This window comes from Lygodium microphyllum, chromosome 7 (genome assembly GCF_053477565.2).
Source record: "Lygodium microphyllum isolate KBCC chromosome 7, Lygodium_microphyllum_v1.1.10, whole genome shotgun sequence".
NCBI classification, from domain to species: Eukaryota; Viridiplantae; Streptophyta; class Polypodiopsida; order Schizaeales; family Lygodiaceae; genus Lygodium; species Lygodium microphyllum.
Window position 1 is genome coordinate 101,368,919 of NC_141141.1, and position 72,089 is coordinate 101,441,007.

Genomic DNA, 72,089 nt, shown 5'->3' on the forward strand with positions numbered 1-72,089 from the left:
ACTACTACAAACAACAACAATTAATTTCCTTTTCTCTCTTCCTCTCCCTCTCTCATTTCCTCTACGTCCCTCACCCTCTCCCTCTCTTTCTCTCTTTCCCTATTAGGTTTAATGTTTTTTCTCTCTCTTTTCTCTCTCCTCTCCCTCTCTCGTTTTTTCTCTCTCCTCTCCCTCTCTCATTTCCTTTTCTCTCTCTCTCCCTCTCTCGTTTCCTCTTCCTCCCTTACCCTCTCCCTCTCTTTCTCTCTTTTCCTATTATGTTTAATGTTTTTTCTCTCTCCTCTCCCTCTCTCATTTCCTTTTCTCTCTTCCTCTCCCTCTCTCACTCGCTCTCCCTGCCTCACCCTCTCCCTCTCTTTCTCTCTTTCCCTATTAGGTTTAATGTTTTTTTTCTCTTTTTCTCTCTCCTCTCCCTCTCTCATTTCTTTTCCTCGCTTCCTCTCCCTCTCTCATTTCCTCTCCCTCCCTCACCCTCACCCTCTCCCTCTCTTTCCCTATCATGTTTAACATCTTTTCTCTCTTTTTCTCTCTCCTCTCCTTCTCTCATTTTTTCTCTCTCCTCTCCCTCTCTCATTTCCTTTTGCTCTCTTCCTCTCCCTCTCTTTCTCTCTTCCCCTATTATGTTTAACGTTTTTTCTCTCTTTTTCTCTCTCCTCTCCCTCTCTTTTCTCTCTTCCTCTTCCTCTCCCTCTCTCATTTCCTCTCCCTCCCTCACCCTCACCCTCACCCTCTCCCTCTCTTTCTCTCTTCCCCTATTATGTTTAATGTTTTTTCTCTCTTTTTCTCTCTCCTCTCTCTCTCTCTCATTTCTTTTTCTCTCTCCTCTCCCTCTCTTTTCTCTCTTCCTCTCCCTCCCTCACCCTCACCCTCTCTTTCTCTCTTTCCCTATTATGTTTAACATCTTTTCTCTTTCTCTCCTTCTCATTTTTTTTCTCTCTCCTCTCCCTCTCATTTCCTTTTACTCCCTTCCTCTCCCTCTCTCATTTCTTCTCCCTCCCTCACCCTCTCCCTCTCTTTCTCTCTTTCCCTATTATGTTTAATATTTTTTCTCTCTTTTCCTCTCCCTCCCCCTCTCTTTCTCTCTCCCTCCCTCTCCCTCTCCCTCCCCCTCCCTCTCTCATTTCCTCTCCCTCCCTCTCCCTCTCCCTCCCTCTCTCTCTCTCTCTCTCATTTCCTCTCCCTCTCTCAATGCACACGAATTATACCAAAAACAAGTAAAAGAGAGAGAGAAAACACAAAAGCAAAGTAAGAATGGACAATGCACTCACCATAAAGGCTCGAAGAAGGGCGGTGGCTCCTCTTCGTGATGGCGGCTCCTCTTCGCCCTCCATACACATCCTCCTCTTCTTCGCGAATGGCAGCGGGTAAGAAGCCTTCTTTCTCTCCCTCTCCCTCTCAGCAAGATGGTCACTCTCCCTCTCGCTCTCTCTTTCGTGAATGCGCGAAAAATGACACGCTCGGGTTTCAGCCCGCATTTTTTTTCTCTGGGTACCGTCGCTATTAGCGATGCAAATAGCGACGCCGCTATTTGTCGTCGCTAATGGGTGTCGCTATAGCCTCATATCCTTGTAGTGAGCGAAGGTAGATGCATCTGGAAGACCAATGATATGCAAATTTCTTCTTTTGGTTATGCAGGAAAGTATTACATAGACTAGTCCAAGCATGTACATGCTTCTTATGTGCAGAAGTACTTTTTGGTTGACTGTGGCTCCTTGCGATTTATGATCGGTGATCATGTATGCAAGTGTCAATGAAAATGTGGATTTATGGTACCATTTGCTATTCAATGACTTGTGTTAGCACTTTGTTGTGCCACAAAGTGAGCTATTAGTTTGTTGATTGTATTGTGATATGGATTCATGATATCATTTGGTCATTTGATGTGTTGATACGAATGATCTTACATATCGCACCATTTGCTACACTTACGGTGAGGTCAATGTTCTTAGTTATCATTGCACTCACCCCAATTGCTATCTCCTCTATCTCGTGGAAGTTATTGTCATGTAGCAAGGTCTGCAATGCTAGCTTGTCATTTGCATCTGCTTGAACTTGACGGCGTGGATCTATTTGGCTATGTAGTATTTGTGTAGAATTTGCTTGTTGGAACTAAGAACATCTTCCTTATGTGTGCATATAATTGTTGTTTTTTGGTTGACAAAATCTAGGATGTGTGCTTCTCATCGATCATGTACTAATGTAATCATTCGTGTATCTCTTGCTTTGTTGGATAATGATGGGCTGATCACTTATAGGAACTATAAGAATGTCAGGTCGCATGTGTGTAGTAACTATGGTTTGTAGAGTGTGTTGCTTTCCATGTGCCCAATATGATGAGAAGGTGATGTGACATTATTCACAAAACTCATTTGATGGTTGCAAATAGGCAGTAACTATGCAAGATCACCAAATAGTATCACGAGCTTCTTTTACTTAATGGATTGAGCAGCAAGCCTTGGTAGATGCTCACTATCTGGCACACTATTATATCGAATGTTGTCCTTGTTAACATGGATATCTCATTGATGATGATTATGTCAACTTCTCTTATTGCAATGTAGCATTAGTCCATCTCTTGCAATTGTACTACATATTGATGTACATGTACTGGTATCTTGAGCTGGTAGTAGACCATGGTGGATAGGCTACATAGTTTGGTTGTAGCCGCTCTTGTGCTTGTTGTCAGCAATATACTCTTATTCCTAGCAATGAGGTTGTAACTGTAGTAACGTATGAGAAAACTATTTCCATTGTCTCGTGTGTCGATGATGATGTGTAGGCCATATGTCGCATTGACAAGGTGGTTGTAGATAACTTATTGTTCTGTTGTTAGAGTACTATTAGAATTGTTTGAAACTCTTTCGTGAGCTGTACCATCTCTATCATATTGATGCAACACTACTTTCACAATCATTGGGTTGTCTTTGATGAAAAAGAGCTAAATGATCATGTTCATCAGTTGGTGGATTTGGTCTGAGGTGAGTAATTTTTTTTGCATGTAGATGAACATTTCAAGGTCTTTCTCATTGGCCATGAGACCATGGAGTTGGCACTCAATGTAATATGATTGTGCCGAGTTGTCAGTGATTATTAGTTCACTCTTTGACCTAAATCTTGTTCATTGCGGTAATGTGTTAAATAAGAAACCTTCAATTTGGTGGCTTGTGTGAAAATCAATGAATCATACCGGTCTAGTATGCTCCTCCATGATATTGTCGTAAGTGTCGTGGAGAGTGGGTTCGAGATCAAATGGAGTGGTGGTTTTGGTGATGTTGTAGTTTTTGTGGTAGTGATAGAATGCTATATACTCTAAGCTTGATGGCTGGGCACAATAAAGGTCTACAAGGTGTATGATGATATTCCCTGTCCTTGTGAGCTTCCGTTGTCGTATTTGTGTAGAGAAACTATCAATGTACTCGACAGACTTGCTTCATGTGACTATTAGGATGATCTTCATGCAATCTAACACCGCTTCTATGGATGATACTAGCTTGCATAATATCATGGCGAAAATTAAATTTTACTTGTTTGAGTCCAAGTCTTGCAGTCCCAATCTCTTGGCATCTTATGTCTAGATGTTGAACTTTTTTATTGGCTCCGCCTTCATTGCGTACTTGAGCATATAGTAAGAGATGAAAGAGTTTATTACTAATTGAATATTCATGTGCGCTCCCCAAAGAAGCAGTAGCGTTGGGTGATATGGCACAACATTTTGGTGCTCATCTCCAGGATAGTAGTAGATGTATCGTTGAGTTTCATGGTCTATAGTTGGTTTTGAATCATCATGTGAGACATATGAAAATTTGCACTTGCATTTACTATGGTCATTACTTTTGCTTATGTAGCAGGCACAACATCACATATGAATTTGCTTTGCCATGACAAGGGCTCTTGGTTTTCTTGTTGAACTACACTGATCATCATTGGATGGAATGTATGTTCATATCTCGTTTGTCATATTTGCAACGTCTGCCTCATGTAACCATAGGATCACATGTGCATATAAAGAACCCCTATGTTGGATCTCATACCTAGTGACATGGTGTTGGACACACCTAACGCAAGCAGCTCTGCTAAGAATGTACTGATTGAAGAAAATGTGAAACCTGCTGTGGAAGAGGATGCTGCAGTTGATGGGGTAGTCTTTCCATGATAATTTAGGATTGAACTCCTTTGTAATGCATTACAACTTCTTGATCTCGCCCCACCTTGTGTAAAATATTACACGGCGCAACGAACATAATTTGAGAAAGAGATAGAGAGTACACAACAGATAAGAGGAGAATCAGCAAATTCTTTAACTCCAAACAACTGATACAAAGATGGCTTTGTCCACCCGTGCGCTTCCACTGTGTGAAGCTTAGATGGCGATCTAGACAGAAGATAGGTGAAGAGCTTAAGGCTAGCTGGAACAACAACTCTGACTGGGTGAAAGATGAGTGAGAGATGGCTGCGAAGAGGTTTAGCTTTTATAGCCCGCGAAGGTCGTTAGGTCGGCGTGCTGACCGACCTACCATATGAGCCTCCACTAGTCGGCCAAGGAATATTCCAGGGAATATTCCCTTTACCATCGGGCCGGGGGCACTGCCCCCGGACCCCCGCCAGGGGGGTCCGAGCCAGGGGCCGCTTCCGCGGCCCCCAAACCCCACAATAGGGGCCCCTTTTAACTCCCTTACATCGCAACTCGATGCAATGTGCCTCGAGTTGCTACCAGCTTAACCACTCTGTCTAACCCAAAGATTAGACCCACAACAGTCACCTTTTTGCCATCCGGTCACATAGACCTCATCTGATATACAAGTCAGGACTCAACCAATGTCCGGGCTTACATTTGGCTTCTCCTCATAATGGGGGCCTTACAACTTTGAGCACCATGGATCATTGGTAGCACCTAATGAGGGTGGGGCATTGATCATATCTAACACCTTGTAATGGTGACCTTGTCTATAGTGAACATAAGGAAGAAATGAGGCATACCCCATACGTCGACCATTGTGATAAGGTCCTTCAAGTTATGCCGATGTCAAGATGGGAATCCTAGAATTGAAGAGGGAACACTATGGTGGAGGATGTGCTTGATGACCTCCTCACTGGAACCATTCTTGTTTACACGCCTATAGTTGTTGATGTCCCTTTGTAGCAAGTTATGCTTGTGCTGTTCGCGCTATATTTTCAAGTAAACTACGACCTCTTTCATTCCAATGTTCTACTTGGAACATTGGGTGAAATGGAAAGCTTTCAGGATGGAGCTCTAGAATCCTTTCAATGGATTGCCTTTTGAGGATCCAAAGCCATGTCCTTGGATGTGGATATTTTGCTATAGCCATGTACTTCTAGATCAGTGGATTATGTAGCATGTTGAAAGCGAACACATCCATAATATCAGATATGGTGAAGTCAATTCTAGTGCTGCAAAAGCGATGCGTTATTCCAAGACACTAGAGGGTTGTTAAGGATCGATTGACGGTCTAAGGTTCTATTCACAACGCTATTGTCGTTTTGGAGACCGAGATGGCTGTATCAATGATGCTCAATAGTTGAAGTTGATGGCTTTGCATTGAGAATTCGTTTCGTGTAGTTTGGTAATAACAATGAGACCACACATTTGTTTGTGTCTTTGTTCGCAAGGCATGGTTGGCTTTTTTTTTTGTTATCGTTATGTTGACTTCATGCTATTGGCATACAAGGATGATAATAGTGCTTGACAAAGACATTGTTACTTGTATTTCTTTTGTAGATGCATCGTTCTTTTGCGAGATGATAGCATGATATTGCATTGTGATTATACCATAGGGTACGCACATTGTTAGTATTCCAATGATGCTTTCGCATTCTGTTGCCTAAGATGATTTAAATTTGTCTATTTTGTACTAAGTTGCAACAAAGGGTTTTATAATGATGTTTTTCTACAAGCCATAGTTTTTCTTTTCCTAGAAGTCCTTAAGGATGCCTTATGACTTTTTTTTGTGTAACATCCATTGATGTTGATGAGAACAATACATTTTTATCATTCAACTACACTACACTTGTTCATGAAAACAACATGCTAGACTTCCTAATTACATATTTAAAAAAATAAAAAAGCTAGTTTATCTCTTTTTATGTGCAAGAATGATGATTTTTATTTTTATTTTCCTTAATAGCACTTCAAATAAATAAGCAAAATCAATAAATATTAAAATTAATTAACATTAATAATGCTTTAAAAACTAAATGAAATAAAAAAACATGCTATAGAGCATCTCAAAGAGTTGACCTACGTGTCTTTGTATTTATATAATTATGGGGGAAGGTGCCATTCTCTCGTCCATTCAAAATATATCGTTTGTTCAAAAGATATATAGTTTTGTTTTTTTGAGTACATTTGAAAGATTGTTACGCTTTCATTTTTTCCATACGTTCAAAGGGATCATTTTCTTTTCCTTTCATTTCACTATTAATTAACATACTACTACAAATACTACTGATGCTACATAAGTCTAACTACTAATACTACAACTAATAATTAACTATTAACTACTACAAATACTACTGATACTACATTCAACTAATTAACTAATAATACTACAACTATTAATGCTACTAATAATTAGCTATTAACTCCTACAAATACAACTAATAAGTCTAACTAATGAACCAATAATACTATAACTACTAAGACTACCACCAAGTCTTACTAACTTATATTGCTAATAAACTAATATGAATACTACTATAATAAATCTAACTAATTAACTAATACGACATGGGTAACGTAGGTCTCTTTTCCACACATGTGTATAACCTTCCTCTCTCCTCACATAAGAGACAAGTTTTGTAATCAAGGGAATGGCCCATACTACTTAACTCTTCTTCCTTTATATAGGCTTAAGGCTTTCCAATGTTCAAAGCTTTTCATTAAGATTTTTAAGCTTTTTATCATTTAGAAACTTGTAAAGCCTAAAGGATTTTAAAGGTTTTTTTATAGCTTTTTTAAGCTATTCGTTCACATTTGCTTTAACGTTTCATATGACAATCGTTTCCAAATAGACTAATTAGCCATCTATTCACAATTGCCATGTTTGCCATTAATATGTTGTCTTTCTTTCCTCCCACCAGATCCACCGTGCTGCCACAATTTGATGTCGTTTCAAGCTATTCTCGTGATGTTGTCGCCATTTTGCCTGTTACATTAAGCTAATAAGGTTTGTAATAGAGCTTCAAGCCTTAAAGTTAAGTTTTTAAAATCAAATTGTATTTCACTATTTAAAAAATCAAAAAGATATTTTAAATCTTTCCATAACTTGAAAAGTAATAAAAAAGATAATTAAAAAATGTTATATAGTTGCCCTTGTATAAAAGGCTCTCCGAGAAACACCCGATCAGAAATTTGGTCTCCCCATGGGTCACGACTAAAACCGCCTCACACATAATTTTGCTATTATGAAAATCTGGAGGAGAAAAAAAAAACACAAGATGTGTAAACCTAAAACCTCCTCGGAGAGCTGAGCTTCAAACTCATTTACCTTAGAATTTCTGTCTGCGTAAGGATTGGTTTGGAACGCCTCCCGCCCCCCTCTCTGTGTTCTTCCTCCGAGCTCGCGGCTATGGCGCAGCTCGCCGAGTCGCCGCAGGCTCCCCATCGCCTCGCCCCTGACCTGCAGGAGGATCGCATCCAGCTTAACATCGACTTCTCCCAAGTCAACCTCGACGACATTATCTTACCCCCCGGTGAAGATTTCGGGATCAAGAGGTGCGTGTGGCTGCCGTTTTCTCGATGCCAAATGTATGCATTTGGAAGGCGAAAGCTGTCCTTTTACTGCGCCTGAGGCTGTTTTTTTTTTCTGTCTAATGTATGCATTTGGAGGCGGAAAGTCTGTTTCGTGTTGTTGAGAGAGCATCCGGAATATTGTCATTCAGTTTGGCATCGCTCTTTGATATCAATCTCTAGCATAACCATGATCGTGGAGTAAACATAGGGCGATTATAAACGCAGAGATAGATGGTACGAGATACATCAAGTCTCTGCAATTGCTAGACAGAGACTGTAATGTGCTATGCTGTTTGTTGTTGCTGCTTGCTATAAATCTCTAGCATAACCATTGTTCATGAAAGTGGAACAATGAACGCAGAGATAGACAATACGGGCTACATCAAGTCTCTGCAATTGCTAGGGTACAGTGAGCTAGTTTCTTGCAATAGCACGAGTTCGTAATTTTCCATTGTGTATGTGTGCATGGAGGAGGGGAGCAGTGACTGAAAATTTAGTTTGCAAGTGGTACCTTGGCCAAGATACTTTGAGAGTTGTCTTACATGCTATTAGAGAAAGACTAAAAATGCAAGCAAGACAGTCTGCAGGAGAGAGAAAGATTGCAGCGATTGCAAATAGGAGAGAAAACTGTCAGGGCGGCAGCTGGAGCTTGCAAATGCAGTAGTTTGCTGGCGTGGCAGACTGTACGACATCAGTGCAGATGAACAGCAGTCAGTCGCTAGGCAGAAATAGTAGCAATCAGCATGTGGAGGGCTGTAAACAGGCGCTAGACTATAGGAAACAATGATGGATAGCAAGGGTTGAGATGTCCGTGATTGGGGTGTGGGTAGCAAGCTGGTAACAATTGAAACTTGCAAAAACGAGATTGTAAAAGAATGGAGGGCTGGCTGCCAATTTATAGAAAATTAGGTTTCTAGATTCTCTCCCACTTAACTTTCTCAATCCGCTTATCGTTTTAAGGTTTTGGCTAAAATAAGCCTAAAATAAGCATGTTTTGGGGCTGTTTAAGTGGCTAAGTGCATTTCTTAGCACAACACATATTACCATGGAGCTTGATTCATTTAATGCGTTTTGGTTGAAAGGACAACCTTAATTTCAATACTTAATATTAGAGGATGGGAGATTGATAGAGAGTTATGTTTCATGTTCACATTAATAAGGAAGCTAAGGTAGAGTTAGCAAGCGTGAAAGCATTGTTTATCTTAGCATCTAGCATGGTGTGACTAGAAGTGACAAGCATGCATTTCGTGGTTGATACGAGGGTCCAAGAATGTATGTCCATATGTGAGGGGCTCTTTATCTGTTATATTGATGCTTTTTGAGTGTCCCTAGAATCAGAAATGTGAAAGAACTCTTAATGATTTATCTAATATGCTTAGTTAAAATGATATTTAATTTTTGTATTCGTAGCATTGGGTGTGGTGACCATTGCAATGACAATGAAAGGTTCAACAATGGTCATGGAGTGAACAAGTGTATGGGTAATGTGGTGTGGTGCTAGGATACGTCGAAAGGAACCTTTAAAATGTGTGATTTTGAAGGTTTAATGGTCATTTTAAAATATTGCCTAGTATGTAGCTCACTTAAGTTATTAATATAACAAGAGTTATGTAAGATCTTGTATTTGATTTAGTTGATCTATTGAAAGCAAATATATGGTCTATTGTGTTAGAGGGATTTTAGATATATGCTTGTTATGTAGTTAAGCAATGGCTGCCATAGTATACAATCTAGTGTTCCTCCAATCTACGGGCTTGGTGTCTCTTAATAATCAACATTATGCAGATCTCAAGGCACCACTATCCATTGATGCACTTGAAGACTAGTTAATCAATGAGCTTGATTGTCTCTTAACAATACAAGGGAGGAGGCACTTGTGCTCTTTTGCAGTAATATTAAACTTCAATCCCATTGAGATTGATTGTAGGTGTAAAGAAGGATGAGATGAGCTAGTAGGCTTGACCACAATATCAATATTAACGTTGATGTTGTTGCTCAAATATTATGACATTTCATCGCGCTTTTGAACATTTGCAATAATATTATCAAAATCACATTGTAATTGAGTATAACAGTACATAGGGAACTAGAGGAGCTAGCGGATGTTGACCATTGACCAATGTCGAAGTTGCAACTTAAAAATTGTTGTCTGTCCTCTACACTTTGCAATTGACACTCCAGGTCTTAGGTATTCCGTAAAGCAAGATGGGTATTTTTTAATCTAAGTAGCAAATCACGTCTCAATTAAATTGATTGTGTCACTAGAATGAGACAAAAGCTTATCGATTTAATTAAACTATATGAATATTTGCTTGGTAATCATTGCAGCTGTAGTCAGGGATTTGTCAATAAACATGCAGTGGACAAGTGTATAGGCTTGTGCTTAATTTTGCTTAATAGTAAATCCAACAAGAAAAATTCACACACAATTAGATCTAGGGTGCTCTTGCACCACATATTAACACTTTTTAGCTCCAAAACTTCGTCTTTTTTGGTGTTTCTTTATATGTGAAGTATGCTTGGAATTGGTTATGAATGACTATATTTTGGTGATTTCTTGTGGCACGATTGATCCATGATTGCTCAATGATATTTTATACATATAAATGTACTTCAAGTCCCATAGGCAAAAAAAACACATATTGCACATGATTTATCATTGTATACAAAATCTAATGGATGCAGTCAAGAGGGATCATACTTGGGATTTTGTGAGGTTATCACTAGAAGGAAAGCAACTCGATGCAAGTGGATATATAAAGTCAGATAGAAGGCTAATGGTACACTTAAATGTAGCAAAGCAAGGTTGCTTGCCAAGGGGACTTTGGCTATGATAGAACATTTAATCTAGTTGTTAAGATGACTACAATTAGAACCATGATTCAATTGGCAACCGTATATAGATTGAAATTATAGCAAATGCATATTAAGAATACTCTCTTGAATGAAAGTCTAGGTGAGGAAGTTTATAAGCATAAAGCCCTAGATTAAAAATTGCTTAAACATACAAATTGCAATCAATCAATAGCAATCCATGGCTCTATAGGACTTCAAAATGAAATCATGGACCATGTGACATGTCACACGAATCATAGAAGTTGCTATCAAACATGTTCAAACTTCAATTCCATCTCTCTATAGGCCAACTTTGACTAGACAAGAAAACACAATTTGATTTCACATTTGAAAATCTTCAAGGATCAAAATTTCAATTTAGCTGTTTTCTATGTTTTAGCAACACTTGGATGTTTCTAACATTTCCTACCTGTAGGGAATGTATTTCTTGGCAACCATGTGCGTGAGCACTCTAGCTCTAGTTACGTGTGGCGTTTTTTTGTGCAAGTTGAATACTTGGGAAAGGAATACTAATGAAAGAGGTTCTAGCTAGGCATGTGCGAAATGCTCATCCTTGCTATGTAGTAAGAAGTGCTGTTGTAGATTATAGTGTGGGTTTGTTGAGAAACCCTTCACTTGTAGTTTTGCGTTTAGGATTTCACAGTGGATAGCCCCAAAAAGAGATGGGCGTCCATAGTGGAACACCACTCTAGATAGTTGATGCCCTTCCTTTGGGTGCCACCCTAGACAGTTTCTTGCCTATTTATAGGCTGTCTCTGTCACTCATTCTTCACGGTTGATTCATTCAATCCGTCACCTCTTCTCTCCAGCCTCTCCACTACCTTCACACCCCTTCAAGACATTGCGGTTCGTGGGTCATGGTTGTCTTCATTATCTTCCTTGTGCTACGGCACCTTTGTTCCCTTGTATCACATTCACTCCATGATTCTGATCTTCATCATTTCATTCATCAGAGTTTCTTCTCTTTTCTCTTCTCTTCTCAGTGTTTACCGAGTTCACTCGGTGTTCCTCCTCGCAAACTCTATTGTCTTGTTGGTACGTTGTCTTTTGACATGGTATTTGTCACAAGATTGTGACAACTATTACCTTTTTTCTGATTTCTTTATTACTACTTTATTTGGCTTTTCTTTTTGGAAGGATCCCTCTTGAAATCTAAATGCCTGAGTTGCATGGCCAGTATGTGAAACGGACAGGAATGTCCAGTGAGTCAAGACTGGACAGTTAAGGTCCAGTACAAGTCTGGAAGAGACTGATGGCACTGTAGATTGACAAGCCTAGAAGAGACTTGTGAAAGTGTATATGGACAAGTGTGTTGAAGAACTAGCCTGGAAGAGACTAGTTCAAAGCGAAGATGGACAAATCTGCAAGAGATTAGTCCATGTGGGGTCATCAGTGGAAATTCACTTGTAGTTGAGCTACATTGCAAATTTGGATGTAGCCATAGTCTGCAAAGATGGTCAGAAGACTAGTGGGGATACAATGGAAGCAGCTCCTAAAATTTAGGGAGTTACTATTTTTGGACCCTAGAATCTGTTCGTGTCATTATCTTCGTTTTTGCACGAGGATTAATTCTCTGGTTTGTGCCGAGGTCAAATTTTGCACCGATCATAGAGAATTTTAGACCGAAAGGTTGAAACAGGAAAATTGTTACGTGTATGCCATGTGTCACAATTTGGGCATAAATTCCCAAAAGAGAGAGAGAGAGGAGCACAAAAACGATTTTCAATGCATGAGGGGCAGATTGGAGCATGGAACTCATGGGGCTGAGGGCAGATTGCTGCAAATACATCAGCTATGGAGGGTACTTCTTGATCTTTGACTCATGTACAGAGGTTGAGCTTGCTCCTTCTAGGTCACTCTCTCCTTATCTGAGTAGATGGATTATGTACAGTGTTGTGGGCTGATCAGATGGATCATGTACAGTGTTGTGGGTTTATGGATAATTGCTGAGGCAAGAGCCTCTTAAACAGCTACTGGGTTTGCTAATTGCATTCCCAAGCATATACTTGTGTGGAAAACGCTGTTTTCTAGAGATTTCTCGTGTGAAATCTCATAGGATTCAAAGGGCAAGTGGCCCATAAGGTGCGGGAGCCCGCTGGCTACGCACACAAGTGATTGGTAGGTAAAATAGGGCCCAAAACAGGAAATTACAGCCTGCTGTATATTTTTGCAGGTTTAGGTTTTTGGACATTTTTGGTGTCTATTTGCTCCAGAAGCTTCAAGGAAGCTCCAGGGACACTGTACATGTATTTTGGAGCAGTTTAAAGACAAAAATCAAAAAATTCAGCATGCTGAATTTCTTACCAGGCACTTCATTGAGTGTGTTTAGGTGTATGGAGGCACCTATTGAGTAGGGATAATGACCAGGTCAAAGTTGTACTGCTTTTATGGTGTCGAAATCGGGTTGGAACTGTGTTTCCTTCTCCACTTTGTATAGGGACAGCTTGTAGACAGGTTATTGTGGGATTATCCCTTTGTTAATGAATAAAGAAATACCACAAGGGGCGCCTGACTTAGGGGCCAATAGGGTGTCTGTGTCGCAACAGGAGCATTCTAGCTTCCTGTATTTCTTCTTGGTTCTGTGTCTTTAAGTTCAGGTAAGGTGGGCGACTGTGAATTGGGTGAAAGCATTTATATATTTTGGTTGTACACTACCGCCCTTTCTAGTGAACAGGCCGGTTTCATGGTTCCATTGCCGGGGCATGAATCACTTTTTCCCTAAAGAGTGAGCCAGGGTCTATTTGGGTGTAGACACAGAATTGTGCATTATGGCTAATAGAAAGGAAGACACCAGAGAGGAAGCGTTTTCATCACAGGAGATCCTTGTTGTTCATGAGGTGGAAGAATCTTCTAGATCTCCACAGTTTGTTACTCCTCCTGTTATGGTTGAGCCACAAGTTCTTACGGCTTCTTCTATGGATGAAGACATTTTCAAGACTCAATTAGTTGCTGTTGTGAGTATGTTTACTCAAGTGATGCAGAATCCAAGGTTTTTGGCATTTTTGCAACTCTCTCTTCCTTTATAGCAAGTTGGGCAATCTACAAAGATTTTGGATCCAGTAGAGGTCCAGGATAAGGGTAAGCATGCTGCAGATTCAGTGGAAACACCAAGGCAGCTTGCGGAGTCAATGGAGACTCCAAGATTGGTTTTGACTGGTCCAGGAACAGGTGGCGGAAATGCTAGTTACACAGGCATTGCCAGTTCAATTCGCCACTTTATAGCAACCAAATGTTGGCTTAAATGGACAGGGAAGCAGTTTTTAGGCTTTACCACAGGTTTTCCCACCGGCCTCTGTACATCTTGGGTACTTTGGAGGTGGATCTGTATTTCAGAGTATGGCTGATTATGTGCCTGGAAACCAGATTTATGTACTAGGAACAGTGTTTGGGGGTACACAGGGTTTTATGCCAAACCCCATGTATGGCAATATAGGCATGCAGCCTGGATTTCAAGGAGTTCAGGGCAGTTTTGGCATGCCATAGGGCACTGTTGGTATGGCTGGTTATCAAAATCAGCAAGCAAGTATTGTGTCTACAAGCCCTGTAGTTAGTGGTCTGGCAACTTCCATGCCACCTGTTAGTGTTTCTATGTTACAGGCATATCTTACGTACCCTTTGATGGCTCATGAGAAGCCAAAGCCATACAAGGAAGGTGGTGCGGCCGTATAGTTTGACATCTTTCGAGGATTTGAAGATAGGACTAAGGCTCTCTCTTTCTTACAACAGTTTGATGCCGCATTTGCAAGAGGGAACTTTATAGAGCCTTCTAAGGTCCGGAAAGCTACCACCTTTCTTAAGAACAATGCTAGTCAGTGGTGGAGTACACTGTTGATGCAAGGACAGGCTCCTGCCACTTGGACTTACTTTAAGCAAGTATTTGCTTCTGCTTGGTTGACCAATGAATTTGAGATCGATGTTATGTCAGCTTGGCACAATTTGGATGCATCTAAATGCAAGGATCTGGAAGATTATAACAAGAAGTTTTGGGAGGCTTTGCTTCGAGTCACTTCTTACAGGGTTGTGCCATTGACCGAGCAAATAGAGAAATACTGCTGTGGGTTGCCCAAGGAACTCCGGAATTATTGTACAAAGACAAGGGTCACCACTTTGGCTCAGTTAATTGAGAATTTCAGCACAAAAAATGCATTATTCTTGGGACAGTCAAGTGGTTTTGGGAGCAGCATTAAACAAGACAAATCTGAGAAATTTTCAGCAGAGAAGCCATTTGGTAAACAGGTTTCTCAGATTTCTCAAAGCATAGGTAAACCTTGGTAGTTCAAGAAGAAGCCAACCAAGTTCTTTGGACAGCAGTCAAAGGACCAGAAGAAGCCTTTTGTGCGCAAGTCTCTTGAAGAGAAAAAGGCTTTAATGGCTGAGAGGAAGTGCTTTATCTGTGAGCAGACTGGTCATATTGCGTCTAATTGTCCGGACAAGAATAAGAGACCAGCTGATGATGATAAAGAGGACAGGAAAGGAAAGAAGCCCAAACCTTCAGCAGGTTTACTGCCAGATATGCTGGGAGACAAGCCACACTCGGATGCTAATGAGCTTTGCAGAGCTTGGGGTAAAGTTACGGATCAACATGTACTCATTTTCTTTGATCTTGGAGCTAAGGCAAACTTTATCTCACCAGAGTTGGCTTCTACTTTGGGCATCAGAGCAGATGAGATGGGTTACACAACAGAGGCAGGGTTGGCATGTCGTGGCCACTCAGAGTCTGTGACACCCATTCTTGGAAAGTTGCGTCTTCATATACAGTCTTATGTTGATGCAGAAGAATTTTATATCATGCCACTTGAAGGCTGTGATGTCTTGTTGGAAATGCCATGGATGTTCCGAAAGCATGGTGTGTTGCCATGGATGTTCAGAAAGCATGGTGTGTTGGATGCCTTTAACAAGACATTGACTTTGGAACCTAGGGGAAAGACTCATGTGCTTGATGTGAAGCTTAAAGGAGAGTCTGTACCTGTTGTATCGGCTTCTGCGATTACATCTGTAATAAAGAATCATCTTTCTGCGTACTTGATTTTTGCACGTGATGTCAAGGATAATGATGAGTCAAATTTCTCTATGTTAGATAGAGACAGGTCTGCTTTCTTGTCTCAGTTCAGTGATTGTTTTTTGACTCATTACCATCACAGTTGCCACCAGAGAGGTCTGAGGATCATGCGATAGATTTGGTGCCAAGCAGTAGCCACCAAATAGACCTTCGTATAGGGTTAGTGCAGCCCAACAGAAAGAGATATTGAGCTAGGTGAATGAGTTGTTAGAAAAAGGGCTGATTCAGCCAAGTTTATCTTCCTTTCGCTCACCAGTGCTCTTAGTGCCGAAGAAGGGTGGCTCTTGGCGCATGTGCATAGATTGTCGTGCGTTAAACAAGAGTGCCATCAAGAACAGGTTTCCCATTCCAAGAATTGACGACATCCTTGACTGTTTGGAAGGAGCGTCAATTTTCAACAGGATAGATTTGAAGAGTGGATACCATTAGATCGGGATTAAGCGAGAGGATGTGCATAAGACTGCATTTAGGACCATGTTTGGTCTCTATGAGTTCTTGGTAATGCCATTTGGACTGACTAATGCTCCTACTACGTTTAATCGAACGATGGACAGGATTTTTCGTCCATACAGGCACTTTGTTGGTACATTCTTTGATGACATGAATGTCTTTTCAAAGAATGAACATGAGCATAGAGAACACTTGAAAGCAGTCTTTGATGAGCTTCGTAGTAATAGGTTGCTTATCAATGGCAAGAAGAGAGTTCTTGGAAGAAATCCAGTTCCTGGGGCACATAGTGTCAAAGGATGGTGTCCGAATGGATCTTGATAAGGTTGAAGCAATTAGAACATGGCCAGATTTGAAGACTGTCCATGATGTTAGAAGCTTCCTGGGTTTGTGTTCTTACTACAAGAGGTTCATTCGCAATTTTGCAGAGATTGCTTCACCTTTACATGCTTTACAGAAGAAAGGAGTCTCTTTCCAGTGGACACAGAAAGAGATTTCAGCTTTTAATCTTCTTAAAGAAAAGATGACTTCTAGTCCAGTGATCATTGTGCCAGATCTTAGGAAGTCATTTGTTGTCCAATGTGATGCCTGTGGTAATAGCATTGGTGCAGTGCTAATGCAAGATGGTTGGGTAGTGGCTTATGAAAGTAGAATCTTGCGAGGGCCAGAGAAGACTATGCAGGTCTATGAGAAAGAATTGTTGGCTGTGATTCATGCGCTTTCTAGTTGGAAACACTACCTACTTCGGGCAGATTTTGTTGTCCAGACAGATCATCAAACATTGCATTATTTCTTAACTCAGACTAAGCTGTCAGAAAAGCATATGCGTTGGGCAAACTTTTTGTCAATGTTCCATTTTTAGATTGTGCATGTGGAAGGCAAAAAGAATGTTGTGGCTGATGCTTTGTCAAGGAAGCCACAAATTTCAGCTGTGTCAATTCCTTATCATCATGAGCTTGATGATATGAAGGAACAGTATGCTGATGATGAAGATTTTGCAAGGATCTTTGATCAGCTTGTCAATGGACAACATCATGAGCATTATCTTCTCAAGGATGGTTTCATGTTGATGCATGGTAGACTATGTGTGACTACGCCATTGAGACGGAAAGTTATGACAGAGAGTCATTCTCCACCGTATGTAGGGCATCGTGGTATTGATGCAACAGTCAAAGTAGTAGAGACATTCTTTTATTGGCCTACTTTGAGAAGAGACGTGGATGCTTTTGTGCGGCAGTGTTTGATTTGCCAGAAGGTCAAGTTTGACAGGCAAAAAGCACTAGGGCTTTTATAGCCATTGCCTATTCCAGATAAACCATGGGAAAACATAGCTATGGATTTTATCTTTGATCTTCCAAGGACACAGACAGGAAATGATGGGATATGAACTATTATTTGCAGGCTTAGCAAATAGGCTCATTTCATTCCTGTCAGGAAGAAGATAAAACCAGATCAGATGGCATGTTTGTTTGTGTGCAATGTCTTCAAGTATCATGGTATGCCACTGTCTATTGTCAGTGACCGTGATCCACGGATGACAAGTTTATTCTGGAGAGGCATATTTGAGAACATGGGCACAATGCTTAAGTTCTCATTGTCATTTTATCCACAGGCTAATGGACAGTCAGAAGAGGCAAATTCTACTATCTTGGATCTGTTTAAGTGCTATGTGTCAGAGCACAAGTCAAAGTGGGAGCAGTATTTGCCTTTGGTTGAGTATGCATACAATAATACTGTGCATTTGTCAACAGGTAAAGCCCCTTTGGAAATTGTTGAAGGTGGCAAAAAGGTTCCTCCCATTTTGCATACAAAGGATAAGATCTTTCAGGCAGATCAGTATGTGCAGAGTATGGATGAAATGTATTAGAAAGTTAAGCATGCCCTTGAAAGGACTCAGGCAAAGCAAAAGAAAGCTGTTGATCATCACCATCGTGAATTGTTATTTTCACTTGGTGATTGGGTACTGTTGCGGTTTGAAAAGGCACGCTTGAAGACGCGGAAAGGCAAGGAAAGTCTTTTCACTAAGCTTAGTATGCGATACTATGGGCCTTTTCAAGTAACAGAGAAGATTAGTGATGTCAGCTTAGGCTGAAATTGCGTGACAATTGGAAGATTCATAATACTTTCCATGTAAGTCTTCTTAGACCCTATGTGGGTGATGTGCCAGAAGATATGCCAGCTGAGGAACAGCCCGAAGATTCTTGTTCCAGAACAGGTAGTGGCACACAAGGAAAGGAAAGTGAAAGGCAAGGTTGCTAGAAGGTATTTGGTTAAGTTCAAGAACTATCCAGCTATAGATGCCAAGCGGATGGACAAAGGTGAACTTGCAGAGTCACCTAATGTGTTGGAACTTTACCTTGAAGCTTTTCTCTTGCAACCTACCTTGACCCCTTGTATCTCTAAGTTGAAATAGATTGTCAAAGTGACAATTGCTCAAGAAAGAAATTATGTACAGAAACAGATTTTGTACAGGTTAACACTTATTGTGTCCATATGGTTTTCTCAGTGCTAAAGAAGTAAGTATTACTTGCAAGAATACAGTTTTTACTTCTATTGAATTGAATACATGTTGTAACAATGGTTACTCGATCGGGCATGTATTCTGTGAATTGACTTAGTGGGGATATCATTTTGATGTACTGGCCACTAGATCTCTAGTCAGGGTGACGTGGAGTCATCAAATGAGAATCTGCCACTATGGGGATATCATTGTGGTGTACCGGCCACTATATCTAGAAACAGTGATGTGGAGTCACAAGATGATAGTTTGCCATGTTTTATAGTTGGAACATACATGTGTTAATAGTGTGTTCAGTACACAATGTTGACTGATAGCATGTATGTGTTGTACATGTGCTGCCAAGTGTAAGTTCACTGGGTTAGCTGGAAGCATGTATGACATTCATGCAAACAAGGACGTTTGCGATTTCGAGAGGGAGGTATGTCACAAGACCGTGTCAACTATTACCTTTTTACTGATTTTTTTATTGCTACTTTATTTGGTTTTTCTTTTTGGAAGGATCCCTCTTGAAATCTAAATGCCTGAGTTGCATGGCCAGTATGTGAAACGGACAGGAATGTCCAGTGAGTCAAGACTGGACAGTTAAGGTCCAGTACAAGTCTAGAAGAGACTGATGGCACTGTAGATTGACAAGCTTGGAAGAGACTTGTGAAAGTGTATATGGATAAGTGTGTTGAAGAACTAGCATGAAAGAGACTAGTTCAAAGTGAAGATGGACAAATCTGCAAGAGATTAGTCCATGTGGGGTCATTAGTGGAAATTCACTTTCAGTTGAGCTACATTGCAAATTTGGATGTAGCCATAGTCTGCAAAGATGGTCAGAAGACTAGTGGGGATACAATGGAAGTAGCTCCTAAAATTTAGGGAGTTACTATTTTTGGACCCCAAAATCTGTTCGCGTCATTATCTTCGTTTTTGCACGAGGATTAATTCTCTGGTCTGTGCCGAGGTCAAATTTTGCACCGATCATAGAGAATTTTAGACCGAAAGGTTTAAGCAGGAAAATTGTTACGTGTATGCCATGTGTCACAATTTGGGCATAAATTCCCAAAAGAGAGAGAGAGTAGCACAAAAACGATTTTCAATGCATGAGGGGCAGATTGGAGCATGGAACTTATGGGGTTGAGGGCAGATTGCTGCAAATACATCAGCTATGGAGGGTACTTCTTCATCTTTGACTCATGTACAGAGGTTGAGCTTGCTCCTTCTAGGTCACTCTCTCCTTATCTGAGTAGATGGATTATGTACAGTGTTGTGGGCTGATCAGATGGATCATGTACAGTGTTGTGGGTTTATGCATAATTGCTGAGGCAAGAGCCTCTTGAACAGGTACAAGGTTTGCTAATTGCATTCCCAAGCAGATACTTGTGTGGAAAACGCTGTTTTCCTGAGATTTCTCGTGTGAAATTTCACAAGATTCAAAGGGCAAGTGGCCCATAAGGTGGGGAGCCCGCTGGCTACGCATACAAGTGATTGGGAGGTGAAACAGGGCCCAAAACAGGAAATTACAGCCTGCTGTATATCCGCAAGGGGCTCTTGACTTAGGGGCCAACAGGGTGTCTGTGTCGCAACAGGAGCATTCTAGCTTCCTGTATTTCTTCTTGGTTCTGTGTCTTTAAGTTTAGGTAAAGTGGGCGATTGTGAATTGGGTGAAAGCATTTATATATTTTGGTTTTACACCACCGCCCTTTCCAGTGAACATGCCGGTTTCAGTATTAGAGCTGGATTTGCCCAAATAGTGGCAAAGATCCTCCACTCCAGTGAAGGCAAATACCGGTGGCGGGTTCGGTATCCACTTCTCTTCTTTTTCCGTTGTATCAACATTCTAATTGGTGGTTGCTCCCTTTTGTGTTTGCTATTTTTCAGCCTGTGTCGAGGGCTGTTGCCGGCTCCACCTCCCGGTTTGCTGGCGGCTGTTCTCTGTTGTTGGCGGCTCTGCCAGATTGTTGGCGGCTCCTCCCTGTTGGTGGTGGCTCAACTAGGGTGTTGGCGGCTGTTCTCTGTTGTTGGCGGCTAAGCAAGACTCTTGGCGGCTGTTCTCTGCAACCAACGGCTCAACCAGTTTGTTGGTGGCTATTCTCTACATCCCGACAGCTTCCCCATACTGTTATACCCTATGTTTTTCTACTGGTTGCAACCTCTTACTGCTGGTAGCATCCTCCTCCCATTGATCGTTCACTTCTAGCCCTTGCACTGCCCTCACACCCCTTGAGGCGGACATTGCAGTTCATGGTTTGTGGCTGACCTCTTCCTTCTTCAGCAAGGTACACTGGTACCCATGGCTTCTTCCCCAACAAATGACCACTCTATTGGGTGTTCCTATTGCGGCAAGAACGGTCATTCCATCGATGACTGTCGACTTCGACCTTTGCTCCCCACCCCTCGGAGTATATGCGTCTTCCACTAGGCACTCCTTGTGGCACCTCTTCTTTTTGGGCCACAGAGATCGTTTTGCATCGACTATCGGAGTATTATGCTCAAGGCAATAAGCCGCAACCGATGCGCACTAAGTTCTTTTGAGCACACGAAGGCTCTAAGACCTTACGAGGCGATAAGCCCTCTTGGAGATAACCCCACTGCGTGGAGGTTTCCCCCACCCACTTCCGGGTACAGTGGCTTCCACGGTTCACATCTCCTCCATAGCCTACTCTCCTGAGAATTTGCGACTATTCTCCACGCTTGGCTCATCCTAAGCCTCCTCCTTCTCCACTCTCTTCCACTCAGGTTCGAGAGGCCACTTTTGGGTGCTTTTTGACTTCTTTCGAGCCCCAGATGCCTTCTTTGGCATGCTCGGCATCACTTCCTTTATCATCTGATACTTTGCAGTCTGTGAGCCATGAGTTTACCGAGGGCTTCTAGTTATTCTTCGGCTTCAGAGGAGGATCGTATTTCTATTTCTTTCGATTCAGAGAGGGACCCTATGTGTCTAAAGTTCTTCACACACTACGATCTTTCATCTTTGAGGAGTGGCTCTCCTTTGAGCAGTCATTTGATCTAGAGGATCTACCTAGATTGGGGCCCTTGGGTCTTTAGCAGCGACTTGGTGGCTAGGCCTTCGTATTCCTTCCAACATGGAGTCATGGAGCTAGTGGCATCTCTCCTTATGTTGAGTTTCGGGTTCTATAGCTTATCTAGTCTCTTGACTATCTTCAAAGGTCTCCTTTGAAGTGGTATTCTCAGATTACAAGGTGGATCTGCTTCGTTTCTTGGTCAGCATGGAGCCAATTCTTGAGATCGAGTATGGATGTATCCTTGTGGTTCTCGGCACCAAACAAAGTCCGACATTTCTCCTATGCATTGCATGTGTTCATCATCCTTGTACTAGGGCGCTTGGGCAAGTGAACAATTTCCCCACGAGACACTGTCCAAGTGGTGCCTGCTGCATGAGCATTCTTCAGCATGTAGCATTGCATCTCCACCTCTCTCCTCTTGTTCCCCTTCTTTGGGCTTGAGAGGGGTGTTGAGAAACCCTTCATCTGTAGTTTTGCGTTTTGAGTATGGGTGTATCCTTATGCTTCTTGGCACCACACATAGTCCGACATTTCTCCTATGCATTGCATGTTTTTATCATCCTTGTACTAGGGCGCTTGGGCAATTGAACAATTTTCCCATGAGGGACACTGTCCAAGTGGCACTTGCTGCATGAGGATTCTTCAGCATGTAGCATTGCATCTCCACCTCTCTCCTCTTGTTCCCCTTCTTTGGGCCTGAGAGAGGTGTTGAGAAACCCTTCACCTGTAGTTTTGCGTTTTGCGTTTTGCGTTTTGCGTTTAGGGTTTCGTGATTTGTGTTTAGGATTTCATAGTGGACAGCCTTAGAAATGGGCTGGGCACCCACAGTGGAGCACCACCCTAGACAACCGGTGCCTCCTTTTCGGGCGCCACCCTAGATAGTCTCTTGCCTATTTATAGACTACCTCTGTCATTCATTCTTCACGATCGATTCATTCAGTTCGTCACCTCTTCTCTCTAGCCTCTCCACTACCCTCACACCCCTTCAAGAGGACATTGCAGTTCGTGGTTCGTAGTTGTCTTCATCATCTTCCTTGTGCTATGGCACCCTTGTTCCCTTGTATCACATTCACTCCATGATTCAGATCTTCATCATTCCTTTCATCAAAGTTTATTCTCTTTTCTCTTCTCTTCTCAGTGTTTATTGAGCTCACTCTGTGTTCCTTCCCGCAAACCCTATTGTTTCTTTGGAATGTTGTCTTTTGACAGGGTTGCCATCTAAGGTGCAAGTTTCTCATTAGTACTTGGATCCATGAGCAATAGGATGAAAAATGGCATAGGATGAAGTGCAACAGTGGAAGTTAAACCTAGTTTGCAGCAAGTTGATTGACAACAAATCCAATTTCCACAAGAGCATTAGCTGCTGCCACTCGGTTATATCCTAGTAAGATTGCTAAAGTTGAAGCCTAAAGCATAGCAGTTCAAACAAAGCTTTCTTTGTGATCGAGGGTTTTGAAGGCAATGAATAATGGAAGCAAAGTAGTAGAATAGGCAAAATGAAAGCTATTCTCGAATGTGTGCACAGGTGACAATTGAGCAGTGTAGGAACATGCATTGATTGAAATGAAGATTGTATGAGTAGGAAATTTTATACAAGAAATGCTCAAAAGTCAAGGTAACTCTGAAAATTGTGAGTATATGTGCTGTGGCTGGGCTCCCATACACTAAAGCGGCACCAAAGAAAATGTCCTTGTGCCCCTAAACGATTGAGACACTTTGATGTTTGTCTAGAACCTTGGTTCAATTTGAAAAACTCTAGTTTTTAACAACATTTAATGAGTATGGTGGTTGATGTGTTTGATTTAGTCTCTTGTTTGTTGTTGAGCTTCGAGGGAGTGCGAGGATCGAGACACGTAGTGCTTGCTAGTAGTAGAGTGAGTGAGAGTGTAGAGTAGCGAGGAGAGAGAGCACAACTTGTGGGTACAATGACGAGTGTATCTCTTTACGTTTATATATATATATATATATATATATATATATATGAGAGTATAAGTGTGCTAAGGGTGTGGTCACACCCGAGCACATATAAAAGGCACAAGGGCCCTTTATTCCCAACCAGCTCTCACCGAAAGGCAATGTGCCTTAAGAGAAGAAAACAATCAACTAAGTCTAGGTATGTACAAAGCTGAAATACATATATCTATCCAACTCCCATCATTTGTCGGCAATGAGCAAACTGCCTTGTTGGAAGACCCTTCGTGAGAAGCTCTACATGATTATCATCTGTATGTACTTTGACAAGCTCAATGCTCTTGCTATCAAGTACATCTCTACTGATGGGATTCTGTGCTAGCATATTAGCACTCTGACTATCACAATGGAGAACAGGTAACTCGGTAATGCTAAGCTCTCCCACCAGACGCGAAAGCCATAAAGCCTCCTTGCATGTCTCAGTGGCAGCCACATACTCTGCCTCTGTTGTAGACAATGCAATACACTTTTGTAGCTTGGAGATCCAAGAGACTGCTCCTCTTGTGAAGGTAGAAAAGTGGACTTTTTGCAATTCGCATGATCAGTATAGTCTGCATCCGTAAAGCCAATGACAGATGCCTTTTGCTTTCCAAAGCAGATGCATAAATCCTTTGTGCCTTTCAGGTATCTCATAATACCTTTCACTGCTTCCCAATGCTTTTTACCAGGGTTTGCCATGCACGTGCTAACCACTCCCACTTCAAAGGCAATGTCAGGATGTGTAGCAACCCCAACATACATCAAACTGCCAATAGTTGAATCATATGGTATCTTGGCCATTTCAGCCTTCTCATCATTAGATGTAGGGCTGTCCTCTGCAGCGAGTTTCACATATGGAGGCAATGGAACCCCAATTGTTTTCACCCTCTCCATATTGAAATGTTGCAAAACCTTGGAGAGATAGATAGAGTAATCCTTTTGACCTATCTCAGAGTATTCGCATGCCAAGAATGTGATTTGCATCACCAAGATCCTTCATGTCAAAGTTGTCATGAAGACTTTGCTTTAGTGAGTCCAAGGCATGAGTATCCTTGCCAGCAATCAACATGCCATCAACATACAAAACCAAGATAATTAGGCTGCCATTTGCTGCCTTCTTGGTGTACAAGCAGTGATCCACTTGACTTCTATGAAAACCTTGAGATTGCATAAATGTATCAAACTTATGATACCATTCTCTTGGTGCTTGTTCCAGCCCGTACAAACTCTTTTTGAGTTTACATACCATCTTCTCTTTCTCTTTTTCCACAAATCCTTTAGGTTGTTGTATATATATGTCTTCATGCAGATCACCATGTAAGAATGCGGTCTTTACATTCATTTGTATGAGCTCCATATCTTCAGCTGCAACAAAGCCCAAAATGGTTCTCAATGTAGTCATCTTGACTACAGGAGAGAAGATCTCATCGAATTCAACTCCATGTTCTTGCTTATACCCCTTCACAACCAATCTTGCTTTGTACTTTGGTGAGGAACCATAAGTGACCTTCATCTTGTAAACCCATTTGTATGGAAGGATTTTTTGCCCTTTAGGCAATTGCACCAAGTCCTAAGTGTCATTTTTCTCAAGAGATTCCATTTTTGACAACATGGCTTTATATCAATTTCTTGCTGTCCTGTCTATCCATTGCTTCCTTGAAGCAAGATGGTTCACCACAGTCTGTCAACATGACATAATCAGCCACATTGTTTGCACTAGGAACAAATCTATTAGGGTGTCTAGTAGCCCTAGACGATTGCTTAACCCAATGATCATTGTTTGTTGGCTGTTGAGCATTTTCAGCTTGCTGTCTTGGCATTTCAGCCTGCGAATCAGCATTAATAGCTTGTTGTCCTGGTTGTTCTTACACATCTAGTGGCCTGTTTGGTGATCGATTAATCAAGTGTACGGCTATCATAACAGCCTCTGCCCAAAAACCATGGGGTAATGCAGCATGAGACAACATCATACGGACCTTATCCTGAATGGTCCGATTCATACGCTTTGCAACTCCATTTTGGGGTGGATTATGAGGGGCAGTGAGCTCCCACTTTATCCCTTTGCTATCACAAAATGCTTGAAAGGCTTTGGACACATATTCCCCACCATTGTCAGAGTGAGGACACTTAAGTGTCTTATCAGCCTGATTCTCAACCAATGCCAATAAATTTTTAAACCTATCAAACACTTCATCCTTGCTACGAATAGAGTAAACCCATACCTACCGTGTAGCATAATCAACAAAGGTGACATAATATTTCTTTCTCCTAAAGATAACCTTGGCATCTGACATATATCGGAACGTATTAAGTCTAGAGGAGAAGATTTCAGCGAAAGAGACTTCTTAATCAAACCTGTCCTTATTTCTAGCAACCTTCAACCTATCAATAGCTAACTGAATATCCTCTAGTCTTCTCTCCAATTGCCGGATCCGAAGAGCTAAGAGCTCCTCTCTTGTCAAATCCTCCTGCCAAGGTAAAACTAACCAAGTCAAAGCACAAGTCTCAGTCGGCATAACCGGTTGCTCCAAAGCAGTATCTTGTTTCTGGGAATCACATTTACTGGAAAGCAGTGTCTTGTTGCCAATCATCACTGCCAGAAAGCAGTGTCGTGCTGCTGCATACTCAGAGAAACAAGCTATTGTAAGCGAAAGTTGAGTCATAAAATCTGGGAGGTTCAGACATCAGCATGTTAAGATCTATCCAATCATCAATTTTTATCAGATGTGATGAGACCTCGATCAGATTGTCACTTAGAACTTTTGGTAACATTCTATTTATACTCAAGTTAAAGCTGAATAGGAATCCTAAGTATAAAGGTTAGGACTAAGGACTGATTTGAAGAGGTTTCCACATTGTGATAACCTTTTTTCGGAGACGTCTGTGCATGTTTACCATAAATACAATGATCACAATGCTCAAAATCAGCATAATGAAGACAAGGTAAGTAACCCAAACGAGAAAGCAATTTCATTCTAGTTTGACTCATGTGTCTTAACGAGCCATGTCACAAAGAAACACTTGGCTGCTCGGTCACGGCAACAATATGATCACTCACATTAGATACATGGAGAAGATGCAAGGTATCACTTTTACAACCTTTGGTAATCACTCTGGATCCCTTACAGATCTTCTATTTCCCATCACCAAAGGTGGTATAAAATCCATCATCATCTAGTTGCCTTGTGCTAATCAAACTCTTCTTGAGCTGAGGTACATGCTGTACATGTTGAAGTGTGAAGACAGAACCATGTTGAAACTGCAATTGCACATTGCCAATACCTGCAATGTCACATGCATAGTTGTTCCCAAGATGAACAACACCATGCCGACTCCTTGTATAATTAGAAAACCACTTAGAATGAGGGGTGACATGAAAAGCACCTGAATCTAGAATCCATGTATGCATGTCATCATTCGTATCTGCAAGTAAAGCATGTGTACTAAAGTGTGAAGAGACCAAGAGTACGTCATTCCCATTGTCACTATCATGAGTGACTACATTCACCTCTTCAATGACTCTCTTTCTTCTCTTCCTTGCTATCATCTGTCTTCTTGCCCTTTCCTTTTTCTTTCTTCCATTTGTAGTAGTCATGTTTAAAGTGATCTTTCTCGCCACAATGATGGCATTCAACATCCTTGCCACGTGATTTACTGTGTCCCTTGCTATCAGATTTGCCTTTTTGCTGTGATCTGCCCCTAGTATGCAAAGCGTTGGAAGATTTACTGGATGCATTTTTTTGCCGATGCATTTTTTCCATGAGTAGAGCACTCTCTACATCAACATACAAAAGAATCGCATTAGAATTGCTCATGGTAGTCTTGAATGTATCCCAAATCTCTGGCAGAGTGCAAAGCAAGAACATAGCCTTCAATTCTTCATCAATCAAGAATTTCAAGGCAACCAGCTGGCTGGAAATGGAGTTAAATTCACTCAAGTGACTTGACATTGCTGTACCCTCTTTCATATGCAAATCCATAAGCTTTTTCAGCCAATACACTTGGCTTGCGGCACCCTTTTGTGCATACAATTCTTTCAGTCGAGTCCAAATAGCATATGCAGAATCCAAACCTTCAATGTTAAACAACAAGGCATAAAAAATCGATAGCTTGATGGTTGAACGTGCAAGCTTATCTAACTCATCCTAGTCTTCCTGTTCCATATTTGCGGGCCTTGTCCCTTTGGTCTTAATCGGCTTTGCTTGCTTCTTCTGCGACAGGATATTGTAGCACAGTTTTTGCTAGATTGCAAAGTTATGTGCTCCTTCAAGCTTCTTAATGTGCACGAGATTACTGCTATCACTGCTGCCAGCCATGATTTTCAGCCCAAATGTGACCAAAAAATTCAGCAAATGCAGGCCCAAACTGTCACACAAGTGACCAAGGTACAAACAAGTACCAACCAGCAATAAATAACCACGTAGAAGTAGAAATTTCAGATCTGAAAATAAAATTTCAGAAGCATTAAACCTTGTGCTACAGCACTCCACAACTGATTATAGCTGTTCCAAGGACAAATACATCACATTACATGAGAAGTCCCAAATTTTAGGTGCAATTTCTGTTATACATACACCCATGGGCACAAAATTTGACACACGGTCAAAAGGCCCAAAATTTTTGTGCTCAAAGCATCAACCATACATCTGCACTGTTTTTGACATGCATAGAATAGATCAATTTTGCGAAAATAGAGCAATGTCAGCAAAATTCCCAAAATTTTCCAAGTGCTAGATGTCCAAATTGCATGGAATTAAACCCGCATGTACATAAAGTTACGAAATGGTGCACAAATTTTGCCCAAACAGCAAAAGCCCCAAATTGCACGGGGTCCAATGTGCATCAATGTCGAGAAAATGGGTAAATTTCAGCCCAAATCTTGCATATACATGAAAAGCCCCAAATGTTTGAGGCAAAATGTCAGAAATTCCTGCAATTTTTGAGGTAAATGGTCTTGTTTTGCATCACAATCCCCAAATCTGAGAAAAGCCCCAAATTTTCGGGCCAAGATTGCACAAATTTGAACTTTGTGCTTATGTGCTTGAACACTCCGTAGTGGAAGAGGAAAAATTGCAAGAATTTGGCCAAAATGGCAAAAAAGGGAGTTCATCTGTTGGACTTGTTGCGTTGACTTGTCAATGTGTCGTCAGCTCGCTTCGTCCGGTCGAGTGTCCATACCTGTGCTTGGTCGTTGTCAATCAACTTGTGGTCACGCAATCTTGTCGCCTGCCACACATGCCCGTCAGTCACGTGGCCACCGTATCCTGTCCGCTTGGCAATGCGTCAGCTGCTTGACCCGTCGCGCAGGTTGCCTGTTCTCCAGCAGCAACTTTAGCAGTCACGATTGTTGCCCTGTCGACCTGCAGCAACTGTCGCGTGTCGCACTCTCCTACACTTGTCGACTACCTCTCCTGCACACGAGCTTGCCTTTGACTTGTCTCGCCTACCTGCTCGTGACATGGAATTGTCGCCTCCTAACCCAGTTGACGTCTCAAGAAGCGTGCACTCCTTGCCTGCTCTGATACCAGTTTGTTGAGCTCAGAGGGAGCGCGAGGATTGAGACATGCTGAGAGAGAGAGAGAGTGTGTAGAGTAGCAAGGAGAGTGAGCATGACTTGTGGGTACAATGACGAGTGTAGCTCTTTAGATATATATATATATATATATATATATATATATATATATATATATATATATATATATATATATATATATATAGGAAGGCTTTAACAAGCACGATTTCCGTGCTGTTGGGCGGGTTTGTGGCCCATGTGTGTGTTACACTCCTTGGATACTTTGTTGAGAAATATTGAGTGAGAGTTCATGCTATGCCAACAACTCAGTGTACAAGTTGGCCACATGTTTGCTTAGAGAGATTTCTTCATCTTGCTAAGTTCTTAGTATTTGACGTCTTTGGTTCTATTGAATATTTATATACCCCCTTTTACTCAAGTAATTTTGTTCCTTGGTGCAGTGATGATGAAGAAGAAGAAGAGGAGATAAACGAATTTGAATCTGGATTTGGGAATGTGATTGTTGTTGATAATTTGCCAGTAGTTGCTCCAGAAAAGTATGAGAAGCTTGAGGGTGTGGTTCGGAAGATTTTTGGTCAAATTGGAGTTATTAGAGAGCATGGCCTTTGGATGCCCAAGGATGAAGAAACTGAAAAGACTAAAGGCTATGCTTTTATAGAGTACACAACGCCTCAGGTCTAGCTGGACTCTCAGATGCGAATGCCAATTTGTGGATTGTTGTTTGATTTCTGTTTGTGTGGTATACATAGAAGTCCAGGTTTGGATCATACATTTGGTCTTTGAACTTATAATTTATACAAATTTCATGCTTTCAGGAGGCTCAAACAGCTAGAGAACAAACTAATGGCTACAAATTGGATAAGTCCCATGTTTTTGCAGTCAACATGTTTGATGAATTTGACAAGTATATGAAAGTGCCAGATGAATGGGCACCGCCAGAAGTCAAGCCTTATACTCCTGGGGTATGCATGTAGCTACTTTTGCAGGTGCATCTGTACCATTCTAGAGAGCAGTATGATCTCATCCTGGTTTATGTGTATGCAGGAAAATCTTTTAACTTGGCTGACGGATGAACGAGGTCGAGACCAGTTTGTCGTCCGGTTTGGATCAGAGACTGAAGTTTATTGGAATGATGCCAGACTAGGGAAACCCGACCCTGTTTACCACCGTTCTGTAAGTTGAATTTTCTGCAGTTTAGATAGTTGTAGCAAAGGAACATGTTGTATATTGACAACCGGATTTTTGCAACAGTTTTGGACAGAGAGCTTTGTGCAATGGTCTCCCCTTGGGTCTTACCTTGCCACAATTCATAGACAAGGTGCAGCTATATGGGGTGGTGCCCAGACCTTTAACCGAATAATGCGATACATTCATCCTCAAGTATGACTCATCGTCTCTGGTTTATGGTTTGTAAGTTGGGAATGTTGCTGAATATGAATGCTGGCTCTTGTATCAATTCTGTGATCTGCTTTTTCAGGTTAGGCTGATTGACTTCTCTCCAGGAGAGAAATATATTGTGACATATAGTAGTCATGAACCAAGCAACCCCAGAGATACACAGGTTATTGATGAATTTTATTTGTTCTTTGGAAAACTGCCTGCACAAGTGTTTACTGATGTCTAGATATGTTTATCCAGAGGGTGACACTTAATATTTATGACGTGAGGACTGGGAAAGTGCTTAGAGAATTCAAGGGAAGTGCAGATGATTTTGCAACTGGTGGAACAGGGGGTGTGGCAGGTGTCTCTTGGCCAGTGTTCAGGTATAGTTATTCTCTGCTTATTCTCTGTTTCTCTGTTATCATTTTAAGTTAACTGAGATTGTTGGAGGCTTTCTTTCTGCTGCAGATGGGCAGGGGGCAGAGATGATAATTATTTTGCTCGGATAGGCAAGAATGCAATCAGTGTGTATGAGACTGAGACCATGAGTCTTCTCGATAAGAAATCTTTGAGAGTAGACAATGTTGTGGACTTTAGTTGGTCCCCCACAGACTCTATCCTGGCTTTATTTGTTCCTGAAGGAAATGGAGGAAATCAGCCTGCTAGAGTGAGTGCATTTGGTCTTATGCGGTCTTATGCTAAACTTTCATAAGATGCATCGTTTCTAGAAGTCGTAATTGTTGTGCCTTCCTATTATGAATGGTAGTTTTTTGTGTTATGCACCATTTTTTTCTTCTAGCTCATTGCTACTGTGTTGAGCAGGGTGTCCCCTTTATCTTTATAATCGACAATAGTGTAGTTTTGGAGTGTCTCCACTGGACTTGCTGCTTTAACTGGCTATTGCATAATTTGACAGGTAAGTCTAGTGCAGATCCCCAGTAGGGAGGAGCTCAGACAAAAGAACTTGTTCAGTGTCAGTGATTGCAAAATGTACTGGCAAAGCAATGGGGATTATCTGGCCGTGAAAGTAGATAGGTACACAAAAACAAAAAAGAGTACGTACACTGGATTTGAGCTGTTCAGAATCAAGGAGAGAGACATTCCAATTGAGGTTTTGGAACTGGAAAACAAAAATGACAAAATTATTGCATTTGCATGGGAGCCTAAAGGTCACAGATTTGCCATCATTCACGGAGATGGACCTAGGCCAGATGTTACGTTCTACTCTATGAAAAGTCCAAACAATGTGGGGCGAGTAACAAAATTGACAACTTTGAAGGGTAAGCAAGCAAATGCCCTTTATTGGTCTCCAATTGGGCGATTTATTGTTTTGGCTGGACTGAAGGCGTACAATGGGCAGTTAGAGTTCTACAATGTTGATGAATTGGAAACAATGGCCACAGCTGACCACTTCATGGCCACAGATGTAGATTGGGATCCAACAGGAAGGTAATGATTTTTAGAACTCTCATGGTTTTGGTTCACAGGATATAGGAAAATATAGTAGATTATAGAACAGTTACCATTTTACTTCTAAGTAGTGTGATCTTTAATCATTTGCATTTGCTTGTAATCAGGTTCGTGTCAACGTCAGTCACATCTGTACATCAAATTGAGAATGGTTTCAATATCTGGTCTTTCAGTGGCAAATTGCTTTATCGACTTCCTAGGGATAGGTTTTTCCAGGTAAGGAGAATGGGTTGAATTTATCCAGCTGACTTATGCCTTGGAGTAGTACATTATGTGTTTCCATTTAGTGGAAGCTGGTGTTTCGATTTAACATATATGTGCAATGCAAATTGGAGTTGACCTGAATTGCTATGAAGTTTTAAGTGTTGCTAGAGCAGTATGGGTTGAATTTATACCCACTGACTTATGCCTGGAGTAGTGGATTACGTGTTTTATATAACAGAAGCTGGTGTTTAGAATTAAAAGATATATGCAGTGCAAATTGGAGTTGAGAGGAATTGTTATGGAGTTTTAAGTGTTTGGAAGCTGCTGTTTGGAAGTAATAGTTATATGCAGTGAAAATTGGAGCTGACATGAATTGCTATTGAGTTTTAAGTGTGGCCTGTTCTTGCATGCAGTTCTTATGGCGTCCTCGCCCTCCATCACTGCTTAGTGCCGAGAAAGAGGAAGAGATAGTTAAGAATCTGAAAAAGTACAGCAAAAAGTATGAAATTGATGATGCCGATGCCTCACTTGCGATAAGTGCAGCAGACCTTGAGCATAGGAGGAAGATAGAAGATGAATGGAAGGCTTGGGTGGCTGAATGGAAGCTTCTTCATGAAGAAGAAAAACCTTTGCGGATGGAGCTACGTGATGGCGAGGCTAGTGATGAGGAGGAGGAACTTGAAGCTGAGGAGGTGGAAGTTGAAGATATCTTGAACATTGATGAAGAAATAGTACCCTTTGGTTTTGAACAACTAGACTGACTGGCTTAGATTTCATCAACAAATATTCTTCTTTGTTGATAATTTTCCTCCAAAATGAGGTCTGTTACTACATCAGTCACGATGAATGTTTGAAAGAGGGAGCTGAATTTGTATTGTTTTTTTTTTGATCCTTCACCCAACATAGTGTTCCTCCACAAAGTCCATGGTTCTTGTTCAGGGTATGTTAAAATCTTACTTTTCAAAACGAAAATTCATGCATGCCCTTGGTGCCCAGTGTTTCAATATTGGTATTAGCTAAATTAGAATTCAAGTTAAAGCAGCAGCTTGCTGCCTCCTGGCCTTGATTCACCTATCCAGGCAAATCTAACTACACGTTGCATAAGCATAATATCTAGTATTAGAGGAGTAAGTAAGAAAGAATTGAAGATCTAATAAATGGGGATTCTGTATTGTCATTACGATGTTAATTGTCTAACAAGGATTGAATTAATTTTCAGTATCAGTAGCCTATAATTGGGTGGCCTAGATAATAAGTTTGGCATTTTGAGTAGTATTACTACTCTTGATATCTATAGTCACTGCCAAAAGTAGCACGAAGTTATGTATTACTAGATAATTACCGACTTCCCCATCAATGCAGAGATGCATCCTTTCTATTTTGCTCTTTAGGCCTTGATTTTTCCAAGAACCACTTGAAACTTACAACTTTTAAAATACTAAATTTAAGTGCAGAGGCATATTCGTGGTAGGCCTAATTGGGTAGGATTTTAGTGAAGTCACTTGGTTTATAAAGGTTGGGTTTTGGTTTGATTGTGAAGGACTAAATATATTAATAGACTTTCAAAAGTGAACCACTTGGTTTATAGAGGTGGTGCGTTTTTCCTTATCAAATGTTGTAGACTTTGGGGCTAGTTAATATTGAGATATCGAGCTCCACTCGTGATACGTCGTGTGACCGTTGTGTATTTATGTCACCGACTTGTCAGTTGTAGACGCGGTTGGTACATCGCCCATGAATAATAGCTACATGATAGCTATCCTTATCTACTCTAGTTCGTGGCTCAGTTAGTATGTCACCTTAGTTAGTTGAGTTTGGTTTGAGACCCATATATAGGGTTCTTCTATTTCTTTGTATTAGAGTTTTTTTTTGTCTTACACAACTAAGAAGAGGAAAACTGTTTTCAGCCACCATCATTGTGTGTATTCTTCCATTGTGCAAGCAAGAAAGCTACAAGTGAGACTCCTTCCTTCTCTCCCACAATCTTGACATGGTATCAGAGTCTTGTTCGTGGTAAGGAGCTCAAGAAAGCAAGCTAAGCTCGCGGTGTTCTGGTAAGAGGAGTAGTGTTGCTTTCATTTTTTGTTTTGGGAGCAGATCTCTGCAAGCAGCACAGTCGGAAATTGCAAGAGTGCATTGTCTCAGGTTGAGACGCTCTTCGCGGTGAAATAAGAGGGCAGTATATGCTGCGGAAAAGGGCTTTAGCCCTTGGCGACCCTGTTTTTTTGATTTGAGGCCATTTCGGGGTCTGTTTTGGAGGCGGAAGTTTTCTGTAGGTACTCAAGAAAAGGCCCAGTTTTATGCTGTGCGATCATTGTTCTACAGGTCGATGAAAATTTACTGTAGAAATTGCATCGTATGCTTGTGCGTAGAGACATTGGGAGTTACAGAATCATCCCTGTTGCCTGTAGATGTAAAATCGTCACTAGGAAGTGACTGGTCAAATACCACTTTCGTCAGTTTTGCAGATTTGCCTTTGTGAGGCTGAAGCTGTGTTCTTTTCAGTGAGAATTTTTTGCAATGTTTTGTAATGGCGTCTAATTCTCTCTCTCAGATTGTCACTGAAAAGCTTGACAAGAACAACTTTCAAGCATGGAAGTTTAGAATGACGAATTTTCTTATGGGAAAAGGATATTGGGAATTTGTTGCAGGAAATGAAGAACCAGTTCTTCCTGATGTTTCCAACCAACAGTAAATGCAGGCATTTAAAGCATGGCATGAAAGAGCCAGGAAAGTTATGTACAGGCTGTCTATTAGCATTTCAGACTCTATGATTGCGCATATTCAAGATACAAGTACGCCAAAGAAGGCATGGGATACTTTGTCAAAAATGTATAGCACAAATACGCAAGCCAGGAAAATGCAGCTCAAGCAAGAGTTGCATAATGTGCAAAGAGAAAGTATGAGCATCAATGACTACCACGTAAAGGTGAAGAAGATTGCAGATGCACTTGCTTCCATTGGGTCGCCAGTGGAAGATGATGATTTAGTTTCTGTGACCTTGAATGGTTTAAGAAAGGATTATGCACAGTTTCGGACATCCATTTCAGTTCGTGAAAGATTTCCTGATTTTGAGGAGCTGATTGCTCTTGTAATTTCTGAGGAGCAAAGAAATGGTGGTGCATCTTCTTTAAGAGGAACTTCAAAAGAAACTGTCTTCTACTCAAATGTTGGAAGAGGTAGAGGCAGAGGTAGAGGAGGTTGATATGGAGGCCGTGGTAGAAATCAGAATATGTAGCAAACTCAAGAAAACCAGTCCTATCGAGGAGGACGTGGTAACTCTAGAGGCAGGGGGAGCCAAAGAGGTCGTGGTGGATGGCAAAGAGGTCAAAATGCAAATAGTAATGTTGAATGCTACTACTGTGGTAAAATGGGTCATATGGCTAAAGACTGCTATAAAAAGCAGAATGACATCATGAATGAAAAACTGCAACAAGGAAATTATGCATCTTTCAATAGACGGTGATGACAGAAATGAGCATTTGTTTATGGTGCAGCACATGAACAATTTTGTGACAAGTGTAGAAGAAAGCAATGATGTGTGGTATATTGACTCAGGTGCATCAAACCACATGACAGGTCATGCAGAATGGATGGAGGATGCAAGGAAAATGGAAAAACCAGGATTTGTGGAGACTGGTGATGATACTGCACATTCTATTGTGCAGATTGGAAAAATTCCTTTGTCTATGCAGGATGGGAAAAAGAAATACCTGTCCGATGTATTTCATGTCCCAAATATCACCAAGAATCTGGTTTCTGTTGGTCAAATGGTTGAGCTGGGCTTGCAGGTCAGATTTAATCCTCATGGATGCTTTGTTGAGGATATGAAAAATAAAGGTCGCTTGATAGCAAAAGGAAAGAAGAAGGGTAGAATGTTTACATTGGATGCAGACATGTCTGAATTGAGTACATCAATGTTTGCACATGGGACCGGTGTAGTTGCAGATATTGATATCTGGCATAAACGCATTGGTCATGTTAATGTACAGCGACTGAAATCAATGCAGGCCCAAAATATTGTTGCACGATTGCCCAAATTCAAGGTTGCAGAAATGCATAAGGTATGTGAAGCCTGTCAATTTGGAAAACAAGAAAGGAAAACATTTCCTAGACATGTTCAAGAGAGTGAGAAGCCATTGGAATTAATCCACTCTGATGTGTGGACTACTAAAGCTGTATCTCTTGGAGGCTGTCATTATTTTGTCACTTTTATTGATGACTATAGCAGAAAAGTTTGGGTGTATTTTATGAAAAAGAAAAGTGAAGTTTTTGGGCATTTCAAAACTCTTAAAGCTATGGTTGAAAAAGAAACATGCATGCAAATAAAATGCCTAAGGTCAGATGGAGGGGGAGAGTACCTCTCAAATGAGTTTGCAAGGTTCCTGCAGGAGCATGGCATAAAGCAGCAATATTCATGCAGTTATACCCCACAACAAAATGGAATTGCAGAAAGGAAAAACAGGCATATTGGAGATGTATCTCGTGCCATGCTCAATGAAAAAGACTTGCCAGATTTTTATTGGGCTGAAGCAGTTGCTACAGCAGTCTACATAACGAACAGGACTCCCAGTGCAACAATACATGGAATGACTCCAGAGGAGAGGTATACTGGTAGGAAACCAGATATTTCTCATTTGAAAATTTTTGGTTGCATTGCCTATGTACATGTGCCAGATGAGTTGAGATCCAAGTTGGATCCAAAAGCTGAGAAGTGCATCTTTATTGGTTACTCTCTGCAGCAGAAAGGGTATAGGCATGCTATAACCCTTCTACTCGTAAGTTTACAATGAGCAGAGATGTTTTTGATGAGATGAGTAGCTGGTATAAACTAGTAAATGTGATTGATGATGTAGATGCACAAAATGGTAATGTTGCGTAGAATTCACAGCAACAGTCATAAAATATTAGTGGACCTGGAGCGTCCTCTAGCAGTGGTTCACATTCTTCGCTATGGACAGGCAGATTGAGATCAGGAGAATCTTCTCAAAGCAATACAGATAGTGGTATGCAGGTATCACGAAAAGGAAAAGAGAAGGTTGATCAACCCATGTTTGATGTGAATGCAGGTCACTCTTATGTGGATGGTGAATCCAGTGGCTCAGAACAGAGCATTGATGATGAGTTGGGTATTCCTTCTATTGTTACACCTGGAGTAAGGAAGACCAGGGATGTTTTGAGAGCACCTGGGAGTGAACCTACTTTGCGCAGGTATACGAGAGCTAGGTATCCTGTGGATAGGCTGAAATATGATGGATTTACAGCCATTCACTATGCATATATGGTTAAAGTGATACAGGAACCAGAACCCACTTCTTTTGAGGAAGCCATGGGAAAAGAAAAATGGGAGAAAGTCATGGATGAAGAAATGGATGCCTTGGAAGCAAATGCTACATGGGAATTGGTACCTTTGCCTAAAGGTAAAAATGCAATTGGTTGTAAGTGGGTTTATAAGGTGAAGCACAATGCAGATGGTTCTGTGAACAGATACAAGGCAAGATTGGTAGTCAAGGGGTATGCACAAACATATGGCATTGATTATGAAGAAACATTCAGTTTGGTTGCAAGGATGGCAACCGTAAGAGCAGTCATTGCTATGGCTGCATCAAAGGAACGGTCTTTACATCAGATGGATGTAAATAATGCCTTCTTGCATGGTGATTTGCAAGAAGAGATCTATATGGAGCAGCCACCAGGTTATGTGCATGCTGTTCATCCTGAGTTTGTTTGCAGGTTGAATAAAGCCTTGTATGGCTTGAAGCAAGCACCTAGAGCATGGTCTGACAAGATAGGACAGTATCTTGTCACTATTGGCTTTCAGATTTTCAAGGCAGATTTCTCACTTTATGTGAGAAAAACAGAGAAATGTATTATACTATTTGTCATTTATGTTGCCTTGTCGAGCACTTGGAGCAGCAAGAAACAGCCTACAGTTGCCTTGTCGAGCACAGAGGCTGAGTACAGGGGTGCAGCAATGGCTGCATGTGAGGTAGCTTGGTTGCATAAGCTACTTTATGATATGTATCAATCTACAGATGGGCCAGTTGTCATTTATTGTGACAACATGAGTAGTATACACTTGGCAAATAACCCAGTCTATCATGCTAGAACAAAGCACATTGAGGTGCATTATCACTATGTGCGAGAGAGGGTTTTACTAGGTCTTATTGATTGAGGTGCATTATCACTATGTGCGAGAGAGGGTTTTACTAGGTCTTATTGATCTAGTTTATGTCAGCACAGAGGATCAGGTAGCTGACATATTCACGAAGGCATTGGGCGCAGTTTAGAGACCTGCTTGGTGTGCAGGAATTGGGATTGAGCTCGAGGGGGAGTGTTAAGATATCGAGCTCCACTTGTGATACGCCAGGGTGACCGTTGTGTATTTATGTCACCGACTTGTCAGTTGCAGACGCGGTTGGTACACCGCCCATGAATAATAGCTACATGATAGCTATCCTTATCTACTCTAGTTCGTGGCTCAGTTAGTATGCCACCTTAGTTAGTTGAGTTTGGTTTGAGACCCATATATAGGGTTCTTCTATTTCTTTGTACTAGAGTTCTTTTTTGGCTTATACAACTAAGAAGAGGAAAACTGTTTTCAGCCACCACCCTTGTGTGTATTTCCCCATTGTGCAAGCAAGAAAGCTACAAGTGAGACTCCTTCTTTCTCTCCCACAATCTTGACAGTTAAGATGTTTAGGTCTGTTTGTGAAGTAGTATATATATTAATAGGCTTTTGAAAGTGAACATTTTTCCAAGATCAAGTTTCAATATTCTCTAGGACTAGATCTAATTCATTTTAATAGAGGTGTAGGTGCTAGGCCTAATTGGATAGACGTATAGATAAACATTGATTTTACATAGGACTTCAGCTTTAGTAACTAATGTTTCACCTACGCACTTGGATGCAAATTGTCACACAATTTAGCTTCATGTTTTATTGTTCGCTCTTATGATCCTTGCCACACATTCCCTTATGAAACTGCATTGATGGCTACACTTGGTTATTTTAGTTCCATGCAACCTTCTAGCCATTCAGTCATAGGGCTAGTCAACTAGTCAAAACCAAATCAATCTATTTCTAACTCGTAGCCCTAAGTTATGGCCTATGGCTAATTGATCTCTTTAAATCAATCGTGGATAAGGTGTAAATTGATGTTTTTAATTGCAAGGATCGAACACATTAATTAGGGCTCTAACTAAGGTAAGTGTCATTTATTTAGGCCTAACAAACTATCTGAGTCAATTGGGGTTTGACCGTCATGGTTCTAAGCGTAAGAATCTCTAGTTAAACCTGTCTTTTCATGCTTTCTCATAGTATAAAGAACTTTTTATGATTAATAGAACTTGCAGCATCAACTTCCACTATAACCTTTTCGTAGTCTCACGCTCATCTAGCTTGCCACTTTTTAAGGGGCTTATGATCTCTCTTATTTACACTTGGTAGGCAATGTATGATTGAATAATGTTATTTGATAAGTATAAGATTACCTTTCTTAAATAGCTTTGTATTATGCTACTTATGTTTTCATACGAGACATAGGATGAATGGGCCAAGATAGATATGCAAGAGGTGGAATGACAGACTTAAGAGGTGTTAAGAGAGCATCACTTGAGACAAGCAAAAGATGTTGTGGATGAGGATCAACCCAATTGCCCCCTATTGAGGATTGGTGTTATTGTGACCATGGTTGAAATGGTGGTTGCAAGTTAGATTAGTATGTAGAATGTGTGAGGCTAGATAGCTATGTGCACTTGTGTTGAGGTTAGATATGGCTTCAAAAGGGGGAGATCCTGAACATTGATTATGTTTTGCAGCATTTATACCTCACATTTTGTATATTGTCTCATATTGTATACATGCACATTTCACTTCATCTACTTTCTTGTGCTTGTTAAAATGCTCATGCTATACATGTATTTTTGTTGCTAAAGTCATTTTTAAATTTAAAAAGAGAATATCAACAACTCCTTACTTAATGAATAATTTACCATCTCTAAGAGCTTAATAACTATATATCTTAATTTGAATGTATTTGCATTAGGACATTGCATCTTTGTCCATACCATTTACTTTATGCATATTATGCATTTGTAGCCAATAGACACATCGATATATCTTGATACCTTAAAAATGTTCTACCGCGTATTGTACATATGCCCATACAATTTGCCTACTCTAGAATATTTTATTTGATTCAACGTAAAGCAATAGAAAGATTTCAATTCCATTTCATGATTAAAAAAAGGCCAAATTAATTCTTGCAAAGTAGCACATTGTATGCTATTTAGGATGGCTAAACAAAGGGGATGAGGGAAATGTTATTTTGCTTCCAAATATAATGATACAAATCCTCATTTGTAAGCATGGGTTGTATAGCGATGTTAACATTTGCATCCATTCCAAACACAAGTGGATACATAGTACAACAACTTGCATGCCAGGTATGCCTTCCCTCCTATAGCACACAATCTATGAAATTACAATAACTACATGTTGGATTCTTTGTAGAACTTGAGTTGGGTGTCTTTATTTTCAACACTTGTTTTTTAGGGCTTTGACCATTGTGGGGCACTTGATGGTTGTTACAAGAGCAAGGGTAGAGTTGACCATTTTGGTTGTAGTTGAGATACCTTATCGATATTAATATGTGCATTTCCCCCTACATATTGTGTTGCCTTCTGTGAGACAAACCCCTTACCATCTAATATTTTGATTTCATAACCATTGAGATTTTTGCCATGAGCTATTGGTCATACTTGCAAGATGCTAGTTGGAGCATGTTTAATAGATGAACATATGATCTAGGTGTGGTACACACTTTCATTACAAAATCATGTGTTGCCTCAATGTCCTAACTTGATTGTTTGGATCCCTTGCAATTTGGACCCCTTGATCACACCCTAGAACAATGTAGGTGTCCCTTGTGCCATGTTTCTTATTATTTGTTGGTTGGTCCCTAATCAACCTTGACATTGGACTCCATTGCATGTGGAATCCTTCTCATCCCCACATGGTGTCGTGTAGATCACTCTCTATCACCACTTCTTGTGATACATCAAGAGATGTTGGCTCCCTTTGGATTGATTGCGGTGGCCCCTCAAAATTGAATTGTTTTGCTCCCTTTTTTCTCACAAGTTGATTTTGACCTACATACTCAGGTCCATGAGTGGCATTATCTTCCTTTATTCTCACATGACCCCTATTCCTACATTTACTTGCCACTAATATATTGTCACCTCTAAAATTTGTCTCCTAATACAATTGAGGTCCACATGTAACCTCCTTAATCACCCTTATCGCTACTATTGTTGTTGGACTATTTCAGTTGTTGGATTCACTTTCTAAGCTTCTCCACACTTAGGCCCCACACCATGGAACTTTGCTCCAATAAAAGCATGTCAATTTTTGATTTGGAATAATGTATTTGCTAAATAACTAATACATGTGTTGTATAAGTTGATGTTGCCTTTAAAGCCTTCAATTGCTAGCCAGTTAGCATGCGCTTACTCAACCAAGCTTGTAGTTGGCACATGAGATATACCCTCTACCATCTATGGAAAAGGAAAGTAAATATTTTGTAGGCTAAGACAAGTAAAGTGACACATCAAAGTATTATTGATAGAGTACAACTAACCCAACATAATATTTTTGTGAAAGTGTACATTGAATATGCCACCAACTAAGCCAATAATCCATGGCACAAATGTTGCAATTCGCAACCTTTCTTGTTATGCACCATACTTGAATGAACATATACCAACCTATTATATGATCTTTAGTTCATGTGCACCTCCAAAAATAGCATAGATGCTTGTGCTCATCTTGAAAGTTTCTATGCACATATCGCGAGGTGTATATTGGTATGCTTTGTTTCTAATGATTAAATAAGATCTATCCCTACCTTCCATGACATTCTTTGGTCTATTATTGAATATAGTGTAGATGATCCTCTAGTTGGCATTGGACTTGTTTGCCATAAACCTTGAAAAATTGACTACAAGGTGCATGTACGTCTCCATCTTCTTGTTAATATTAACTAAAACGAGACCCATGCATTAGTGTCTTCTTTCTTTATTTAAGAAATATCCATGGTTATCCAGATCAGGTGATGTTATTGCAAGAAAATGGCACAATCACTAAGTTTAATGTACAGTTCATTAAATGTGATATGAATATGATATGATTACGTCAGGTCGTGCATGTGCTATCATGATAGTCCAATCATTGATACATTGTATACAATCAAAACATATCTAGTCATTATGAAGATAATTGGTTCCATCACATGGCATGCGGTCACTAGATCAACCCTTAATGCCAGCCTTGATATTCACAACTTGAAAATAAAGCACTTGTTGTCATTGTCAGAAGTTGACCAAGAAAGAGGTTACCATGGAAAAATCAATATGCATAATGCTTTCTGAGCTTTCGTAGTTGAGACTCCATCCCTTGGTCCCTTTTTGTATAGGGTACATGAATCATATGCTTGGCTCATTTACAACCATCCATCTAATACAATGTTTAGGGAAAGGGAAGACGGTTGGGTAAACACACTTACTATTATACTAGATCTCACCTTCTTGTCCACCATGCATTGCCTATTCTTTTGAACAAGGTGTTGTCAGTCGAGTTCCTTAAGGCAGTCAATCGCTAAGCAATTCTCAATTCTCCTTCCTTAAGGCACTCAATTCTCCTTCCAAGATCTTACTTGTGCCATCTCCTTAAGAGGTCTAACTATTAATTTGGGCTTTAAACCCTCTAAAGGTTTTGGTCAAAATAGAACATCTTGATGGTGCCCTTTGATTCAAAGCTTGTATCTTATTTTGTTGGGCTTGTTCCTTGCCTAAGATAGTGACTATCATCACGGTCAAAGGTTGCAAACTATTTGGGTTTCACATTGGATTTAGAAGTAGTAGCTATGGGTTCCATGGTTTTGGCAATGACCACAACCCTAGTGAGGATGGCAATAAAGTGCTTAAAGAGTTACTTAATGCACAAGAGGAGAAAATGGAACCCCTCAATAGTTTCATCCTTTTGCAAAAGGGTGAATGAAGGTTGTTGAAATCATCACAATATCCTCCAAGGTTGCCAAAACTAGACATTAGAAGGATTCGCAATGAATAAATAGGAGACAATAGCTTACTACCATAAGTATCAATAAATAATTAACTTGGAGTGGCAATGGGTCCCCAAATTCCTATTATGTACCCAAGATTACTATGCGAGTAATTATGGATTTGGTTGCCTGAATTGTCCATGGAGATGCCTTTGCTAACCACGGCTAAAGCTTCCTTAAAATGAGGAACAATAACACTAAACCTGTGTAAATCCAAGCCAAGATCTAGGTTGACTGAGAGCCTAAACTATGTGAAAACACAGGATCTAGAGCATGGCAGCTATGGTGGCTCATAGACATAGACTAGATTCATGTAGACACTGACATGACAGAGACCAATAGACTTGACTCAAGAACAAAGAACAAGAAGCAAGTACACTATACTCAGTAAAAATTGACAATGACATTGCATTCATCTATTATGAAAATGACAAGCAAGTACAATGCTAAATAGAGTTGAGTGGGTGATAGCAGTCTTTCCCTCTATGCCTATGGGATTCTTGCAGCATGCATGTCCTCAGCCCACCATTTGCTCTTACAAAGAGGCAGCATGGATGTGATTGCAAATCTCAACACCCCTCCTCAATCACAACTAGAAGTACAAAAGTGTGTAGAGGCTTTAGTGAAAGCAGCACCTACAAAGTGTGGGCACCATGGCAAAACACCAGAGGTTGTCGCAGAAAAGGCTAAGTGTGGGTACCACAAACCATGGTGGACATCTAGAGGCTGTAACAGGGGCCTCAAAAAGTGTACAAAGGCTATAGTACAAGGCTACATGAGGAGTTTACAGGCTTATGATAAAGGCATTTGGGCTTTAGACATTACAAGGCTAAAATAATCTATCAAAGTAGGCATAGAAGGATTGATGAGGCTTGTCCTTCTCCTAGTGGTCTTTTTCTTCTTCCTTTGCTCCATGGTTTTCTTCTTCTCTAACTGCAGCAAGATAGGTCTTCTGGGACCTCTTTTCGTTGTGGTAGAACTTCTCGGTGTGTTCGGTCCTTTTGCAAAAATCACAGAAAAGCTGGTCCTTCTTGCCTTTGTACTTGTTGCCAACATATAACACTTGTTCATCTCTAGAGGTGCTTGGTTCTTCCTTAGTTTTCAGCTTTTCCTCCTCTAATAGTGATGCATGGATATCAACAAGCTTAGGGTTTGGCATATTGATTAAGGTTGTTGATACATTATTATATTGTTGAGAGTGAAAAAAAACTGAATTTTTGACTAATTTTTGTTGTTTTTGAGGACTGAATGATTGATTTTTGATGGATTTAGAGTGATGTATGATTGTTAATGGAAGTATTTGAGAGTGTTTTGGATGATATTGATTATGTTTTGAAAATCCATGATGATTCTCAGTGGAGATATGAAGTTCTGTGATGTTCTGTTGAGCTTCTAATTGGTTCTGTATACCTTCTGTATAGCTTTTGTTTTGTTTTGATTTTCTTCTGTATGAAGCATGGATTGATGATTGATGAAGATTGAGATCTTTTGAAAGCTTATTGAATAGTTTTTGATAGTTTGGAATGGTTTGAGTATGAGTTATGAGGTTCTGATGACCTTCTGTAGACCCTTTGTCTCTGCTCTATCTCTGTACTGTAACTATACTGTAGCTGTTTTGGTACTGTACTGTAACTGTTCTGTAGACCTTCTGTAAGTGTTTTGTAGAATGTATGTGTGACTTTGGGAAAGTTTTCTAACCTTTGTAAAGGATGAATCTAAGTTCAAAAGAGCTAAAACAAGTGGAAGAAGTAGCTGCTGAAGACTGAAGAGAAGACTAAGTGAGAGTGACAATAGTGAGTTGTGAAAAGACACTGTAGTGGCTTTGGTGACTCTTCATATTAGACATACCTCTTGGGAGGTGCATCCACGACCTAAGAAGGATTATTGAGAGTTATTATGAGAGTATTTTAGTGAGGATATGATGTATTATTGATAGAGAGAGAGAGAGAGAGAGAGAGAGAGAGAGAGAGAGAGAGAGAGAGAGAGAGAGAGAGAGAGAGAGAGAGAGAGAGAGAGAGAGAGAGTCAATTTTATCAAAACAGTGTAACTGTATATGAGAGATTGAGAGAGAACTATAAAGACATTGAAGATGAATACTATGTGATTGATTTCCATTTAAAGATGGTGTATTCCTTTGGGTTCTTTGTTCTATTGAAGAATTCTATGAAGACGTTGAAGATTATGATTGATTCTATCAAATCCGTGGGAGAAATCTATTATGATGCTGCGTGAAGAATTGTTGTTTTCTTTGTTTTGATGATCGAAATAATGAAATAAAAGCTTGTTGATGTTACAAGATAGATTTTCTTGCAAGAGAATTCACTTTTCCTTGGTGTTCCTCTTGGGGCTCCATGTTTTTGGTGCGCAACCGGGGAAACTTGCCATCAACAAGCACTAGAAGAGGCTGAAAATGAAGGAAATGACATTGCCAAGAAGAGGAGAATTCAATGGATGTTTGTAAAGTTCATTCTTCCATTGAAGAGTTGGAATTTCTCATTATCAAAGCCACTTTTCACAAGTTCATCCCACAATGGCGGAAACATATCACCATCATGATGCATGCTCTATGTGGTGGACTATTTCCTCTTCCTGTTGAAGCAGCAAAAACTTGCATCTTGGTGGCAAACTGTTTGGGAACAAACTGAAAAGTAGAAACAGAGAGAATAACCATCCATGGAAGATTTGGCATTCATTGAGAAGTTTCCAAACATCATCAAGTGGGAGATTGTGAAGAAGCTTCAGGAGTCTTGGTCTGTGGAGGTTCACAAAGACAAGAAGGAAAAGAGTTGGAATTTGTTCGTGGATGCTCAACAGCAAGATACATGGGATGCTTGGTGCACTGACAATCTTCTGTTTGTTCAATTAGCAACCCACTGGAAGTTGGTAGACAGTGTTTTTCACAACATACACTGTTGAAACCCTCAGAAGCTAGCATTATTATAATGACGCAACAACGATCCTAAGAAGAATGAGTTTTGATACTTTCAGAACATAATATCTTTCCCTCTGTCGTGGTTTGAAAGCTGAATTTAGAGATGTTGAAAAGAAGGAAGTAGAGGAGATGTTGGCCAGAGAATCCATAAGAGACTGAAGCCCTCTCTGATACTATCCTGTCGAGTCCAGACCAACTGGTTGAAGCCAACCCCCTGATGAATGATGCAATAAAGAGGCAAGCGTTGGAACGATTCCAGAGGTACGTGAGAAGAGAGAAGGCAAAAATCAAAACTGAGAATGAGCTCATAGTAGCAGAAGCCTCCTTTGACGCCCTAAAAGCACTCTTTACAGAAGTCCCCATGGCGACTCAAGGTCCCCTTCCTAGTCAGATTCGTCCTGGAAATATTGATGACAGGCCAACAAATGTAATCCCATTGCCAGTTTTTAAGGGAGAGTACAATGAAGACCTTGATCTTCATGTAGCAGAGTTTATGGTAGCATGTGTGGCTAACAATGCCAGAACCCTTGAGCATTGGTTAGCAATATTCCCCGCCACTTTCAAGGGCGCGGCATTTCAGTGGTATGAGAGATAAGCAGCATGAACTTTTGGCAGATGGGACGACCTGAAGTTGGCCTTCCTCACTAAATTCAGGCATGAAGGTTTTAAAGAGCGGATGCGAGAGGAGTTCATGAACCTAAGTCAGTCCTCTGGAAAAAGAGTAGAAGCTTATGTCTCGTGAATGGAATCCATCATGAAGAGATGGACTAACCATCATTTGGATGAAGATATCCAGAAAGGAGTGTTTCTTAGAGGCCTACAACCAGAAGTTTGCAAGTTCATGGAATTGAGAAGACTAGTCAATCTGTAAGCTGTAGTGGAAGGTGCAAGATTGTATGACGAAGTTGAAGCAAGGCTGTCAATGACTCCAGGAAGGGGAGTCTTACCTCCTTCCATGCCTGGAATGGTATACCCACCAAATGCAGTCCCAGGGATAGTTCCCTACCCCTATCCACAGATGCAAACAGTGCCCAGTATAGTGCACCTAATCCAGTACGGTCACCATAGACGACAGTGCCTCAAATGATGGTTCAACCACAACAACAGTGGCCTCAAATAGTACCTCCAATGGCGACTCAACAACAGTGGAATCCTACCAACTGGAATCAACAACCCCAAGTCTCAACAGGAGCTTTGAATCAGAGCCAGAACAGAGGACCTTTTGGATCTACCCAACCAGTTTATGTAGTAATTATAGACGCTTCCCAAAATCCTACAACAAGCACTTCAGGATGTGAAATCTGAAGGACTACTTTTCTAACTTAGTTGCAAGTATCAAGAAAGAGCTTCTGGATGTGATTATAGAGCAATTACAGACGCTGAAGGTGAATATCGCCAATATATCCACTCCTGTGGGAGCTGAAAGAGATGTGATGCAGTCTAATACATGTTGCAAAAAGTGTCATCAAGCAGGACATTTAGCCACTGAATGTACTCGAAAACCAACCATTCCTGGACCCTTCTGTTCCTACTGTTTATGGAAGAACCATACAAAGGATATTTACTCTCTGAAAGAGATGTATGAACGAAGACAGAAGGATGAAAATGCAAGATTCAACTTGCTAGAATCCAAAATGACAACATAAGATATTGGACCAAAGCCTAGGGAGTGTGGTCCTAATTTTGGTCCAAGGAGGTTTCCCTCTTAAAGTTACAGAGGACGACAGTTTGGCGATGGTCAGAGATCAGAGGTGAAATGCTATAGGTGTGGAGAAAAGGGACATATCTCCCTGAATTGTCCAAACCCTAGACGATCTATGGATTATAAGCCCTTATGCAGCCAATGCAAAGGAGAAGGCCACACTGCAAAGGACTGTCCCAGTCCGGCCCCTGTAAAGGCCAATGCTATTGATAGCCAACAGAAGGTACAAGAGTCTGCCTCCAATTTGGTAGAGTTGGAAGTTGCTGCTGTTACGCGCACCAAGAAGAAAGAACGAGTGGTTCAGAATGAAGATAATTCTCTTACCAAGACTGTGAAGTTCAACCTGCCTACGGAGGGACAGAGCAGTACAGAACAAAACAGTGTAGTACAGAGCACTACAGTGCCACAGAGAGTCCCGGAGACAGTCCCAGAGACAGGACTAGAGGCCCAAGAGATAGATGATACAGAAGCACCTCTAGAAACATAAGAAGTGCTGATGTTGCAATTATTAGAAGAAAAAGGAAAGATGAAAATGGGTGTAGCCCCATTCCTCAACAGGCTGGAGAAGCCTTTGGATTCTATCAAAGATTATGAATTGGTCAAAGATCTAGACACTTTTAAACTAAACTTAACATTCCGACAATTGTCGATACTATCTCCTAGCTGTTGAAAGAAATTCAAAAGAATCTTGACAAGAAGACGTGGACTAAGGATCACTCCTTCAATAGCGACCAAGACCAATAAGGCCCCAGAGCCTGTAAAGGAAGTAGATGTGGCTAACGCCTTTCCAGATCCTGGAACCCCAGAGATTAGTGTATGGATAGAAGGATGTTTCATTTCAGATGCATTGATTGATGGAGGCTCATCAGTCAACATAATGACGGATGTGACAATGAAAGACTTAGGGCTGCAAGGAATTCAACCTACACAGTGGCTTATCAGATTGACAGACCAAAGCAGAGTCAAACCATTGGGCATCCTCCCATACATAAAAACAACCCTTGCAGGAAGAGATTATTGGCTGATATATCTGGTGGTTAAACCAAATTCTTATAAGACCTCGTACCCTCTGCTGTTGGGAAGACCTTGGCTTTTTGAAGCAAGAGCCAGGACGGACTGGTTCAAAGGAACCCTAACCCTAGGAAGAGGACCCAACAAAGCAGTATTAAAGTTGTATGGATCGCAAAAAGGCAATGGATCCACATCCATTGAAGTCATAACTGACTTCTCCAATGAGGTAACAGATGGTACATTAGGAGATGAAGAGGCTGTTAGGTAAATCTTTCCTAAGAAAATAGAGGCACAGTCCCTAAACGTGGGCACTGTAAGCCAACTGCCATAGGATGTAAAATCCTTGTCCATGGGAGAATATCTCCTACCTCAACTAGAATTAACTTCTGAAATCACCTCTGAAAGTGAAATAGAAGCATGAATGTACTGTTCTCCCTGTTACATGACAGTCGCAGAGATAGAGCAGAGATAGTACAGAGATAGTACAGTTACAGAGCAGAGACAATACAGAGGCAGAGCAGATATAGAGCGGCTACAGAACAGATACAGAGCGGATACAGAGACAGTAACAGATATAGATCCAGAGCCAGAGGTAGAAGCAGAGTTAGCAGCTCTGATAGGAGCCAAAGCATATGCAGAGGCAGAAGATTTATTCTTCTCCTACAAAGCCACTATAGAAGCAGAGACAGAGTCTCCAGAGAAAGAGGATGAAAATGATGAGGAAGAAAATGAAGTAGGTTATGAAAGTGCAGATGAAGAATTTTCTCTGATAGAGGATGATCTTGTTGATGTCCCTACTACAAAGACCTCACAGGCCGAATATCTCAGGGTACTGGATATAATAGCTATGGTTCCATTTGGGTTGATCAATGGACCACAAAGTATGCAGAATCTGTATAAGCAAGGGATTAAAGGCATAAAAATTAAGTTCACCCTGTTGCCCTGACCGTTCAGCCCAAAGAAAAGATGATGATGATGTCCCCTGCCAAAATAGAAGCTAGAGCTCTCAGAGCCACGGCCCCTAGAAGGTCCGTGCTACGTGACATTTTTGGATGCAACTTCTGAAGATGAATCCCTAAGTCCAGAAGAAATTACCACTTATACAAAAGCAAACAAAGCTCTGATACCCTTCCAGTAACCTAAACAGACGAATGAGTCATTTGTACAGAAGGAGGACATTGGTTCTAGTGGAACATTAGACGAGGATACTACTCTCTTGAAAGAGTCAGACCTCTATCCAGAAGCAATCCGTGGGACATTTATCCGTGAAGTGGAAGGTAAAAGACAAGTAACGTTCTTGGATGCTGACGGTACTGAACGTCACGTGAAAGTGGGTCTCAATCTTCCAGAAGAAGAACTAGTGGTCCTGCGAGACCTACTCAAGGAGAACTTAGATGTGTTTGCTTGGTCCTATGAAGACCTAAAGGGGATTGATCCCATAGTATGCCAACATCACATTGACCTAGAGCCTGATGCCAAACCTGTAAGGCAAAGACAAAGACGGATGAATCCTAATTATTCTGCTCTGGTGAAGGCCGAACTATTGAAACTTCTTGAAGCCGAGTTCATTTATCCCGTGGCTAACAGTGAATGGGTTTCTCCCATTGTGGTAGTACCCAAGAAGAACGGGAAACTTCGAATATGTGTCGACTTTTGGAAGCTCAATTCGAAGACGAAGAAGGATCATTTCCCCATCCCTTTTACAGACCAATTGTTGGACACAGTGGCAGGCCAAATCGCAAAAGAGGACCAATCCAAAACAACCTTCACCATAGAATGGGGGACCTATGCCTACAGAGTGATGCCATTCGGGCTTTATAATGCTCCTGCCATGGCTGCCTTCGAGACACCTAGAGAAATGTTTTGACAGATGCCGAGAGTATGGGATTTCTCTCAACCCCGACAAATGTGTCTTTGGCGTCTCCTTGGGAGCTCTTTTGGGCCATATTGTCTCTGCACAAGGGATTGCAATAGACCCGGCAAAGATTGAGAAGATTGCCACCTTAACAGCACCAACAAACCTCAAGCAATTGAGAGGATTTCTTGGCCATGTGGGCTACTACAGAAGATTTATTGCACATTTTGCAACTAAGGCAGTCCCTCTGCACAAGCTCCTAAGGAAAGAAGCTGATTTCCTTTGGACTAATGACTATGAAGAGGCCTTTAATACCCTAAAATAGTGCATGATCCAAGCACCTATTTTACAACTTCTTGATCGGACGAAGGAGTTCCATGTGCATACAGATGCATCGGTTGAAGGGCTAGGTGCTGTCCTATGTCAAAAGAGCCCCTCTAAATTAGATCAACCGATATATTATGCAAGCCGAAAGGTCACTGATAGGGAACGAAACCATACAGTGACAGAGCTTGAGTGCTTGGCCATGGTGTTTGCGCTGGAGAAGTTTCGATACTATCTATTGTCAACACATTTCAAGTTCTATGTGGATCATGAAGCCCTGTCCTTCTTGATGAACAAAGCAGATGTTAAAGGACGACTAATGAGATGGTTGCTCCTATTCCAAGAGTTCAACTTTGAAGTGGTCACTAAGCCTGGCCGTTCCCATGTCTTAGCCGATCATCTGTCACTTATCTCTCAAACAGAAGAAGAGGAACATGATGATCTAGACCTTCCTGATGCTTCTTTGTTTCTAGTTGAAACAGTTACTCCCTGGTATGTAGACATAGCCAATCTCTTGCCAACTCAATAGTATCCTCCTGGCATCTCAAGTCGTGAGAGAAAGAAGCTTCTGTTAGAATTAGCCCCCTACACCTTGCTAGGCGGTGCCCTTTACAAGAAAGGCAAAGATGAAGTGCTGCGAAGATGTGTTGCAGGAGATGAAATCAGCATAGTATTGAAAGCATGCCATGACGAACCATGTGGTGGATACTTCGCAAGAGAAGCGACAGCTAGGAAGGCTCTGTTAGCAGGATACTGGTGACCGACCCTCCACAAGGACGCATATGATTACTGCAAGAGATGTGATGCGTGTTAGCGAATGGAGAAACCCACCAAAATAAGTGCCATGCCACTTCAACCCACTCTCCCCCTAAAGCCGTTTGAGAAGTGGGGGATTGATTTTGTGGGTCTCATTGATCCACCTACCAGACGGAAGCAGAATAGATACATTCTAATATGTATGGATTATGTCACAAAATGGTGTGAAGCTAAAGCCCTGAAGCGGGATGATGGTAACAGCGTAGCTCTATTCATGTATGAGAATATTATCAGCCGTTTTGGCAATCCCCTCGAGCTGGTAAGTGACAGAGGTACTTATTTCCTTAACAAAATCATGGAGGAGCTGATTGAGCTGTATAAGATCTGCCATCGCAAGTTCACTCCCTATTACCCTAGAGACAAGGGCCAAGTTGAAGTCACCAATCGCATTCTTTGCTCGATTTTGACAAGAACGATTGCTGCACATTGTCGCGACTGGGACGATTGACTTACAGAGGCCCTCTGGGCGTACAGAACCTCTCATAAGTCAGCAACAGGACATATCCCTTTCCAGCTAGTGTATGGTACAGAAGCTGTCTTCCTTGTTGAGCTGGAATTGCCCTCTTTGCGAGTGATAGTTAAAGAACACTTGGGAGATAGTGAGTCACTGCAACGTTGTCTCCTGCATTTGGAATGCTTGGACGAGATACGACGGATGGCCCTACAGTGCATGGAAACCACTCAAGCGCGACGCAAGGCCTATCATGAAAGTTTCATCAAGCATAAGGAGTTCAAGGAAGGTGATCTTGTCCTAGCCTATGATTCGAGATTTGGCAAGTTTCCTCACAAGCTCCAACAATGGTGGATGGCCCCATACAAGATACTTGCTATCAATCCTAACGGCTCTGTTCAGGTACAGACCATTGATGCCTCTGATGATTCTTTCTTGATCAATGGCTATCACTTGAAGAAGTACTTTCCTCCCTGGGGATCTTGACAATCATAGTCGACCTACCCTCTCCCTTTTGGGTGTCACACTGTCCTTCTTATCGTGCTTTTGATAGCTCTTATGATTCTCCTCATGAGGTGGTCTCGTTCTACTACCCCCTCGCAAAAACATCTCAACCCGACATTGTTCTCTTCTCGTCTGATCCAACAACGGTGGCGAGGTTGGTCTTAACATATGGTATTTCTACCATTCTCTTTTTCACCAAAAGAAAAAAAAAACAAACAAACAAATAAAAACAAGGAAAAGAAAAGAAGAAGAAGAAGAAGAAGAAGAAGAAGAAAAAAAACAAAACTGTTATGGGAGAAAAGGAAGAAATTCCCTGTCATAGCAGGCCTTGTTCCAAGAAAAGGTGGAAACACCCTTGGGCAAGAAGCTGACTGTGGAAAAGGTGGTAACACCCCGCAGTTCAGGATAGTTGACTCTCCAGCAAAATCTCTTCAGAAAGTAATTTGAAGCCACCTCCCTAGGTGCGTTGTCTCTACAATATCAGTCCGTCTACCCTTCTTAACAGACGACCTTTCTTACCAATCATTGAAGTACGAGATTTGTAGGCTGCCTCCCTGGGTATGCCTCGTCCTCAAGATCCTCATGACACCAACAGCCGACATGATCTTCATCACCAACCCCTTGAGTGATGTGAGCTTTCATCCTAACAGGATGGGGATGTGAGTATGGGCTGCCCTCTGTATCTTCCAACAGAGCGTGAGACAGAGGGTGGGCTGAGTGACCAGTCTTTTCCTTTAAATCAAATGAGAGGTGAAGATGTGTGAAGGGGGTGTGCACGTACGGGATGGGCCTCTCAATGCAGAAAGCACAATTTGTTTCTGTGCACTGCACTATAAGGCTCCTTGGCCTTCCTTCTTGCATTGTATGCCGGCATAGGGCGGGATGCATAGTTGCACCATCAAATGCGCACAAGATATACAACCTCTGCACATGTGACCGTAAGGATCACATCAATGGGTTTTAGGAAAGGGCTGCCCTTTGCATCTTTCAACAGAGCGTGAGACAGAGGGTGGGCTAAGTGTGACTGGAGTTTCTTCAATCAATTACCGAGAGGTGAGGATTGAGGGACGTTACGACCTTTGGAGTCAGGTACGTTCCCATTTTCCTATGCACCTATGGGCTGGGTTTCTGCCATCAGCACAAGACACATCACGTTGTTCTATACACTGCACTATAAGGCTCCCTAGCCTTTCTCCTTGCACCTATGCCAGACGGGTTGGACGCACTGATGCACCATCAATTGTGCACCCTGGCATACTCCCTCTACATCATTCCCTTGTCGATTTCTAAACCAGGTGAGAGCTCTAAGTTTTCATCCTTATTTCCTCGAGTGATATTAGTAATGGGGTGAGTGACTGCTCTTTCAATCCATTTGAGTGATTGTGAGTTGAGTGCAATATCCCTTGTTATCGACGAATTTTCGGTGATTCCTTCAACTAGCTACCTTCCTGGTGGGTGCTGCCGCTTGGTCCCTGCCACGAAGGACAAAGGATGTGTACTGTGAAGATACCTTGTTACCTCCTGTAGCCGACGACGCCTCTAGACGCAACCTCGATCGTCGACATTCCTTCTCGGCAATACGGGCCAAGTTTTTCTAACCCTACACCTTCTGTTTCTCAATACTCGCCATGTTTTAAGTGTGGGGACGTTTGTGGTTGGTTTGATGTGATGTACCAAGTCTTTGAAGTTTGGTTTACCTTTCCTGTTAAGGTCTTAAGTGTGGGGACGCGTCCCTGCGCGTCCATGTTGCATATCCCCATGCATACACCCTGTTCTAATCATGCGTCTATGTCGTGACTTTATTTTTCCTTGATGGGGTCCCTTCCCCACCCTTTCGTTCTATTTCACCCTGTCCTCGGGGCTGTTTCTTGATCGTTTGCCCTTATTCTTGATTTTGCGCTTCTTTCATACAAACGGACCTTACGTTCCCTGGAAGCTCAATCCAACCTTACAACCCTGTTTGTCCCTTTGAACTGCCTATTTTTCCTTTTTGCTAACCCCTATTCCGACATACGATTCTCAAGTTATTAATTTTTGAAGAAATTTTCGTAAATTGGACAGTTTTCCATGTGAACTCATCATTACTGTTTCGGAACCCTGATTTGATGAGTTAGGCCTGTCCTACACCTTCCCCTTGACATTTTTGCTTTTTACTCCGTGTCCTTTTGATGCACGGTTCATTCGTTATTAATTTTTGTGGGTTTTCGGACATTTTTCGTGTCTATTTTTTACATTTTTCCATGTGAACCTGCCCTACCCCTTTTTCCAATTGCTAGATTTTTAGTTATTAATTTTTTCGAGCGTTTTTAAATGCATTTTTCGTGTTTTTTCCATGTAAACCCTTCCTAATTTCCCCCAAACGGAGCTTTGATGTGCTAGTCTTGTGAATTCCTTTTCTTCGGACATTTTTACTTTTTACCGCCTGCTCTTCTGATGCACGGTTTTTCTCGTATTAATTTTCGAGTCCATTTTCGGGCCTAGTTTTGGGGTTTTTCCCATGTAAACGCGTCCTATCTCGATTGAAAATGTGTTTTGATGTGGTAGATTGTTGGGCACCTTGTTTTGCATACTTTTTCTTCTTTTTGTACTTCGTTCTGATGCGCGGATTTTCCGATATTAATGCCCGTATGCGTTTTCGGGTTTATTTTTTGCATTTTTTCCATGTAAACACCCTGATTTTGTTCCAGAACCAGTGTTGCATATTTCCAACATTTTTCCCTTGTCTCCCGGCCCATTTTTCCTTTTTACGGATTTTTGTTCCGACAAATGGTTTGGATTTTATTAAATTTTCTTTATTTTTTCCCTTAACCGTGTTTCTCACCTCGTGCGTGAACGCGCCTGTTTTTGGTTTTACGTGCCTTGGGACGCCCCCTGTGGCATCCGTGGCTCGTGCGTCCCCGTCCCTGCCCGTTTGAACTCGTCATTGCAAAATTTTTTACCCCTGTCCGCGTATGCGCACGGGCCGGGGATGTGTTCTTTTCTTATTTTTTTATTATTTAATATCACAAGAAAAAAATTTAAATACACTATACACACAATTTCAAAAAAAAAAAACAAAAAAAAGGGGAAAGAAGAGAGAAAAAAAAGAACAGAAAACACCCACATACACATACAAAGGAAAATCCATATTAAAAAAAAATCAAATAAAAAAGAAAATAAAAGAAAAAAAAACACCTACGTACCTGACGGTTCGTTCTTCCTCTTCCTCCTCCTCTTCCCTCCCCTTCCTCCTCTCCTGCTTTTTCTTCTTCTTCTTCTTCTTCTTCTTCTTCTTCTTTCTTCCTCTATCTCTTCTCCCTCAGAGCCGCCTGCGTCCCTCGTGGCGGCCCGATCCTCCACTCCTGACGGCCTCCTCCCTCCCGCCTTGGTTCCTCCCTCTCGGCTAGCGGCGCCCCTCCACCTTTCTGCTGCCCCTGCCTCCTCGTGCGGTGCCCTACACCTTTCCGCTGCCCCTGCCTCCCTCGGCGGCCTCCTTCCTCTAGCCCCGGCGCGGCCCGTTTTTTTCTTCCCCCCCTTTTCTTGCCCTAAGAGCGTTGCTCCGCCGCCTCGTTGGACGCCGCCCCGCCGTCGCCGCTCGTGGCCGCATTCCCGTGACGCCGCCCTCTGCTCTTGGTAGCCCGTTGCCCGCCGCCTTTTGCGCCATCTGCCGCTGGGTTGACGCCTGCCTCTCCGTCGACCGCCAACCGCCTGTCTTTCACGCCTGCTCCGACTGCCTGATCCTCCTCCTCCTCCTCCTTCTCCTCCTCCAACCCATCTCCTCCCACCCTCTAACCCCAGGTTAGAAACTAACCTTACTGTAGTTAAACTAACCTAATCGTGCTTAATTAACTTAACTAGCTTTAATTAACTTAACTCGACTTAGGTTACAAACTAACCTAGCTAGGGTTACGTCTACTAACCTCACTAGGGTTAGGTCTACTAACCTCACTAGGGTTAAGTCTACTAACCTAATTAGGGTTAGGTCTCTCTTAATCTAACTAGGGTACCCTAACTATAGTTAGTTCACTAACCTACCTCAGGTTAGTCCCCACCCTACTAACTACCCTAGGTTAGTTAGTCTAACCTAGGTTAGTTAGAACTTGACTTAGCCTAACCTAACTAACCCAGACTAACCTAACCTGACTTGACTTAGCGTAACCTAACTAACCTAGACTAATCTCATCCCCCTTGACTAACCTGACTTGACTTAGTCTGACTTACTTGACTTAACTAGACTAACATGACTTAGTTGACTTGATTTGACCCTACTTACCAAACTAACTTGATTTCCATGATTTAATTGATTTAGTTAATTTAAAAATTCATTTACCTTCAAAAGAATTACAGAATTTTTTTTGAAAATTTCTCTATATTTTTGCAATTTTTTGAAAAATTTGTCAGGTGGAAATTTCAACAAAATTTTTAATAGAAAATTAAATATTTGACAATTTATTCAAAATTACCTGAAAATGCAAAAAATTCATTTAAAATTAGTAAAAAAATATGAAAAAATTCTAAAAAATTACACCCATCCCCTGGCATTTTTCCACTAATTTTTCACTTCAAAATATTTTCATACAAGGCACCAATATTCTTTGAAAAAACAAAACAGAATAAACATACAAATAAAGTACTTATTTTCATAACCTCAATTGTGGATATTTCCTAAATGACTGAAATTTTATTTTTTCCTACATCACATATCCATATTTAATTATTCTTCCTTAAAAAAAAAACAAAACAACCACATACAATTTATTAAAAAAATAAAAATAGAAAAACACACATAAAACAAATAAACACACATAATAAAATAAATTAACCAAACCATACTATAAAACCAAAACAACTACACCTCCAATATAAGCCCCACACAATCCAAACTAAAAAATAAATAATAGAAATAAAAATAAAAATACATTAAACATTATCAAACCCTCTTAGGTGTTTTCTTTGTTGTTCAGTCAGTGGTCTTTGATTTTGTTTGACTGGATTCATTGCTTTTGGGGGACTACTCCGTGCGCCTTCAGGCCATTGCATACACATCCCTTCCAAGTATTTATTTTGTGAGCTTTATTTAATTTCATTATCCCCTTAATCACAATTAATTGCTAAAATAAACTATTTATTCACCCACCTTTTCCATGTGCATTTACTCTAAACACACAATTTAATAATTTAAAAATCAACCAGTCGTTCACTTTGCACGTGCTACGTGCGCTTAAGAGGCACCTTAATTTGTAATAACAATGAACCAGCTGTCGCAAAGAAGCACGCGTTGGTAAAAAAGCACTCCACATCACTCTTAATTCTTAATTAAGGAATTTGCATTTAGAGACCCAGTCTGGGAATCGTAGTCCGGGTTGTGCTAAAGCACCGTTTCACCATAATAATTTGTAATTAAAATTTTAAGAAGGAACCGTTGTTTTCTTAATAAGATTTATAACCTAATAAAATGTCACCCATTGTTAATAATTTCTTAAAATGAACCCTTCATTAAAATAATTTTCCCTCACTGCACTTTTTCCCCTTTTTTTAATGAACACGCTTCGTGGGATGGGCGCGTAAAGGTCTTTTAGTTGACACTGATGGTACAGGTTATGGTCAAGTCTTGATGTATATTTTGCTGGTAGTTTGATTTTTCTGTGTGTTACGATTACGGGAACGGTGTGTAATTCTTTCTTTATTGCCTGATACGGGGATTTGGGTGCTTGAATGTTGCATCACATGAAGCTTTCGGTCGCATATGTGTAGAGGTCATGCCGAAAATTTTCTAGGCTGTGTATTGTCTGGGGTGGTAACTGGGTTAGTTACGTCTATGTCTATATTTGTGTCCTTCTTTTGGATTGATTCCTTTTTGATAGCCCTTTGGTTGTTTTGCAGGCATCCTTTGTGACTGTCTGTGTTGTGGTGTGTGTGTTTTCCATCTGAATGGCGTCTCACGCTCCTCCCCCTATCTAGTATGTCGCACTGATTAGTAGGGATTACTCTTCCCTACTTACTTTTGAGCCTCTCACGAAGGCGGGACTTGTGACTTTTGTGGCTGCCTCATTCTCCTTGATCCCCTTGATCCCTCCATGTGTGATGAGTTCCTTGCCTCCTATAGCAAGAAGTCGGGACTGGTCCATGGTACTTCCATGACATTGACACCTCGAGGGTTAGGGAAGGCTTTGTCTCTTCCCTACAAAGGAGAGTCCTTTGTTACAACTTGATAGCTATTCTCTAACGATGAGATTTTGAAGCTATTACAAAAACACACCAAGGAAATTCTGGATGTCAAGAAAGTGATCAACACTTTAAGAGTTTCCTTTTCCATGATCACTGATCCTGTGTGGAAGTTGGTCTGCTAGTTTCTCCAAGACAGGTTTATGCTTGCAAAAACGCCATCCCATTACTTGTCCAAAGAGCTCTTTACAACTTCAAGGATAGTGTTAAAAGGAGTAGCTATTGATTGGAGCACTTACCTACTCACCAAGATGGATCAATATTTCGTCAAAGTAACCAGGGGAAATGTCACAAATGTCACATATGGATCCTACCTGCCTGCTTTCTTGACCTATTCAGGTTTAAAGAAGGGTGTGTCTCCACCTCCTCCATTTGATCTAGTACCTCCCCCTCCACCTTCAGACGAGTCAAAACCAATTGATATAGAGGATCTGGATTCTCATCCTCCACTGGTCATACAGCAAAAATGCTTGAAGCGGGTGGCAGATAAAGGTCCTTTAGTTCTTCCTTCTGTTACAATTCCTGCTACATCTGGCAGTGATCTCCCTGCTTATCTCACATGTAACAACCTATTTAGAGCACATAGAGAGGGTTTCTTGGACATATCAGTTCCTTCACTGAACAGTCTAGTGTCGGGAGATGCCATTCCATTCCTCTGTAAAGACATCTAGAGTTCAATTGAACTATCAGTGACAGCTTGTGTTCAACAGTTGTATGCTTCCTTTTATGAAGAACTGATGCAGTCCAAAGACCAGTTGCATAAGGCAACATCCGAGTTAGCCTCTGCTAAGGACACACTAGTAGATCTGTGTAAACAGATGGAGCAATAAACCCAACTGATTGAGGCCCAAAGAGAAGAGATATCTTCTTTGAAGATTCAGTTAAAAACAGAAGCTCAATCAAAGGTTACTACAATCTCAGAGGAGAAGGAGAGGATATCCAAAGAAGCGCAAGAGTTTCAAACTCTTTTAGATGTAAAACTCTTAGCCTTACAGACTGCTATTGACACAGTGGAATCACAAGCTTCCCAAATCAAGCGGTTGCAAGATCAACTGGCACAGTCACGGTCTATTTCTCCAAGCCCTAATGTTCCCCTGATTCCTTCTCTCTCACAGCAAGACTTGGCAGTTCTCCAGAGACAGGCCACCTTGTGTCCTTTATTCCAAGATAAAGTGGAAAGATTGCAGTCCAGGATGGATCCGCTATGGTCTACATTTAAGCATTTTCAGGACTATGTTCCTTCGGACCATTCTTTCTTTGTCCACTATTAATTGCAAAAGTTGGCCTTTTACATGAAGCTTTCAACGATGGATCTTTCTTTTCCAGAGGATGGTTGGAGTGGGGCTTGGTCTCCTGAGTCGCTGTGACAGAAGTGGTCCATATGGTGTTTGAAGATTCTGTCACGACGGATAACACGTTGCTGCCATATATGTATATGCGAGGAGACTTGTTGATTCCAGATGAAGTAGATATGGCCTGGTATGTGGGAGATGTGGTTTTACAAGCTGTTTTGTATGTCAACTATTTGGAGTTGCGAATAGATGACATGTTCTAGAGTTACTCCTCAAAAGTGGCTACTTGCCCTGATAATTCCTGGCACTCAATGATTGATTCTGTGGTCCTAAAGCAACGACAGAACACAGCTTCTACCTATGTACAGAGCACTAACAAACTGAGGGTAGATCTCTTAGCTCACCTTTCAAAAAATAATCCATTTGATTTAACCTTTTTTGATGCCTATGAGAGAAGATCTATCTTAGGTCCCTCTGTTCCTAGCCTACTGTATTATCCACAAATGGCTCACTGTTATGATATCTATCTTTCCCTCTATCAAACCAATTCAACTGCCATCTTACCCCTTCTTTTTCAACCTCAATCTTTTCCTCAAATTCCCATATTTACATATTGCTCTTTTATCGAAGATAGAGTTTTCCCCCCTTCTCCACCATGCCCTTCTCCATCTATCCATGTACCTTCTACCTTTCCTATTTATCAATTAATACCCTTCCTAACTGATTCCCTAAAATTTTTAGCCACTCCTTCTTTAACCTATTCCTCCTTTTATGATTTTTCCTACCCATCTCTTCATCCACTTTTACTTATTCCACTTCTCTCTCCTGCCACTTCTATCTCTCAACCCCCTCAGTTGGTTAGTGAATATGAAGGGTTTGATCAACAGATTCCAAGAAGAAGAGGATGGAGCTCGACTGATTCTCTTACAGGATCTCAGATAAACTAGCTAATAATTCCAGGAGATTGGACAACTGCCAGTTAAGCATACCAGAACTACCTTCATTTTGCTCACCAATATTCACAATCTCTAGATCCTTCGGTGAGATTGACAGCTCATTTTGCTTGGTATCTAGCATACATGCATAGGCATTCCCATAATGATCAAAAGGCCATTCCAAAACTTTGTATGAATGTCAATGTGAACATTGACTCTCACCAGTTGGATGTCCTGTATTTTCATGCCCTATGTCTCCCTAGCAGATACCTTGTCTTGTTAGAAAGGATATGCTACTTGCAGTTCTTTTAAAATCCTCCAAAGACATTTGTAGATGAATCCTTCTCCATGGATCACTTTTGAAACCACCAAGCCTTCAAAAGGGATCATATTCATTGATGCCTTTGCAATGTATCCTAGATGATTCTTCATGATATATATCTCTTTTTGGAGGTGTCATTCAGATGGTCGTGTTAGTGTTTGTGTATGTGTTGTATTAATTGTATATGATGAGTTCGTGCTGATTGAGAATAACTTGTTTGAGAGCTCTTTTCAATCGATTGATGGTGGATGAAAAGCCTATGGTGGAAAGCTGAAGAGAATCTCTTATATCCTTTGCAAATTTGCTATGGCTTTTAAGTGATTAATCAGAAGAGTTAATGAATAATGGAAGTTTTCCTTTAGTAGTGTTTTTCTATCAAATACAGGTGATAAGTTGGGGTCGTGTTTTGGAGAGATTATTAAAGATATAAAGGAAGATAAAATTGAACTCTTTAGTAAATTTATATTCTTCTTTTCCTTAGGTTGCGAGGACGCTTCCTTTCTAAGTGTGGAGATATGTTGAGAGTGGAAAAAGACTGAATTTTTGACTAATTTTTGTTGTTTTTGAGGACTGAATGATTGATTTTTGATGGATTTAGAGTGATGTATGATTGTTAATGGAAGTATTTGAGAGTGTTTTGGATGATATTGATTATGTTTTGGAAATCCATGATGATTCTCAGTGGGGATATGAAGTTCTGTGATGTTCTGTTGAGATTCTGATTGGTTCTGCATACCTTCTGTATAGCTTCTGTTTTGTTCTGATTTTCTTCTGTATGAAGCATGGATTGATGATTGATGAAGATTGAGGTCCTTTGAAAGCTTATTGAATAGTTTTTGATAGTTTGGAATGGTTTGAGTATGAGTTATGAGGTTTTGATGACCTTTTGTAGACCCTCTGTCTCTGCTCTGTCTCTGTACTGTAACTGTATTGTAGCTATTCTGGTACTGTACTGTAACTGTTCTGTAGACCTTCTGTAAGTGTTTTGTAGAATGTATGTGTGACTTTGGGAAAGTTTTCTAACCTTTGGAAAGGATGAATCTAAGTTCAAAAGAGCTAAAATAAGTGGAAGAAGTAGCTGCTGAAGACTGAAGAGAAGACTAAGTGAGAGTGACAGTAGTGAGCTGTGAAAAGACACTGTAGTCTCTGGTGACTCTTCATATCAGACATATCTCTCGGTAGGTGCATCCACGACCTAATAAGGATTATTGAGAGTTATTATGAGAGTATTGTAGTGAGGATATGATGAAGACATTGATATATATATATATATATATATATATATATAGAGAGAGAGAGAGAGAGAGAGAGAGAGAGAGAGAGTCAGAGATAGTCAATTTTATCAAAACAATGTAATTGTATATGAGAGATTGAGAGAGAACTATGAAGACATTGAAGATGAATACTATGTGATTGATTTCCATTTAAAGATGGTGTATTCCTTTGGGTTCTTTATTCTATTGAAGAATTCTATGAAGACATTGAAGATTATGATTGATTCTATCAAATCCGTGGGAGAAATCTATTATGATACTGCATGAAGAATTGTTGTTTTCTTTGTTTTGATGATCAAAAGAATGAAATAAAAGCTTGTTGATGTTACAAGATAGATTTTCTTGCAAGAGAATTCCCTTTTCCTTGGTGTTCCTCTTGGGGCTCCATATATTTAGGAGGCAAACTTTTAAGCAGAACACTAATATAAACATCTTCTTCCATTTTAATGTTGATTCATGCAAGCTGGGTTAGAAGTCCGTCCATGTAATTTAGATGTGTGGCAAGTGGTGTGCTAGACTTCATGTCAAGCCTGAAAAATTCAATTAAGAGCCCATACTTTGATGACTTAGACTATGCACCAAACAATGTTTCCAGTCTCTTCCATGTATCATGTGACGTCACACAATTATCCACATGGTGGATGTAGCTGTCATCTAGCTCCAGTTTGATAATGGCATGAGCCTTATCATTAAAATTTTGCCAAGTGATTGCAAGATCCACCTCACGAGGCTTCTTTTCTTTGCCACTTGTGATGGCCCAGATACCCTTCTTCATTAGGATAAGCTTGATGCGGGTCTGCCATGTGTGAAACGCGACCCCCTTAAAGCGAATTGTCGATCAGTCCTTGCCCATGCTGGAGTTGCAGGATCAGTAGCAAATCAACTCCCAAGTTCTTAGATTTTAGCAGAAGAAGAGCTGAGCACAAGTGTGCTAATAAGCACAAGTGCCAAGAAGCACTAGGTGGTAGTATCAAGAGATACTTGTGGAGACAAATGCTTGGAAAAATCTTCAATAGGTCTTCAAGAACTTCAAGAATCTACTCCAAAAATTGCTCCAAATCTTCTAAATTCCCTCCTTGATTTGGTGCTGACAGTAGAAGGGTTGATTGTGTTAAGAAACACTTGAATAGTATCAATAGATACTATGCGTTCTAGTGCTTGATGTTTGGATTTCTCCAAAATTTTTCAAGAAGCTTGCTTTGTAAATCTCCCCTTCCTTCAAAAATTTCTGGGCATTGAGTATACTCAGGATGGCATTTGAGTGGCAGGAGAGGGATAATGAAGAAAATTAAAGCTTAAGACTACTTGGCTATGGAGGACTGTGTTAGGGTTTCAAACCCGTTTGACAAAAATGACGAGAGTAGCGTGTACATGCACGCGATCCTGCCAATCTTGGGTGGGGAGTAGGCCTATACAAAGGGCTAAAGAAGCCCTATACTCACAGGATGATGCACAACATACACCACGAACACGGAATATACGACCAAATGAACCCAAAAACAGGCACTGACCACGAATCTTGATAATGCCAGAGAGAGTGAGCATCAATGTCAACAATTTAGGTGTTGGGATGAAGCAACTTGAAGTGTAGAGCAATCCTATAGAAGAAAGTGTGTGGAGTTAAGGCCTATATCAAGAGATCCGAGAGCTCCACTAGAGGTAGGTACTGTGTGGCTATGGCTGCTATGGCAAATTGGTGAAGGTAGAGTTGAGAAATGAGGCCATTAGTTAGCCTTGAGCTGGTGGAATGAGGTTGGAAGGACTTGAGAGAGTAGAGAGGAAACTTGAACACACTAAGCCATGCTCAGTTGTGCTTTGATACCATGTGAAAACATGGGATCTAGGGCATGGCAGCTATGGTGGCTCATAGACATAGACTAGATTCATGTAGACACTGACATGACAAAGACCAAGAGATTTGACTCAAGAACAGAGAACAAGCAACAAGTACACTATAGTGAAGTACAAAATGAAAATGACTTTGCATTCATCTATTATGAAAATGGCAAGAAAGTACAATGTTAAATAGAGTTGGGTAGGGTAGGTGACAGTCTTTCCCTCTATGCCTACGGGATTCCTGCAGCTTGCATGTCCTCAGCCCCCATCTGCTCTTACAAAGAGGCAGCATGGATGTGATTGAAAATCTCAACAAACTAGACAAGACAATCAATTAAATATGACACTTGTCTATGGAAAGAAGACACATGAGGCTACAATTGTCAACACACAATGTTCACAAAAAATTCTCATGTCACAGGAGAAAACAATCGTGTCTAAGAATTCAACAAATTAAGAAGAGGACCCAAAATAGGCACAACCCAGTACTGTTACTCAAACGAAACAAGGAGATACAAAAGGAAAGATGATAGAGTCATCTAGTACAAACAAGGAACATCTAAAGTTAGCTCAATTCATCCCAACATCCACAATTTCCCAAACCAAAGAACCTATGCAATATTCATAGCCTTGTGTTGATACTCAAATCAAGAAAATACCTAAAGAGAAAATGAAGGAAAAATTGAAGGGTTGATAACTGCCATCCAACAGCATTGCCAAATCTCCATGGGAGACCTCTAAGTGGAAGCTTAGTGTCAATCAATCACGATCCAAATAAGCCATCCTTAGCTTCAATGTATTATTTTTGGGGCACTTGTATTTCTTCATGGATATATCATATTTTTGTTGTATTATTTTGTGATAGCCTTCCATGAACATGGTAATATTTTCCACAATTGTATTTGGCACATTGGCAATTATTGAGTGGGTTGCACCATTGAAAAGGGTATTAAAATAGTATAGGGTAGGTCCAATTAGGGTAAGTAGAAGCATGCAATAAGGAAGGATTGCCCAAGATCCAACAAAGTGGGTAGGATGCCACAAAAAGTGGTGAAAACTCTAAAACACAAAGTGGGATGCAAACCCTAATCCTTATTTTGATCTATATAAGAGTGAGGGGTCTTAGTTATATTCATCCATGTTATTGCATCCACGTTGTGCCAAAGTGATATTGGTGGATCCATTTAGTGCATTCATATTGCTAAAGCTCTATCAATGCAACTATTGAGCAATCAATATCCTCTTCTATTCTATCCTCTTGTGTCACCATCGTTGTTGGGAGTGAGGGGGAGATAGAGTGAGAGTTTGTATTCGAATAAGGAAGTGGGAGATAGCAAAGCTCTTTAACATCTTCTTGTTTTTCTTTTTTTCTTCTTCCCATCATGGTAATACATTTGAGTTTGAGGACACGTGTGAGGTTGTGAGACCGTGAGAGCGTGAGGAATCCGATAAGGTGAATCTCTCCTCCATCTTCTTCTTTCCCTTCTTCTTCTTCTCTATCTCCTCTTCTCTCTACACGGACGCATTTAGTGGTGGATGCAAAGGAGCGAAGGCATCAAATCATAGTGCTTGAATTGTGGAACTAAAATTGAGCCCTCAAGGTAAGAATAGGTGAGGTTCACCTCAAGAATGCCTTGTTATGTTCTTGCCTTCTAGGGCTAGAGAAAAGGATACATGGGTGATTAGAGTAAAGTGTTGAGATGGCTAGGTGGGAGATCATCATTTGAGGGGAGTTGTAGCTTCTAACTTCATTAGAAGTACATCCAAAGTCTTGCTTATTATGCATTTGGCTTGGCATTTTGGTTCCATTGTTGGGACTCCTTGCCTTTCGCAAACATAGAAGTTAGGAACTATCATGCATGGGTATCATGCACAGGTAGGTATAACTATCATGCAGGGATAGGTGCCTTACCTTCAGCAAACATCATAAAAGTTAGGAAAAGCTAGCCACTCAAGATGATAACTTCTTTTAGCACCACACTCAAGCATGCTTAATTGCAAGGCAACTAACCATCGAGTTAAGCCTTGGAATTGCTTTAAACAACAAAGAAAGTTAGCAAAAGGTTGTTTGGGAGAGGAGATAAAGAGCTTTTCAAGGACCTTTCAATTAACTCTTGGAATACAATGCCTTTGGAGTCCTATTGTTACAATGTTATAAGACCAATAACGGTCAATGATCATGCATCCAAAAGGAAGTAGAGAAAGGCCAAGGAAGCCCAAGTCAAAAAGTGAATGAAGAAGCTCATTCTAGCCAGGGAGGAAAAGTGGAGGAGAAGGCAAGCTTCGGAAAAACGTGGGAGACCATTGAATATTCTAGCAAGGTTCTCTCAAGGATGAAGGAAAGCACTGAAGATTCTAGAGAGGTGCTCCCAAGGACGAAGGAGAGCACCAAATATTCCAGCATGGCTCTCTCAAGGATGAGGGAGGTCCTCTCAAGGATGAAGGATGATCTCTCAAGGGAATGAGGGAGAACCTCCGAGGGCTCTCACAAGAAAAGTGCAGGGCGCAATGTAATTCATTTTATAAGAGCACCAGGCTCCCTCCTGTGCAAGTTGTAAAGTCTAGGCAACTACAAGGGAATAGAGAAAGAGGACCTTGGCAAGATGCCCAGTCATGCAAAAAAGGGGATGGGTGCCCAAGGGATTTAGGGTTTTGTATATGAACTCAAAAAGTGAATGAAAGGCTCATTCTTTGGTGTGTGGAAAAAGTGATCTCTTCTTCTCTTCTTCTCTCCTTCTTGCTTGCTTGTGCGTGCTTGAGAGAGGGAGTGTGAGAGTTTGAGGGAGTGAGTGTGTGAGGTGAGGGATCAAGGGGAAGAAGCTCTCCATCATCTCCTCTCTTCTTCTCTTCCCTTCTCTTCTCTTGTCTCGCATGTGGCTCTGAAGGATAGAGCTTGAAGGTGGAGGCTTGAGGTTGCTTGCGCTTGCATTTCAAATCGTGGAGCTACCAGGTTTCTTGAGGGAGGAGGCTACTGCTTTGGGCATCAAGGTAAGCTCATACAACCCTGAAAGATTGAAGGTGTGTTGGCTAGGTGAGAGACAACCATTTGTGCTCGCTTGAAACACTTAAAGCAATAAGCGGTCCGTGGGTCTTGGTGGTTGAGCATGAGCTCCCACTACATTTTGGTTCCATTATGAGGACCAATGAATTCAAGCTTGAGCACTTGCACACCTCAGATTGAGTGTCAAAGTAGGGTTGCATCCCTGAACCAGTGCTTGAGATAGGTAGGAGTTTTGGGCTTTTAATCTTCAAAACAAGTAAGTACTTTGGGTTTTTGATGAGTAGACAAGTAAGAGGATTCATTTCAGCATTTGTGTTTTGATTCTTGTTGCATTTAGAGTAGGATAGGAGCAAGAAATCAAAGAAAAAAGCTTTAGGGTTTTTGCTGTAAAACAGGCCAAAACAGGGCAAAATCGAGGGAAAAATGGGATTGCACTTCCATTGATAAGGCTTGAGCACTAATCGAACAACACTTGGACATTAGGATAAGGACTTAAGACCCAATGAAGGGGATGGAAGGCTCATTTTCCGTTTCTGTAGTATATATATATATATATATATATATATATATATATATATATATATATATATAGAGAGAGAGAGAGAGAGAGAGAGAGAGAGAGAGAGAGAGAGAGAGAGATGGAGCTTAGGGCAAATCGACCAGCTTCCCCAGGAGTTTTCTATGCGCATCAGGTACATAAGATCCTCCATGTGTATGCATTCTTGCATTTTGGAGTTCCTTGAGTGTGGGTGTGGCCAAAATCGTTGCCATGAATCAATTTTTTAAACATGACCAAATGCAATAAGAGAGAGAGCACTAGAGACAGACTTAACTTTGAGCGAAGAGGAACAAAAACTAGCATAGAAAGTCTTGCAAGGCGTACTAGCATACAACCAGCAACATCATGCTAGGAGATTGCAGTAGGAAATAGAAATGTGAGAAGTCCAGTTCATGCTAGTCCTAGCAAATAGAAACCGAACATGACCAAATGCAATAAGAGAGAGAGCGCTAGAGATAGACTTAACTTTGAGCGAGCTTCTCACAAAGTGACTGATAGACAAGATGTCTGTGGAGCAAAGCGCTGCAACGCTAGCAACATTGTTGCTGTGGCAGGATTAGGAGTTAACTAAGGCTTCAAGAGCCAATTGATAATTCTAGTAGTTGCAAAACAACTAGACAAGTACTGGTTGAGCAACAACTTGTATAGTTTTGTAGAGCAGTTCAAGCAAGTCTGCAAGGCTAACAATCCCAGGGATCTTTCCCAGCGCTCGCAAGCTTTCGGCCTATGCTTAGGCAACAAAGGACGGATGTGGTACACTAGTTTGAATGCAATGACTTCAACACCCTCAAGAGTCTCTTCATCAAGAGGTTCTCTGAGGTAGGATAATCTGACAACCTCATAGTTAGATTGATGAATTTCAAGCAGAAGGACAAGGAGGATATCTGAGACTACATCACCTATGTGCGAAGTCTTTTCAAGAGAATCGCAGTTGTAGAGATACCTAGCGAACGAACGGTCTCTAGTGTGTTCATAAGTGGAATCCAAAGTGAAGAGATTTATAAGGCCTTGGTGAGCAACTCAACAGTACAAAGGGACATGCTAGGTAGCTAGGATCTTCAAAGAAGCCATACAAGTGGATGATTTTCTCAAAGAGAATAGCTCATGACTCACAACCCGAGACATCATTGCTCCTAGAACCTCAAAAAGAACTCCGATCGCTAGTGATAGATCCAACCAAGGCACCCAAGTCAAAGGAAATAATGTTGATCAGAGCCAAGAGTTGGCAGACATGAAGCTAGAGTTGTCCAAGCCGCAGGAGATGATAAGAAGGCCTACACAATTGCATGTCCAATGTGTGTATTGTGGTGGAAACCAACTTCAAGCTGAGTGTCAGGATCCCAGGTCCCGACCTTGCATCAATTGCGGTAGGTTTTGGCCACAATGCCATGCACTGTAGAGATTGCTGCGGAGACTCCCATATTTGTAGCCTTGGAACTAGCCTTACCTAGGGAATATACCTCCGAACTAAGAGGAGCCCCATTGGCCCTCTCCCACAACCTAACGATACAAAGCCAACCATCCCTAGGATGGAGATCAATCCCATAGGCATACCTTTTCACAGTGAATATGAGCATAATTGGGAATTAACTAGTCCATTCCTAACAAGCACTCATAGGTTCCCAGGCTCATCACCTTGAATTTCATGTTGGTCTAATTGCCACCCAGATTAAACTCCACCTTACTTGTCTGTCGTATTGAGGAAACTTCTTTTCCATAAGTTAATTCAACTATCAGCCCAAGTGCATGCATTATATCTATGCCTAGTTTTCTAGCACACCTTGGTGATATGAATGAATGTGTGCTTCCACAATCAATGAAAATTTTAAAGGGTTTACCATTATAGGTTGATGGTGTTTGAATCGCAAAGAATTGTCGATTTGGTACCTTCTTGTTGAGAGAGATGTGAATTCTCACTTTCTCCATGTCAATTTCCAAGGTGGGACCTTCATTATCTTCTACTTCCTTGAGGGTTATGCTAGCAACTCTTCCTCTAGAGCTGTGGCTATCCATCGGCTCTGGTTGTTACGAAACTTTCTTTGGCATTCATTCTGCCTGAGTTTTGGGCATCACCTTTGGATATGGCTAGGTTTGTTACAATAATAACACCTAAAAGTATCCTTATTACCACCAGCAAAGTTCTCCACCGCTGACGTCTTAGCCTTTTTGCTATGGGCAAACTGGAATTGACCTTGGGCTCTTTTTGCATAGCCACTAGTTATATTTCTATTTTGGAACTTATTATTCCAAGGCTTATTGTTTCTTGGTTTGGGTTGTTGGAGTTACTGTACAATTGATCTTGCTCTTATCAATGTATTTGGAGGTTGGATGGACGCATTGCTTCAAGCTATGTGTTTAGGGGATCATCCAATTCGTGGCAAAACTTGGATACTTGTTGCGCAATGTCCATAGATGGTGCATACTTGAGAAGTGTTACAAACTTTGAGTAATAGGTTTCCAGTGTCATTCCAAGTTGCTTTAGACCAAAGAATTCATTCATCATTTGTGTGCGATATGCTGGCGGAAGATACCAGCCTCGCACTGCATCCTTTAATACATCCCAACTAACATATGCTTCGGAGATTCCTTGGTCTTTACACCATTATTTCCACCAAATTTGGGCTTCTCCTGTTAGCTTTAACTTGTTGATCATTGCTTGATTAGCTGGAATAATTCCAACAGCAATGAAATAATCTTCCATGGACTCAACCCATATTTCTACTTCAGCCTCGATGTTTTTGCCTTGGCCATCAAAATCAAGTGGTTTGATTTTCTTAAGTAAGAACTTTTTTTCTTGGATCTCAATAGCATTAAGGGTAGGAACAGCTTCTTGTGGCATTACAAGATTTTCTCTAGTAAGATCTACGAATGTTATCATACAATTTAATCATATCTTTTCAAAAAGAGAAATCATTTTTAGAAGGATATAAATGCTTTATATTAAATTTTCAAAGAAGGTTACATCATGATAGAGTTTTTTGAATGAACTTAAGGAATCTAACCATGGATTTTAGATATATCTATTGACTCGTAATTCTTAATTGCTAGAATGGTAACCAATTTCATATTCAATGGATAGACAAAATAATTTCTTTTGCCGTAGGGGATAAATACATGGTTTATTTTGGGATGGTTGGTTATTTGGGAGAGAAGATTTCCCCTAATATAATCTAGGCATGGCATTTGGATACATCCATTGGGTAATAATCGAGTTTTGAAGAATGGATATCTAAAAATCGGTACTTTAAAGGAAGATCAGGAAGTCCATCTTTGACATAATTGTGACACTTAGAGCGGCCAACAACCATGATTGGGTCCGCTGGGATGACATTTGTCACTTTCTCGTAAATATATCAATTTAGTTTAACCTCCCGGCCTCTAGTGAATAAATTTGAATTCACTCTGGCTTAATGGAATAAATAAACCTTCATGACTTTAAGGTTTTCCATCCATCTTATCCTCTTTAAATTGGTCTAAAGGAAGGCAAGACGGTTTGTGTTGATATAACAAATTCCATTGCTTATCATCCAGCATATTTTTCAACATAGTGGAGAAGGATTGTAGATGCAATCCAGAATTCACATTACTTGCATTCTCCATCCATAATCCGTAGAATGCATTGCTGATGTAAATACTACTCGAAAGACTATGATTGCTTCCAATCTTCATCTCTCTATGGTATGATTAAAAAAAAAAACACATTTAAGAAAGAGAAAGGGAAAACATCTCACATATCATGCGAAATTTACCAAGTTTTTTTTATTTCT

General features: G+C 40.9%; 1 protein-coding gene across 1 annotated transcript; it reads left to right on the forward strand.

Moving 5' to 3' along the window:
* Positions 1-7,435: 7,435 nt before the first annotated feature.
* Positions 7,436-33,101, forward strand: LOC148033765 (eukaryotic translation initiation factor 3 subunit B-like). The gene is made up of 11 exons (XM_087681754.1): positions 7,436-7,732; positions 29,568-29,802; positions 29,943-30,089; positions 30,172-30,300; positions 30,379-30,507; positions 30,605-30,688; positions 30,766-30,890; positions 30,976-31,174; positions 31,424-31,956; positions 32,085-32,193; positions 32,595-33,101. Exons 1-11 carry the CDS (start codon positions 7,587-7,589, stop codon positions 32,940-32,942), a joined length of 2,184 nt encoding a protein of 727 aa, XP_087537880.1. The 5' UTR covers positions 7,436-7,586; the 3' UTR covers positions 32,943-33,101.
* The last annotated feature ends 38,988 nt before the right edge of the window (positions 33,102-72,089 follow it).

What these genes read in the sequence shown, in the direction of transcription:
- LOC148033765 (XM_087681754.1), top strand. Translation starts at nt 7,587, where the DNA reads ATGGCGCAGCTCGCCGAGTCGCCGCAGGCTCCCCATCGCCTCGCCCCT. An exon ending in GAAGATTTCGGGATCAAGAG is followed by an intron (nt 7,733 to 29,567) that starts GTGCGTGTGGCT and finishes TCCTTGGTGCAG; the next exon opens with TGATGATGAAGAAGAAGAAG. An exon ending in CTAGGGATAGGTTTTTCCAG is followed by an intron (nt 32,194 to 32,594) that starts GTAAGGAGAATG and finishes TCTTGCATGCAG; the next exon opens with TTCTTATGGCGTCCTCGCCC.